General features: G+C 42.9%; 3 protein-coding genes across 8 annotated transcripts in view; all 3 read right to left on the reverse strand.

Annotated features, from left to right (window-relative positions):
• Positions 1-16,834: 16,834 nt before the first annotated feature.
• On the reverse strand, positions 16,835-18,293 carry LOC135554518 (immediate early response gene 2 protein-like). Its single transcript, XM_064986858.1, has one exon. The coding sequence runs from the start codon at positions 18,149-18,151 to the stop codon at positions 17,582-17,584; it is 570 nt and encodes a 189-aa protein (XP_064842930.1). The 5' UTR covers positions 18,152-18,293; the 3' UTR covers positions 16,835-17,581.
• A 1,837-nt stretch (positions 18,294-20,130) lies between these two features.
• nacc1a (nucleus accumbens associated 1, BEN and BTB (POZ) domain containing a) lies at positions 20,131-38,957 on the reverse strand. 2 transcript variants are annotated; one of them, XM_064986865.1, is made up of 8 exons: positions 38,829-38,957; positions 31,091-31,243; positions 30,444-30,701; positions 28,025-28,640; positions 27,771-27,941; positions 24,947-25,052; positions 24,436-24,533; positions 20,131-24,268 (listed from the first exon to the last, which is right to left on the reverse strand). In XM_064986865.1, the coding sequence occupies exons 2-8, from the start codon at positions 31,214-31,216 to the stop codon at positions 23,976-23,978; spliced, it is 1,668 nt and encodes a 555-aa protein (XP_064842937.1). In that variant the 5' UTR covers positions 31,217-31,243; positions 38,829-38,957; the 3' UTR covers positions 20,131-23,975. The 2 variants fall into 2 exon arrangements, with proteins under 2 accessions (XP_064842937.1, XP_064842938.1); XM_064986866.1 differs by lacking the exon at positions 38,829-38,957 and adding an exon at positions 37,656-38,310.
• Positions 38,958-71,130: 32,173 nt separating this feature from the next.
• LOC135554519 (uncharacterized) overlaps positions 71,131-72,089 on the reverse strand; it is an 18,161-nt gene continuing 17,202 nt past the window's right edge. For all 5 annotated transcript variants that reach the window (XM_064986862.1, XM_064986864.1, XM_064986860.1 and 2 more), the window contains exon 12: positions 71,131-72,089. This exon is cut by the window's right edge and continues 45 nt beyond it. The gene's annotated coding sequence lies outside the window, so the exon portion shown is untranslated.

Genomic DNA, 72,089 nt, shown 5'->3' on the forward strand with positions numbered 1-72,089 from the left:
AGATTCGGGTACAGAGTCAATATGGAGGCTATATACAGCAGGTTCCAGTACAGAGTCAATATGGAGGCTATATACATCAGCTTCCGGTACAGAGTCAATATGGAGGCTATATGCAGCAGATTCCGGTACAGAGTCAATAAGGAGGCAATATACAGCAGATTCCGGTACAGAGTCAATATGGATGCTATATACAGCAGGTTCCGGTACAGAGTCAATATGGAGGCTATATGCAGCAGATTCCGGAACAGAGTCAATATGGAGGCTATATACATCAGATTCCGGTACAGAGTCAATATGGAGGCTATATACAGCAGGTTCCGGTACAGAGTCAATATGGAGGCTATATACATCAGATTCGGGTACAGAGTCAATATGGAGGCTATATACAGCAGGTTCCGGAACAGAGTCAATATGGAGGCTATATACATCAGATTCCGGTACAGAGTCAATATGGAGGCTATATGCAGCAGGTTCCGGTACAGAGTCAATATGGAGGCTATATGAAGCAAATTCCGGTACAGAGTCCATATGGAGGCTATATACATCAGATTCCGGTACGGAGTCAATATGGAGGCTATATACAGCAGGTTCCGGTACAGAGTTTATATGGAGGCTATATGCGGCAGGTTCCGGTACAGAGTTTATATGGAGGCTGTATGCGTCAGGTTCCGGTACAGAGTCAATATGGAGGCTATATACAGCAGGTTCCGGTACCGAGTCTATATGGAGGCAATATACAGCAGATTCCGGTACAAAGTAAATATGGAGGCTGTATGAAACAGATTCCGGTACAGAGTCAATATGGAGGCTATATACAGCAGATTCCGGTACAGAGTCTATATGGAGGCAATATACAGCAGATTCCGGTACAAAGTACATATGGAGGCTGTATGAAACAGATTCCGGTACAGAATCAATATGGAGGCTATATGCAGCAGATTCCGGTACAGAGTCAATATGGAGGCTATATGCAGCAGATTCCGGTACAGAGTCAATATGGAGGCTATATACTGCAGGTTCCAGTACAGACTCAATATGGAGGCAATATCCAGCAGGTTCCGGTACAGAATCAATATGGAGGCTATATACACCAGGTTCCGGTACAGGTAGAGTCCATATGGAGGCTATATGCGGCAGGTTCCGGTACAGAGTTTATATGGAGGCTGTATGCGTCAGGTTCCGGTACAGAGTCAATATGGAGGCTATATACAGCAGGTTCCGGTACCGAGTCTATATGGAGGCAATATACAGCAGATTCCGGTACAAAGTAAATATGGAGGCTGTATGAAACAGATTCCGGTACAGAATCAATATGGAGGCTATATGCAGCAGATTCTGGTACAGAGTCAATATGGAGGCTATATACTGCAGGTTCCAGTACAGACTCAATATGGAGGCAATATCCAGCAGGTTCCGGTACAGAATCAATATGGAGGCTATATACACCAGGTTCCGGTACAGGTACAGAGTCCATATGGAGGCTATATACAGCAGGTTGCGGAACACAGTCAATATGTAGGCTATATACAGCAGATTCCGGTACAGAGTCAATATGGAGGCTATATACAGCAGGTTCCGGAACAGAGTCAATATGGAGGCTATATACAGCAGGTTCCGGTACAGAGTCAATATGGAGGCTATATACAGCAGGTTCCAGTACAGAGGCAATATGGAGGCTAGATACATCAGGTTCCGGTACAGTGTCAATATGGAGGCTATATACAGCAGGTTCCGGTACAGTGTCAATATGGAGGCTATATACAGCAGGTTCCGGTACAGAGTTTATATGGAGGCTATATACAGCAGGTTCCGGTACAGAGTTTATATGGAGGCTATGTACAGCAGGTTCCGGTACAGAGTCAATATGGAGGCTATATGCAGCAGATTCCGGTACAGAGTCAATATGAAGGCTTTATGAAGTAGATTCCGTTACAGAGTCAATATGGAGGCTATATACAGCAGATTCCGGTACAGAGTCAATATGGAGGCTATATGCAGCAGATTCCGGTACAGAGTCAATATGGATTCTATATGCAGCAGATTCCGGTACAGAGTCAATATGGAGGCTATATACAGCAGATTCCGGTACAGAGTCAATATGGAGGCTATATGCAGCAGATTCCGGTACAGAGTCAATATGGAGGCTATATGCAGCAGATTCCGGTACAGAGTCAATATGGAGGCTATATACAGCAGGTTCCGGTAAAGAGTCAATATGGAGGCTATATACAGCAGGTTCCAGTACAGAGTCAACATGGAGGCTATATACAGTAGATTCCGGTACAGAGTAAATATGGAGGCTATATGAAGCAAATTCCGGTACAGAGTCAATATGGAGGCTATGTGCAGCAGATTCCGGAACAGAGTCAACATGGAGGCTATATACAGCAGGTTCCAGTACAGAGTTTATTTGGAGGCTATATACAGCAGGTTCCGGTACAGAGTCTATATGGAGGCTATATACATCAGATTCCGGTACAGAATCAATATGGAGGCTATATGCAGCAGATTCCGGTACAGAGTCAATATGGAGGCTATATGAAGCAAATTCCTGTACAGAGTCAATATGGAGGCTAGGTGCAGCAGATCCTGGATCAGAGTCAATATGGAGGCTATATACAGCAGGTTCCGGTACAGAGTCAATATGGAGGCTATATGCAGCAGATTTCGGTACAGAGTCAATATGGAGGCTATATACAGCAGATTCCGGCACAGAGTCAATATGGAGGCTATATACAGCAGATTCCGGCACAGAGTCAATATGGAGGCTATGTACAGCAGATTCCGGCACAGAGTCAATATGGAGGCTATATACAGCAGATTCCGGCACAGAGTCAATATGGAGGCTATATACAGCAGGTTCCGGAACAGAGTAAGGGAATTCCCCCCTGAAATGGACAAAAATGAATGGGAAACCATTGGCATAGTACAAACCATGTACACAATGGACAATACCACCCAAATCGGCGTTGATTCATGCAAAATGTTTTGCAAATGCCATATGGCAATTGCCAGTTGTAACACTTCAAAATCCAACAGGTGGCGTGTGCGCTCCACCTTGGTTTTTCATATAGGAAATGGACCCCAAGTCAACATCCAAAAGCCAAATTTTTAAAAAATGATTTTTTTGTCAAAAACTTATCACCCCTTAAAAAAGTGTTTTCTGGACCGTTTTTCGAAATTCTTTCACTTTTTTTGTCAATTACACATGTGTAAGAACTGTATGAATATACTTTTGTCCAATTTTACTATCATATTTTTTTTTTTAATTACATGCGCATAAGGCATATGTTTTCTCGATTTGGAATATGATTTCATAGGAAGTCAAAAGTCAAAAATTGCAAAATTTCATAAAAAACTTCACACACCCCTAAAAAAGTGCTTTCTGGACCATTTTTCGAAATTCTTTAGAATTTTGTGTCAATTACACACGTATAAGAACTCTATCAACATACTTTATTCATATTTTATTATCATAATTTTTTTTTTTTTTTACTTGTGCATTAGGCATATGTTTTCTCCATTTGGAATATGATTTCATAGGAAGTCAAAAGTCAAAAATAGCTACATTTTATAAAAAACTTCACACACCCTTAAAAAGTGGCATATGTTTTGTGGGGGCCAAATGTCATAAGAAATTTGACATGCTCAAAAATCCTACAGAAATGCAAAATTGACTGGCTTGATGAACTCGGGATGGCCGGGCAGTGATTGTTGTTCCTTTCCATCACTCGTGGTGTTGATTTCATCATGTCCATTTGTTTATGTTTTCTCACTCTTGCAAAGTCACTGTGCATTTGCAATATGGTTAACTGGGCATTCACCATCACGAATTTGTCATGCTATAAAAATTGTGCAGGAATGCCAAATTGACTGGCCCGATGAACTCGGGATGGCTGGGCAGTGATTCTGGTACCTCTCCAGCGCTTGTTAGGGTTGATTTCAGAATGTCACTTTTGGTGATGGTTCACTGTTGAAACATACTGCAAATGTTTTCTCACTTTTGCAAAGTCACTGTGCATTTGCAATATGGTTAACTGGGCATTCACCATCACGAATTTGTCATGCTATAAAAATTGTGCAGGAATGCCAAATTGACTGGCCCGATGAACTCGGGATGGCTGGGCAGTGATTCTGGTACCTCTCCAGCGCTTGTTAGGGTTGATTTCAGAATGTCACTTTTGGTGATGGTACCTCACTGTTGAAACATACTGCAAATGTTTTCTCACTTTTGCAAAGTCACTGTGCATTTGCAATATGGTTAACTGGGCATTCACCATCACGAATTTGTCATGCTATAAAAATTGTGCAGGAATGCCAAATTGACTGGCCCGATGAACTCGGGATGGCTGGGCAGTGATTCTGGTACCTCTCCATCGCTCGTTAGGGTTGATTTCAGAATGTCACTTTTGGTGATGGTACCTCACTGTTAAAACATATTGCAAATGTTTTCTCACTTTTGCAAAGTCACTGAAAATCGTGCAGGAATGCAAAATTGACTGGCCCGATGAACTCGGGATGGCTGGGCAGTGATTCTGGTACCTCTCCATCGCTCGTTAGAGTTGATTTCAGAATGTCCATTTGTTTATGTTTTCTCACTCTTGCAAAGTCACTGTGCATTTGCAATATGGTTAACTGGGCATTCACCATCACGAATTTGTCATGCTATAAAAATTGTGCAGGAATGCCAAATTGACTGGCCCGATGAACTCGGGATGGCTGGGCAGTGATTCTGGTACCTCTCCATCGCTCGTTAGGGTTGATTTCAGAATGTCACTTTTGGTGATGGTACCTCACTGTTAAAACATATTGCAAATGTTTTCTCACTTTTGCAAAGTCACTGAAAATCGTGCAGGAATGCAAAATTGACTGGCCCGATGAACTCGGGATGGCTGGGCAGTGATTCTGGTACCTCTCCATCGCTCGTTAGGGTTGTTTTCAGAATGTCACTTTTGGTGATGGTACCTCACCGTTTAAACATATTGCAAATGGACAAGAGTCACCAGCAAGTCACCATCCATCAGTCAATTTGATATCATTCTGACACCAAACTGATACAAACTGACACCAAACCCACTTTTCCCAACTCGTTTAGGAGCCAAGTATCACATACTTCAGAGCTGGCCCAAAATTCACAACGCCTTCGGTTCAAACCATAAAAAAAACATAAAACACGTAGTTACGTTCTAGCTGCGGGTCCATTTCTTGTGTTATGTGTAGGCCTAGCTGAGGCGACCCCGAATCCCAAGTTTCGGCTCGATAGGTCATTTGGTGTCCGAGTAAAACCCTAATTGGTGCTGAAAATCCACTTTTTTCAATTACTTGCTACGGGGTCCTTGAATGAGCTATCGGAGAGAAACGTTGGGTTCTGTCTCTACGGGCCGAGACGGTCACAATGCACCTAGTCTTGTGACTCTGGGACATTTCTAAATGTCGCCATTTTCGTAATGGTCAAAATGAATTGAAGTCATTGCAAATGTACAAGGCTGTTTCTCGGTCCGAGAACCTTCTAGAGCGACGTAACTCACCACGCACTATCGACCTCAGGTCTAGAACAGGTCTTTCTAAACCTAACGGTTCCGCCGCTGTCACCCAAAATCAAATGACGTGGTGCAGGCTTCATTTTGGGCCTACTTTTCTAATGCTCGCTGCTCTCAGACCGAGCGAGCTACGGTCAAGCGGGATATCTCGTTGAACTCGGCACGGCCTAGGGATTAGGTTTATGCCATTGCCCACTCTCTGTGTCTTTAGGCACCACACTTTTTTACTCCATCCTTGCTGTGTGTGTGTGAGAGCTTTTCTTTGACATCTGCTGGGAGAAATGACTGATTTACAGTTCAGGAGGGTTACCTAGTCACACATATGATGTTTAAAAAAGATGTGACTTTTTTAACCCTTCAAAACAGACAGTGTGACCCAATTAAAGACACTTCCGGTTGGCACAGGAAGCTATAAGTAAACACATGTCTTGATTGACATAGACACTTACAGAATCCTGAGTTTTAAGTCTTTAAGTTGAGAATTGACTGATCTACACAGGGTTGAATGCAGAGTCATTTTCACCTTTGCTGGTGATGTACATCCAAATACCTTTTGGGTGAATTTAACCACTTCCGGTTGCTCCAGGAAGCTTAGAATCGACACAGGTAGACCTCATAGTGGTCTGATGGACTGTCATAGAAGACAGGTTGATAAGGCATTCATAACCCACATAGGCTTCAGGTTGAATTTAGAGGTGAAGGCAATGTATTCCTATGGGGAGAGAAGTCAATGAAAACTGTTTTTATGTAAACACCTTCTTTTAACTGTGAAGGGTTAATGCCACACGGTCAAGGTTAGGCTTGCACAGATCGGGAGTACCTTAGGAACATTCCTGTGTTTGAATTGTCCTTCTAAACCTAACGGTTCCGCCGCTGTCACCCAAAATCAAATGACATTGTGGTGCAGGCTTCATTTTGGGCCTACTTTTCTAATGGTCGCTGCGCTTAGACCGAGCGAGCTACGGTCAAGCGGGATATCTCGTTGAACTCGGCACGGCCTTGGAATTATGTTTATGCCATTGCCTGCTCTCTGTGTCTTTAAACACAGCGCTTTGTCACTCCATCCTTGCTGTGTGTGTGTGTGAGAGCTTTTCTTTGACATCTGTTGGGAGAAATGACTGATTTTACAGTTCAGGAGGGTTGCCTAATCACACATATGAAGTTTTGAAAAGATCTGACCTTTTTAACCCTTGGATACAGCCACTATGACACCATTTAAGGCACTTCCTGTTGGCACAGGAAGCTATAAATAAACTCATATCCTCATTGGGGTATGCCTTTACAGAATCTTGAGTTTTAAGTCTTTACGTTAAGAACTGAGTTATTTACGGAGGGTTTAGTGAGTGTGTGTTATTTCAGAAAATCATAGAAAATCACAGAAATCTCGCAGAGCTCCGCAGCACACTTTAACAATATTCGTATGAACACCCTGCAACTGGATCTGTAACTGTTGAAAAACAAACACCTATATTTGAACATCACAAATCTGTCATTGTACGATTTCTCTTAAATGACGATAGATAAATGGCAGATTTTTTTGTTATTGACACCGGAGGCTCCTTGACTTTGACGTGAAGTGAAAAAATAATTTCTCTATTTTCATTTTGGACCTTTAATCCCAGAAAAATGGCCATAACTCAAAAACCGTTGAGGCCTAGACGCCATCTTGTTCGTGGGCCAACTGCCCATTATGCCAAACCTATGCTCACCAAGTTTCGGCTTCGAAATATTTTCAGTTTTCGAGATAAGGCCCGTCGTGATTCGTGATGTTTTGTCAAATTGCAGTATGATTGCTTATGCCCTCTTGTGGGATTTTCCGGGATAGCGGAAAAATGACCAAAATTTGATTATTTTATAAAACGAAAACCGAATGTCCGACAAAGTTCATTTGATGACTTCCCGGTAGGTCTGGCCCTGCCGCTCGGCCCGACGCCGTCCCCGAATTTAACAAATGTTTTCGGACGTCTAGTAAGGGACGGTACATTTGCAATATGGACTTTCTCACTAACCATACAGAAAATGTAGAAATGTTCCCTTAAGGAATGTAAATATGGAGGCTACATACAGCAGATTCCGGTACAGAGTCAATATGGAGGCAATATGAAGCAGATTCCGGTACAGAGTCAATATGGAGGCTGTATGAAACAGATTCCGGTACAGAGTCAATATGGAGGCGATATGCAGCAGATTCCGGTACAGAGTCAATATGGAGGCTATATACAGCAGGTTCCGGTACAGAGTCAATAAGGAGGCTATGTACAGCAGATTCCGGTACAGAGTCAATATGGAGGCTGTATACAGCAGGTTCCGGTAGAGAGTCAATATGGAGTCTATATACAGCAGGTTCCGGTACAGAGTCAATATGGAGGCTATATGCAGCAGATTCCGGTACAGAGTCAATATGGAGGCTGTATACAGCAGATTCCGGTACAGAATCAATATGGAGGCTATATACAGCAGGTTCCAAAACAGAGTCAATATGGAGGCTATATACAGCAGATTCCGGTACAGAGTCAATATGAAGGTTATATGAAGCAGATTCCGGTACAGAGTCAATATGGAGGCTATATACAGCAGATTCCAGTACAGAGTCAATATGGAGGCTATAAGCAGCAGATTGCGGTACAGAGTCAATATGGAGGCTATATGTAGCAGATTCCGGTACAGAGTCAATATGGAGGCTGTATGCAGCAGATTCCGGTACAGAGTCAATATGGATGCTATATACAGCAGGTTCCGGTACAGAGTCAATATGGAGGCTATATGCAGCAGATTCCGGAACAGAGTCTATATGGAGGCTATATACATCAGATTCCGGTACAGAGTCAATATGGAGGCTATATACAGCAGATTCCGGTACAGAGTCAATACGGAGGCTATAAGCAGCAGATTCCGGTACAGAGTCTATATGGAGGCTGTATGCAGCAGATTCTGGTACAGAGTCAATATGGATGCTATATACAGCAGGTTCCGGTACAGAGTCAATATGGATGCTATATACAGCAGGTTCCGGTACAGAGTCAATATGGAGGCTATATACAGCAGATTCCGGTACAGAGTCTATATGGAGGCTATATATCAGATTCCGGTACAGAATCAATATGGAGGCTATATGCAGCAGATTCCAGTACAGAGTCTAAATGGAGGCAATATACATCAGATTCCAGTACAGAATCAATATGGAGGCTATATGCAGCAGATTCCAGTACAGAGTCTAAATGGAGGCTATATACAGCAGATTCCGGTACAGAGTCTATATGGAGGCTATATATCAGATTCCGGTACAGAGTCAATATGGAGGCTATATGAAGCAGATTCTGGTACAGAGTCAATATGGAGGCTATATGCAGCAGATTCCGGTACATAGTTAATATGGAGGCTATATACAGCAGGTTCCGGTACAGAGTCAATATGGAGGCTATATACAGCAGGTTCCGGTACAGAGTCAAGAAGGAGGCTATATACAAACATGTTCCAGTACAGAGTCAATATGGAGGCTATATACAGCAGGTTACGGTAAAGAGTCTATATGGAGGCTATATACAGCAGGTTCCGGTACAGAGTCAACATGGAGGATATATACAGTAGATTCCGGTACAGAGTCAATATGGAGGCTATATAAGCAGGTTACGGTAAAGAGTCTATATGGAGGCTATATACAGCAGGTTCCGGTACAGAGTCAATATGGATGATATATACAGCAGGTTCCGGTACAGAGTCAATATGGAGGCTATATGCAGCAGGTTCCGGTACAGAGTCAATATGGAGGCTATATGGAGCAGATTCCGTTACAGAGTCAATATGGATGCTATATACAGCAGGTTCCGGTACAGAATCAATATGGAGGCTATATACAGCAGGTTCCGGTACAGAGTCAATATGGAGGCTATACAGCAGATTCCGGTACAGAGTCAATATGAAGGTTATATGAAGCAGATTCCGGTACAGAGTCAATATGGAGGCTATATACAGCTGATTCCGGTACAGAGTCAATATGAAGGCTATAAGCAGCAGATTCCGGTACAGAGTCAATTTGGAGGCTATATACAGCAGATTCCGGTACAGAGTCTATATGGAGGCTATATACATCAGATTCCGGTACAGAGTCAATATGGAGGCTATATACAGCAGATTCCGGTACAGAGTCAATATGGAGGCTATATACAGCAGATTCTGGTACAGAGTCAATATGGAGGCTATAAGCAGCAGATTCCGGTACAGAGTCAATATGGAGGCTATATGTAGCAGATTCCGGTACAGAGTCAATATGGAGGCTGTATGCAGCAGATTCCGGTACAGAGTCAATATGGATGCTATATACAGCAGGTTCCGGTACAGAGTCAACATGGAGGCTATATACAGTAGATTCCGGTACAGAGTCAATATGGAGGCTATATACAGCAGGGTCCAGTACAGAGTCTATATGGAGGCTATATACAGCAGGTTCCGGTACATAGTCAATATGGAGGCTATGTGCAGCAGATTCCGGTACAGAGTCAATATGGAGGCTATATACAGCAGGTTACGGTAAAGAGTCAATATGGAGGCTATATACAGCAGGTTCCGGTACAGAGTCAACATGGAGGCTATATACAGTAGATTCCGGTACAGAGTCAATATGGAGGCTATATGAAGCAAATTCTGGTACAGAGTCTATATGGAGGCTATGTGCAGCAGATTCCGGTACAGAATCAATATGGAGGCTATATGCAGCAGATTCCGGTACAGAATCAATATGGAGGCTATATACAGCAGGTTCCGGTACAGAGTCAATATGGAGGCTATGTGCAGCAGATTCTGGAACAGAGTCAATATGGAGGCTATATACAGCAGATTCCGGTACAGAGTCTATATGGAGGCTATATACATCAGATTCCGGTACAGAATCAATATGGAGGCTATATGCAGCAGATTCCAGTACAGAGTCTAAATGGAGGCTATATACAGCAGATTCCGGTACAGTTTCAATATGGAGGCTGTATGAAACAGATTCCGGTACAGAGTCAATATGGAGGCTATATGCAGCAGATTCCGGTACAGAGTCTAAATGGAGGCAATATACAGCAGATTCCGGTACAGTTTCAATATGGAGGCCGTATGAAACAGATTCCGGTACAGAGTCAATATGGAGGCTATATGCAGCAGATTCCGGTACAGAGTCAATATGGAGGCTATATACAGCAGATTCCGGTACAGAGTCAATATGGAGGCTATATGGAGCAGATTCTGGTACAGAGTCAATATGGAGGCTATATACAGCAGGTTCCGGTACAGAGTCAATATGGAGGCTATATACAGCAGGGTCCGGTACAGAGTCAATATGGAGGCGATAAACACCAGGTTCCGGAACAGGTACAGAGTCAATATGGAGGCTATGTACAGCAGATTCCGGTACAGAATCAATATGGTGGCTATATATTGCAGGTTCCGGTACAGAGTCTATATGGAGGCTATATACAGCAGGTTCAGGTAAAGAGACAATATGGAGGCTATATACAGCATTTTCCGTTACTGAGTCTATATGGAGGCTATAGACAGCAGGTTCCGGTACACAGTCAATATGGAGGCTATATGCAGCAGATTCCGGTACAGAGTCAATATGGAGGCTATATATGCTCTCGATGGTGCAGCTTTTGAGGATCTGAGGACCCATGCCAAATCTTTTCAGTCTCCTGAGGGGGAATAGGCATTGTCCTGCCCTCTTCACGGCTGTCTTGGTGTGTTTGGACCATGATAGTTTGTTGATGTGGACACTAAGAAACTAGAAGCTCTCAACTTGCTCCACTACAGCCCCGTCGATGAGATTTGGGGCGTGTTCGGTCCTCTTTTTTCCTGTAGTCGACAATCATCTACTTTGTCTTGATCACGTTGAGGGAGAGGTTATATCCTGACAGCATATTGCCAGGTCTCTGACCTCCCTATTGGCTGTCTCGTCGTTGTGAGTGATCATGCTTACCCCTGTTGTGTCATCAGCAAACTTAATGATGGTGTTGGAGACATGCTTGGCCATGCAGTCATGGGTAAACAGTAAGAAACAGGAGTGGACTGAGCACGCGCCCCTGAGGGGCCCCTGTGTTGGGGATCAGCATTGCAGATGTGTTGCTACCTACCTTACCACCTGAGGGAGGCCTGTCACAGAGGGAGATGTAGTCCAAGGGTCCTTAGCCTAGTGATGAGGTTAGAGGGTACTATGGTGTTGAACACTGAGCTGTAGTCAATGAATAGCATCCTCACGTAGGTCTTCCTTTTGTCCAGGTGGGAAAGGGCAATGTACAGTTCAATAGAGATTGCATCATCTGTGGATCTGGTGTGGCAGTATCCAAATTGGAGTGGGTCTAGGGTTTCTGGATTAATGGTGTTGATGTGAGCCATGACCAGCCTTTCAAAGCACTTCATAGCTACAGGCGTGAGTGCTACGGGTCGGTAGTCATTTAGGCAGGTTATCTTGATGTTCTTGGGCACAGGGACTATGGTGGTCTGCTTGAAACATGTTGGTATTACAGACTCTGTCAAGGACAGGTTGAAAATGTTGATGAAGTCACTTGCCAGATGGTCAGCACATGCTCAGAGTACATGTCCTGGAAATCCATCTGGCTATGTGTCCTTGTGAATATTGACCTGTTTAAAGGTCTTACTCACATCGGCTACGGAGAGCGTGATCACACAGTCGTCCGAAACAGCTGATGCTCTCATGCATGTTTCAGTGTTGCTTGCCTCGAGTGGGCACAGAAGTTATTTCGCTCACCTGGTAGGCTTGTGTCACTGGGTAGCTTGCGGCTGTGCTTTCCTTTGTAGTTCCTAATAGTTTGCAAGCACTGCCACATCCGATGAGCATCGGAGCCGGTGTAGTATGATTCAATCTTGGTCCTGTATTGACACTTTGCCTGTTTGATGTTTCGTCGGACTGCATAGACGGATTTCTTATTAGCGTCCGTGTTTGAAAGTGGCAGCTAAAGTATATAGCCTCTAAAGTGGCTCTATCCTTTAGCTCATTGCGAATGTTGCCTGTAACCCATGGTATGTACGTATGGTCACTGTGGGGACGACGTCATCGATGTACTAATTGATGAAGCCAAGGACTGATGTGGTATACTCCTCAATGCCATTGGAAGAATCCCGGAACATATTCCAGTCTGTACTAGCAAAACAGTCCTGTAGCTTAGCATTCAATAGTGTTTTCAATACATTTATCTTAAGCCATCCCTTTAAATACGGTGCACCTTTAATTTGAATTTTGTCAACTGACTCACTAGAATACATTGAGAATAGAATACAATGGGTTCAGAATATAGGGATCAATGAAAGAAACCCACCAAATGCTGTATATGCATATTTGACTCTGTTTCAGCAACTGGTAGATTTCAAAATACTTTGATCTTGTAGATTATTTAGATTATTTTGGGATTAGGAGAGCCTTTACACATGAAATATATTGATTAATCAAAATACATTGGTTTGATTCATCCTGAACGTTGTCATATCCAAGTTCAAACCATGAGCTATTGGAAGGTGGAAACAAGTATACAATAAGGGTTGAACAATAGTCCTATAATCCTCACGAATCATGGAACTGTATATGGAATGATGTGAAATGTAAGCTACAAATTGAAGAAAACAAACACTAAAGTGACAGTTATACATTTATGTGGGTATTACTGAAAGGTACTCCTGACCGTGGCTAATATCTAACATGATACAAATTGTAAAATAAAACAGAGAAAAGCCTAGAAATATAATTAAAACATTCTATAGCACATACATCAACTCTGTTGGTCCAGCCCTACAGAAGCCTATAGTTTGTGTCTCCAAATTTCATCAATGCAAATTATTAATTAAAACATATATTTTTTAATAATGTCACAGGGGCAACAATGCATGTCATGTTGATATGATTTTCAGTTTGCTTCCATATTACTGGTTTCACATTTGCCTCCAGGGATCATAAGGAAAAATAATCCAAAACAATTGCTTTTTTAATTGCAATCCCTTCTCCAAACGGATTACTCCTTTAACTAGCTCTTATCAACAGCTAAGACACTGCATTTGTAATGTATTCAGACCCATCCCTTTCCCACATTTTCCCCCTCATCAATTTACACACAATACCCCATAATGACAAAGAAAAAACAGGTTTTTAGAAAAGTGTGCAAATTATTATTACAAATAAGAAACAGAAATAACTTATTTACATACAGTACCATTCAAACGTTTGGACACACCTATTTATTCAAAGGTTTTTCTTAATTTTTACTAATTTCTACATTGTAGAATAATAGTAAAGACAATCAACACTAAAATAACACATGGAATCCTGTAGTAAGCAAACAAGTGTCAAATCTAAATATATTTCAAATGTTAGATTATTCAAAGTAGCCACCCTTTTCCTTGATGACAGCTTGGTACACTCTAGGCATTCTCTCAACCAGCTTCATGAGGAATGTTTTTCCGACAGTCTTGAAGGAGTTCCCACATACACCTTAACCAAATACATTTAAACTCAGTTTTTCACAATTCCTGACATTTAATCCTAGTAGAAATTCCCTGTCTTAGGTCAGTTAGGATCATCACTTTATTTTAAGAATGTGAAATGTAAGAATAATAGTAGAGAGAGTGATTTATTTCAGCTTTTATTTATTTAATCACATTCCCAGTGGGTCAGAATTTTACATGCACTCAATTAGTATTTGATAGCATTGCCTTTAAATTGTTTAACTTGGGTCAAAAGTTTTGGGTAGCCTTCCACATGCTTTGCACAATAAGATGGGAGAATTTTGGCCCAATCCTCCTGACAGAGCTGGTGTAACTGAGTCAGGTTTGTAGGCCTCCTTGCTCGCACATGCTTTTTCAGTTCTGCCCACAAATTTCCTATAGATTTGAGGTCAGGGCTTTGTGATGGCCACTCCAATACCTTGACTTTGTTGTCCTTAAGCCATTTTTGCCACAACTTTGGAAGTATGTTTGGGATCATTGTCCAATTGGAAGACCCATTTGCAACCAAGCTTTAACTTTCCGACTGATGTCTTGAGATGTTGCTTCAATATATCCACATAATTTTCCTTTCCCTCATGATGCCATCTATTTTGTGAAGTGCACCAGTCCCTCCTGCAGCAAAGCACCTCCACAACATGATGCTGCCACACCTGTGCTTCACGGTTGGGATGGTGTTCTTCGGCTTGCAAGCCTCCCCTTTTTCCTCCAAACATTACAATGGTCATTATGGCCAAACAGTTCTATTTTTGTTTCATCAGACCAGAGGACATTTCTCCAAAAATTACAATCTTTGTCCCCATGTGCAGTTGCAAACCGTAGTCTGTCTTTTTTTATGGCAGTGTAACAAGGTTCTTCTAACTCCTCCTCTGACGAAGAGGTGGAACAAGGATTGGACCAAAATGCAACGTGGTTCGTCAGATACATCTTTAATGATGAAGAAAACACGAACAATACAAAACAACAAACGTCGAAAACCAAAACAGCCCTGACTGGTGCAACAAACACAGAGACAGGAACAATCACCCACAGACACACAGTGAAACCCAGGCTACCTAAATATGGTTCCCAATCAGAGACAATGACTAACACCTGCCTCTGATTGAGAACCATATCAGGCCAGACATAGAAATAGACAAACAAGACATCCAACATAGAATGCCCACTCAGATTACACCCTGACCAACCAAAACATAGAAACATACAAATAAACTATAGTCAGGGTGTGACAGGCAGTTTTGGAGCAGTGGCTTCTTTCTTGCTGGGTGGCCTTTCAGGTTATGTTGATATTGGACTTGTTTTACTGTGGTTATATATACTTTTGTATCTGTTTCCTCCAGCATCTTCACAAGGTAATTTCCTGTTGTTCTGGGATTGATGGGATCTCTAGGAGACAGAACAAGTCTCCTTCCTGAGCGTCATGACGGCTGCTTGGTCCCATGGTGTTTATACTTGCGTACTATTGACCCACTGGAATTGTGATACAGTTAATTATAAGTGAAATAATCTGTCTGTAAACAATTGTTGGAAAAATGACCTGTGTCATGCACAAAGTAGATGTCCTAACCGACTTGCCAAAACTATAGTTAACAAGAAAATTGTGGAGTGGTCAAAAAACAAGTTTTAATGACCCCAACCTAAGTGTATGTAAACTTCTGACTTCAACTGTATGCTGAGCACTTGTTGGCTGCTTTTCCTTCACAAAGAAAGTAGAGGTTTTTACACTTGGAACCGGCAGGTTTGCTCGACCTTATTTATGGTTTCCTCACACATAAAAGTGGTGGAAATAAGGAAATTAGTGAAGGTCATTATACAGCATATCTGCAAACACACCTCCACCACACCTTCATTTCTTACATCTCCACCTAGAACGAATTGCAGGTGCTATTCTCATTCAATTCAAGGTCAGAATAAGCATAGAGAAAAAAGTGCATACAAAGGGAATTACTTTCTATTTACATGCGCTTAATTTGGTTCGGAATCGGTCCCCAGCATTGCAAAAACAAACACCCATTTGTAAACCCTGATGAAAGCAGCTCCAGGCAGCCCCTTATTGCCGTTTCACACAGTCTCTTTGTCTGATTATCCGACCAGAATCTTGGTCCAGATGCATGGGCCAGTCGTGCAGTCATGCCCAGATTGTGATTGGGGTGGTCAGGCCGATGCCCCTGCATGCCACTAGGAGAACAGTGTCCCATGTCTGACTGTACTCCACAGCTGCCAGGGTGGCACAATAGACCCTCTCTCTCAATTTCCCCAAGGTGAACAACAAAAGTGATACATTGTACCCATTCCTAATGTAATTTCATGACCGGGAAACAGTGTTTGTCCTGCGTCCCATTCTTTACAACAGCATAACCTCCTGGAAATATAACCTGTGAGAGAGTGAGAGAGGGAGAGAGAGAGAGATAATAGCGATGACACAGCGTGCTTCCGACTCATCACACCCATTGCTGTTTCCTCTCCACATGCTCCATGGGGCAATATTCTTACTACCCTTGTTTCTTTAGTCATGTGGACTCCATACCACACCCACATCCGCCCAACCACTGGGTACAGATTTTTTATTTACGTTTGGTTGAGTTGTCAACTAACGTGAATTCAACAAAAATGTGACCATGTCATCAGGATTTAAGTTAAACGTGTATAAAAGAAATCCAACCAGTCTTCCACGTTAAAACAGATTTTTGGGGGGTTGAAATTAAGTGGAAGCAACGTTGATTCAACCAGTGTGTGCCCAGTGAGCACCCATGTCATGATGAAGTTTCCACAAGGCAACAACAAGTTAAAATGAAACAAGAAAAGGGTGAAGTTCATTATAAAAGGTTTTAATAAATAAAACTGAGGTAGTGTCATTGGAATGGTGTTTGTTTCACAGTTTTGGTTATCAGTGTGTCGACACAATTCATTTTGGTTCCTATGGAAGAAAAGTTCCACAAAAGTTCCAATTAATGTACAATTTCAAATTAACAAAATATGTGAATGTATCATACCTTAGAACATTCAGAACATTTAATGGATCAATTTATGTAATAGGTCAAATGTTTGGATTACTCGGACCCACAGCAGTGATTAATAGCAAATAGTTGGTCTAGTATTTCCAGGATCATGGCGCACGTGTAGGCTATAAAAGTCCTTGAAACCAGCACTATTCAGTCGGTTTAGGCTTGTGCTGTGTATAGTATTCAGTCCTTTTCAACCAGGCCCAGCCCTAGAAAGTATTAGACCAAACAATGTTCTTCCATCTCCCTCGTTTGGCGCACAGCCAGCAGGGAAAGTCACAGCGGGAGAGCATGAACTCTTTTACCGTAACGATCAGTCACCTCTTTCACAAAACAAGTTCCAATTTTCGGAGAAATCTCCACTGAGTTCCCGGGACAGCCCCGTTTCCAACGTTAGAGACCACAGCGTTCTATAGTGTCTGAACGCATATGCGGCCTCCTGTCTCTCTACCCAGCTCATACCCGGATAGTTTTGCCCATGACGCATTCCTCCTGCTCGGTCACAAAATTGTATTTCTGAACCCAAATCAAAGCAAACTCTTCATTGTCCCTTCAAAACGCTGCAATGGCTCTTAACATGGGCACCTGTGTAGCCAAGGAGTCCCCACCGACACGGTAGCAGTTCACAGAGCTTGGTATGACGGTATTTCTCCCTTGCTCAATTTTCGCTTTCTTGCAGGGGAGGAAGTCGGGCTCCGCGGCCGCCTTGCGCCGTCTCTTCCTGGCGTTACGGTCAGGCCTCGACGGGCCCCGGTTCTCCTTGTCTTTTCTACCTGCTGTTACACTGCGGTGCAGCGGGTGTGAGTTCGTTTCGTCCTCGGAGGATACTGCAATCTCCTGGGGCTGCGGGGTCGCGGGTAGTCTAGACAGAGACGAGGAAACCTCCCTCTCCAAACGATCTCCAGTTGTTTCCTCCATCGGCGACTCTTGCTGGATCGGCTCTGGTGCTTTCGTGGTTTCACAACTGGCCTGCGATGCGTGGTAGATATCCCGGGCGGACTGCATTACGAGCGTGAGCAGCAGGCTCCGGTGGAGACGGTGTCCCCCGCGCTGGGCGCGCGAGCTGTATAGTTTGCCTAGAGCATGGACCATAATCCTCTTGGCCTCAGCGCTGACCTCCATGTTGTTGCTTATTGTTGATTTTAAGACGTTTAGAGACTCTTTAATTTGATTGCCACAACTTTGGACCCTACTTTACCGTTAGAGCCTAGATTCTCCAAACTTCTCACACACACAGACGTGAACGTGCCTGTACAGCCGCTTTATTATATCTTCGCTGACGTCAGTGGCTCGCTGTCATCTGAGAGGTGTAAATTCTCCCATGAGCTCCTCCTATGCCAAAAGCCCCACAAGAGCTGCGGATAACATGTGGTAGCCTCCTACACTACTATTTATGACCAGACACATTTACATTTACATTTAAGTCATTTAGCAGACGCTCTTATCCAGAGCGACTTACAATAGTACACATGTGTAGGTTGTGTTGAGGCTGTGTTTATTTGTATGAGGCTGTGTTTGTACCACATTTGTTTGCATAATTGTGTAATTTGAACAACCGAATATGAATGCAAATCTGACTACTGTCAACAGGTCATACACTGTACACTAGGCTAATGAAAAAACAGAAACTGAGAAACCAATGAAATTCATAAAATATCAGTGCCATTTAGTTGTTGCATTGTCTTACTATCACTAGGCTAATTGTGTGTGTGTGTGGCATATATTATTAAGTGGAAGGGCATTGCACTTAGTTTTCTTGTGTAAGTGGACTGCTGCTTACTTGAACATGTCTCTCTTGCAAACTAGATTAGCCTCTAGGCTAATTAAAGGTTACATTTTTAAAAATGCATTTGAGACTGTTCCAATTTTTTTAATGAATCCTTTGAACAAAAATGATATGGCTAAAAGAATAACAGCCATGCCTCAATAGCCTTATATTTATGGTCAAGATCACCAATCAAAGACATTATATAATGATTTTCTTCTTGGAAAAGCTATGTTGATAAATTACACTTGAATCTTCATGTTTTTCTTGCTTCACATTACTATAACATTACTCCCACGGAGGCTGTTTTTCAGAGGGGTTATCAACAGATGCCCAAAAAAGTACATCCGACGGGTAACCGAGGCGCGCGCACTGCCGTGGAAAACCCATGACGCCTAGGAGACCCTCGCTTCCATTGGCCATATAAAGTGCGAACCATTAGGGATTGCATCAGAACACAGCTCCTTATTTGGTGTTGTCAAGACTGTGCGCTCTGCTTCCCTGAGCCCAAATATGGGCATCGGGAGCGTGCTTAATCCAGTGGTGGCGCGTTTTGGGGTCAACTCAACTCATCTATTTTGGGATGCACATCTGGCAGCAAGGATGCTGCTGGAAATCTGACATTGATGAAAGGAACAAGCAAGCCATGCTGCTCAGTGCTAATCAAACTATCAGCCAACTGTCTCTGGATTGGCAAAGAAAACTCTCCCATAGCAAGCTTTCATTCATTTTACAACTTGTTCTCAACCTGGTTAAATAAAGGTGAAATATATATTTTTTTGCATGACTTTTACATGGTTTCTTCAAGATCTAATACTTTATATTACATGAAAGGTAAACTAAACACTGAAATATAATGGTGCAGTTTCATATACATTCATCCATGACAATGACAGACCTATGCCTTGTTCTATTAATAGAGAAAGACCCGTTCAGACTGTGTTATTGTAATTTAGAGACTTTGTTTTGTATTCCATCAATTCAAAATCACACCTCTAGTATTTCCTGTCCTATCCTCCATCTGGACTCTTTGGTTCAATATGTCCCTGTCCAATATAAGTTGTATGCATCATTTCTAAGTCAAGGTCCAAATGGAACCAAGAAGCATTCATTTGAGGAGCTGTGATTTGATTCACTTACTATGCACTCCCTTGCCCACATTCCATTTGGTGCTCTCACTTTAAAATTGTCCATCTTCATTATTGCCAAAATCACCACCACAGAGTGAACAGACCTTTGATCATGTGTAAATACAGCAGGGAGCAAACCTATAATTTACAAGTCAATATTGACAGTGGTACAAATATTTGGGAAAAAGGAGCAAGGTCACAAATCATTTGTTACAAACCTTTTATTAAGATAGTTTTTTTTAAATTCATGTTGACATTTATCTTTGTGATTTTTCTTTACAGTAGTTAATGTGCAATTACCTTGAATAATATTGGGTCACAGTTAAGGGGTTTCAAAGTTATTGGCACTTGGAAAACAATGAGAACAGAATGAGCACTGGCGCTACAGGGTCACAGAGGGCAAGGAGCAGGGGCAGAAACATTGGGGACACTACTGCACTGGTTTCAATAAGCCGTTTGTGGGTATATACCTCATGCTGAGAGTGCACGACTAACAATTAAACTTTAGTGCCTCTATGTATAATATACAGTATATATCTATACATATATTCATATTTATATATGTATATGTGAAAAAAGGTCCTTCTCCAAGCCTATATACACCACACTGGACACTGCCTTTGTCCATCCTCTTGAGATGTGTGTGTTGGGGGAGGAGGGACATCGACCTGTAGGGATGGAGGATGGATCAGCTTGAACTGTCCTGTCCCACACAAACAAACATTCCTTTCTGTTCCTATAGTCTTGTGCTTCAGAGCTAAGAGAAGTAACCCTCTCCAAAACACGCAAAACTGAACTTTGATCACTTAGTAACCAACTCAGTCATTGACTATGGTCTGTGGGGGAAATACTGTCATCTGGTGGTGGCTCCAGTACCACATGTAAACAGCAGGTGGTGAACAAGACTGGATCTGACAGTGTCCATAATATCATGGGATCTGTTCAGCAGGGTGAAATCAGACCATGGTGTATAGGTTCAATAGCAGGTGCAAAGTTTGTAATTCAGACCTCTATAGCGCCACACACCCACTACTACCCACCCATCTCCCCAAAAATCATTCCCCCCAATAGACAAGAGACAGTACAGTGCCCTAGTCTTCCCATCACCCCTCCTGGAAGAACCTCTCATGGAGCCCTCATCACAAACAAACAATGAAAAAAATATACAGTTCTCTGTCTAGCTATCGGTGCTCTGTCTAGCTATCGGTGCTCTGTCTAGCTATCGGTGCTCTGTCTAGCTATCGTACAGTTATCTTTCTTTCCTTTTCAATTTTTTCTTCAGCAAGAAGTTGGTAAATCATTCACCACCTTCAATTAGTAGCATTTCTTTAAGGTCTTTACAGTACACGTTTCTTTAAAGAAAAAAGAAAACATTAGCAATACAAGAGAAAAAAGAAGAAAAAAACATACTAAAAATTAACATTCTGATGGAGAGACAGTCTACAGCCATGACACCTCTCTCCCTCCCTTCAGTCACACCAACTCAGTAGCACATTAGGCCAGTACTTTAAGACCAAAGCAACCATCATCCTCCTCCTCTGACCTGTAGGCCAAATGCATGCTGGGAGCTCACACACACACACACACACACGTCTCCATGACGTCTCGACAACACGCAAGACCAAGTAAAAAATAAAAAATATATTAAACGGTCCTCTTTCATCGCTTCCACACTGTTACACAATCACCCGGTTACACAATCACCCTACATAGGAAATCGCTAGACGAGCGTAGAAAGAAAGTCAGCTCAACGGTCCCAATATTTACAACTGGAGTCATCCCAGTGCATCCCACATCCACAGATCTGAGACGCAGGCTATGTTCCAATAGTCTCTAAATGCACCCTTCCTTAAGTCCCTTCCCTGAAGTGCTGACATCAAGGAAAGGGAGGAAGGATGCCACTTAAAAGTATTTGAACAAGGCCATGCCTTTGCATGACCCTTGGGTTGATTCTCCACACAACACATCAAAACCTTTTATCAAAGGTGCAGGAAACATGGGTTCATCCCATTTAAAAAGGTGCTTCACCTCCCCTTTAACATATCCACCATTGTCCATCTTGGATTTACCAAGCGTGAGAGTTAAACAGCAATCAGGAGAGAAATGTCATGCATAGAGTGGACCTGCTTCTCTGCCATATGGAGAAAAGTGAATTGTGTCCACTCTATACATCACTTTTCTATCTGAAGGTGTCTCACATCTTTTGGATTGCAAAGGTGTATGGAAGATAGTGTAGGTCATCGTTCACAAAGACAAGTGTCCCAGCAAAGGGAGTCTTAAACCAATCCAAAACACTACCAGGTGGAGGACACACACGTAAAAGCACACTCACTCACACACACGCACATCCACGTAAAGCGCACTCACACACATTAATCGCACAGGAACAAATATACTTTTCAGTCACATTCAAGAAATGAACACAATTGCTTGCTCTCGCACATATGAGACGGTTTAAAACACACCAACATACTCCACCGGAATGCCAATCCCCCTGACCTCACCCCAACTCTCTTTGGAACACGTGTGTGTGTGTGTGTGTTACAACTCTGTCTCAAGCTGAACGACCTGCCACCTTTTAAACCCCATTCTACTCCCTCCTTCCCAACATCAACATAAGCAGGACCCACCGCTGCATATCCATGTTGATTAAAAAAGGCACATTCCATTATTCCAAATGTTTTCCGGACATTGAATCACTACCTCATGATGTGTAATGATGTCAGTAGTCTGCTTCGGAGCAAGTCACTAACCAACAGAGGAGGGGTTAGCTAGCTAGCACGATAGTTGCAGCAGTCCACCAGTTGATTCAAGCTGTGCATTTTTACATTTAGCCGTGATTTCCGAGTAAGCAGTTTAGCTAGCATAGTAACGTCGCTAGCTCGCTAGCAAGCATAACATAGTCAGTCATCGTTGTGAACAGCCACATAGGTAGGCTTCCTTGACAATTTCCATAGAGAAAAAGGACAAGAATAAGATAATAAGCTATATTGGATTGCTGCAGGTAGAAAGTGCCCAATTCTGTCATAAAAACAGATATTTTTCAGTTCAATAGTTTGTCAAAACAAAAAACTCAAAAGGCCCTACGTTAAGACTTTTCTGGCCACTTGATCAATACCATATTTTTATGCAAAAATAGCACTTTTATTTATTTGCTTTTAAATCTTATTTTTCGGAGCAGGACTTTCTTTGCAAAAACAGCTGTTCAAAATACAACAAAACAACAGATTTAAAACCAATCCCTCTCTTTCTCTCTGTACACAACAACAGTTGTATAAATACATATTCAAAAAAATATGACCGTCTTTTTCTGCTCCCCTTGGATTTCTTTACAATTACAGGTTGTACACCTGTAGTCCTCATCTCTGGATCCATGTTTCAAACAGAGAAACGAGCTGTGATCAGAAAAGCTACAAGAAGAGAGACATTAAAACTGAGGGCATAATCATTTTGTTCTGGTCACAGAAGGGTGTTGGGGTAGGGGTCTTTCTATCGCTCCCTCTCTCCCCTTTTCTCTTTCTCTCATTCTAGAGAGAAACTACAGTCTCTCTCATATCCATAGAGTAGTTATCTTTCTGTCGGTTTGTTTTTCCTCAAGAGGTTGGGATACAATCCTTCAGACTGACATTGTGCAATGCTGCTGACATCTACATTCAAAACCAGGGGAATGTGTTTTGATATGGAGAGGCAGGAATTTGGTTAATAATAAAAAAAATAAAAAAAATAAATAAAATAAAAAATACTGCATCCCCACAAACCCATCACCCTTCCTCTACCCCCATACTAATATACAGCAGACACCATACTGGAAGTTACGATTGCTTGGACTCTCGCTTTCAAAATTAAAGCATAACTTCCTGGTTAACATCCTGGTAACAACCCCTGTTTCCCCAAGCAACGTTTCAGAGTCACATGTCGGAGGTGGAGGATCAAAAGGCCAAAGGTCAGGGGGATGGGCTACACCACCAGAGGAGAAGAAAGGAGTACAGGGAAATATAGGTATTCATCATCAGCATCGTGTTCTAAACACTTCTGTCCTCCACCTCCCCATCTAAAACAAAGTGCCTCCGTCGCTGCCCACCCCCTGCAGCGACTCGCCGGACGAGCCACCCATCTCGGCGCCCTCCAGGGAGTTGGGTTCAAAGCCTGGCTCTGCCCCTAGGGCGTCGGCCTCCATCTTGGCGTCGGGGAGGAAGGCGGAGTACGCGTCGCCCTCGGCCATGAGCAGCTTCAGCTTGGGGATCCAGCTCTTGCGGACGACGCGGCGGGCGTTGGTGCACATGTCCGCCGCGATGGCGTTCATCTCGCTCTCCTTGAAGCTCGTGGCGAAGTTCTGGCTGTAGACTGATGGAGGGAGGAGAGAGAGAGAGGGGAGAAAGGAATGAGGGGAATAGAGAGAGAATAAGAGAGAAAAGAGGAAAAGACCAGAGTTAGGATTGATGAGCCCAATCATAAATCAGCCGTTCATTTGTACGAACAAAAAGGAACTTGTGTTGAAGTGAAACACTCACATTTGACTGCGTGCAACACTCTGTTGTCCAGGGGCTTGCGGCTGGGGTCGTTAGTGGAGGAGCGGATTCCTGTTCCACAGCTGTTAGCCAGAGTATTCCTGACAAGGAGAGAGTATAATGATACCTTTATAAACATACAGACATCCATCAACTGTTCACACACAGTCAGACGTATAAACACACGGTGGCAGGCAGGCACACACACACGTATAAACATACACACCCACACTTGTCAGACGTATAAACACCCACACTTGTCAGACGTATAAACAACCACACTTGTCAGACGTATAAACACCCACACTTGTCAGACGTATAAACACCCACACTTGTCAGACGTATAAACACCCACACTTGTCAGACGTATAAACACCCACACTTGTCAGACGTATAAACACACACACTTGTCAGACGTATAAACACCCACACTTGTCAGACGTATAAACACCCACACTTGTCAAACGTATAAACACACACAGACACGTCAGATGTGTGAGAGAGACACACTAACCTGTCGAAGAAGGCAGCCAGCAGCCTCCTGAGCAACACCTTGTGTCTGGTCCCTGCACTCACATGACAGTTCATCAGCTGGGCTCGAGATATGAACACACACGTACCTGCAGACACACACACACACACACACACACACATTAGTGAGAATCATCAACAAAAACAAACACACAGAACAGTGTCACCATGAACTACTCCAGACACCACCCCTATTGAAATTCTACACACACAAACCTGGATATAACCCTCATACACCATCTGTAAAACACACACAGACACGTCCTGTTTACACACACAATATCAAAGAAGAACACACACACTGAAACATAGACCCAAACACCCATCCTGGGTCTGACTCAGCATAATAAACAAACAAGCAGCAGGCCAAACAGATGGGAATAGTTGACTGTAGTCCACATGTAGACTGACAGTGGACTCTAGGACAAGGTGGCAGTGGAACGTAACATAGGCTCCCAGAGAGGCCTCGACCTGGCTAATATTAACCACACTGGCACATGCCTCATCTCTTACATACAGTCACCTCACAGTAAGGATCACTCTCAGTGTACTGCAGAACCAGGCCACGTCCCATTCCACTAGTCATGTAAGGACCACTCTCAGTGTACTGCAGAACCAGGCCACGTCCAAACTAGTCATGGGACCACTCTCAGTGTACTGCAGAACCAGGCACGTCCCATTCCACTAGTCATGTAAGGACCAGTCTCAGTGTACTGCAGAACCAGGCCACGTCCCAATCCACTAGTCATGTAAGGACCAGTCTCAGTGTACTGCAGAACCAGGCCACGTCCCAATTCACTAGTCATGTAAGGACCACTCTCAGTGTACTGCAGAACCAGGCCACGTCCCATTCCACTAGTCATGTAAGGACCACTCTCAGTGTACTGCAGAACCAGGCCACGTCCCAATTCACTAGTCATGTAAGGACCAGTCTCAGTGTACTGCAGAACCAGGCCACGTCCCAATTCACTAGTCATGTAAGGACCACTCTCAGTGTACTGCAGAACCAGGCCACGTCCCAATTCACTAGTCATGTAAGGACCACTCTCAGTGTACTGCAGAACCAGGCCACGTCCCAATTCACTAGTCATGTAAGGACCAGTCTCAGTGTACTGCAGAACCAGGCCACGTCCCAATTCACTAGTCATGTAAGGACCACTCTCAGTGTACTGCAGAACCAGGCCACGTCCCAATTCACTAGTCATGTAAGGACCAGTCTCAGTGTACTGCAGAACCAGGCCACGTCCCAATTCACTAGTCATGTAAGGATCACTCTCAGTGTACTGCAGAACCAGGCCACGTCCCATTCCACTAGTCATGTAAGGACCACTCTCAGTGTACTGCAGAACCAGGCCACGTCCCAATTCACTAGTCATGTAAGGACCACTCTCAGTGTACTGCAGAACCAGGCCACGTCCCATTCCACTAGTCATGTAAGGACCAGTCTCAGTGTACTGCAGAACCAGGCCACGTCCCATTCCACTAGTCATGTAAGGACCAGTCTCAGTGTACTGCAGAACCAGGCCACGTCCCAATTCACTAGTCATGTAAGGACCAGTCTCAGTGTACTGCAGAACCAGGCCACGTCCCATTCCACTAGTCATGTAAGGACCACTCTCAGTGTACTGCAGAACCAGGCCACGTCCCATTCCACTAGTCATGTAAGGACCAGTCTCAGTGTACTGCAGAACCAGGCCACGTCCCAATTCACTAGTCATGTAAGGACCAGTCTCAGTGTACTGCAGAACCAGGCCACGTCCCAATTCACTAGTCATGTAAGGACCAGTCTCAGTGTACTGCAGAACCAGGCCACGTCCCATTCCACTAGTCATGTAAGGACCAGTCTCAGTGTACTGCAGAACCAGGCCACGTCCCATTCCACTAGTCATGTAAGGACCAGTCTCAGTGTACTGCAGAACCAGGCCACGTCCCATTCCACTAGTCATGTAAGGACCACTCTCAGTGTACTGCAGAACCAGGCCACGTCCCATTTCACTAGTCATGTAAGGACAACTACTACAGTAGACTATAGTATACACTAAGAGTACCAAGCATTATGAACACCTTCCCGAATATGGAGTTACAACCCCCTTTTGCTCAATTTGTCGGGACAAGGGGTCAAAAGTGTTCCACAGGGATGCTGGCCCATGTTGACACCAATGCTTCTCACAGTTGAGTCACGTTGGGTGGTGGACCATTCTCGATAGACACAGGAAACAGTTGAGCATGAAAAACCAAGCAGTGTTGCAGTTCTTGACCCAAACTGGTGCCCCTGGCATTTTGTCTTGCTCATTCACGCTCTGAATGGCACACATACACAATACATGTCTCAAGGCTTAAAAATGCTTGTTCAACCCATCTACACCCCTTCATCTACACTGATTGAAGTGGATTTAACAAGGGAGATCAATAAGGGATCATAGCTGGTCAGTCTGTCATTGAAAGAGCAGGTGTTCTTAACGTTTTCTACACTCAGTACACCGCTTATACCCTATCTTCATTTGATCACTCTGTTTTTGCAGAGAAGATGCAAACTAGTGTATTCAAGGTTTAAAAGGGCTTCCATTTTAACATTGCAGACTTGATTTGCCCTAGCGGAAAATCTATCAACCCCTACAACATGTCCATTCATTATAGTCATCATAATAATTCACATTTCCTGTTGCTGCAGGATTAGTTTCCTGCTGTTCAAATTAAGATAGCACATCTTTAACAAGGCCACATTCCACTTCGGTCCCTAGACCCTTCTCTGACCCTTCTCCTACTCCAGTTCTGAAATGACAGAATGGATCCACACACACACTGACCTGAGACAAGCTCTAGTTTCTCTGCGGGGTCCCCCTCCTCGTATAGTTTGGGGTGGCAGCGGTTGCCTATCTGTGTGATGAGCTCAGCCGGGAGAGACGACAGGTCCTGGCGACCCCGCATACGACCCCGGGTCTCTGAGTGGTCCGGCAGGGCCTCCACACGCTCACCAGCTACCAGAGGGAGAAAGACGTGTGTTAGATTTGTCTGGTCTGACCTTATATATATATATATATACACACACACACGTCGGTACCTGCGGCGCCCACGTTGAGCATGCTGTACATGGTGTACATGTTACAGATCTGCCTGTACTGCTCCTCCGTCTGCTCCTCTGTCACCTCCTCCTCTTCCTCCTCGTCATGGTAACTGATAGGCGAGTCACTGGTGTAGGCGCTCATCGTGCCCGGGCTGGCGCCCTCCGATGCCACGTTGCCCATGGAGACCACACTCCCGTTGGACCCGCTGCCGTGACCCCCGACCCCTGATCCTATCCCCGCCCCGCTGGCCCCCATCCCCATGGCCAGTGCCCCCGAGCTCTGGATGGCACTCCCTCGCACAGACTCCTGGGAAAAGCGGGCAGCCTTCCTGGATCCGCCTCCACCTGAGCCCCCTCCACCCCCGTCTCGGCTGCTGCCGCCCTCCCACAAGCGCTTGGCCACAGGGGTGCACACCACCGAGTAGGGCGAGGCTTCTGATTGGTTGCCCTGCTGCTCTGTCTTCACCCGCGTTACGAGGGGGAGGGGGGTAAGGCAGGAGGCGGGGCGACTGCCAGTCCCCGCAGCAACAGTTTGAGTGACGGGGCTCTGGGGTTCGGAGGGCGGAGCCTCCTCGGCTTGCAGCCCCTGGGAGTCACAGCTGGGCGAGGAAACCTGGAGGAGGAATATGGAGAGAATACATTTATCAATAGTTTATTATGGAAATATAAATATACTGTATATGCAAATACTTGCAATGATTGTGATAATGGTTGTTTACGCATCTCAGTTGAGTGTACTGTTGCTCTGGAAACGCCTGGTAGAGTTCTGCTAAACACGTTCTAAATGTATCAGGGTTTCTGAACATGTGGCGCCGGACACTTGATCAGCAACATTTTCAGTTACCGGACATTTGAGAAAATTTACCGGACACATTTGCATTTGGTGCATAGCGTGATTAGGGTGTTCACCCACGGGGCTCAGAACGACAGCAATCACATTTAGAATACGGTCATTCATATTAACAGAACATGCAAGTGGAGGATGCAACGATGTGCGGTCCTTCTGATGTGCACTTCAAACACATTTACTTTTTTCCTCAGCCAACAAGATGAGTAACCAACAGCAAAATCACTAGCCTGTGTCAATCTAATTTAGTAGAAATGTTTAGGCTACCTATTCTATTGGTCAGCTTGTTGAGAATAAATAGCCTATTTCAAAACAGACTCTGGGCCAGTTGTGGGCCGATAGAGCCCAAATTCATCAGTAGGCCTAAGCTACATAAAACGCAATGAGTCTGAGGCAACAGATCACAACGTTTAGCTTAAAATGTCGATAAACTATTATTTCTTCACATTATAAGTGCAGCACTGTGCACAAGGCAGTAGGCTATGCACGAATGTTCGTTCCATAACGCAATTAGCAGGAAAACACCATTATCAAATGGTCGGTTTCATGTAACAGATGAAAATATCCGTTATAAATTTGGAACGAGAGGAGATCTAATAGGCTACTTTGAAGCAACGTAAGACATGCCGAAATGTGTATTAAAACATTCAGGTTTCAAACAATTAAGTATATGTTTTCAAAATGCATACTGCCTCCAGCTCATTGCAAAGTGGTGTGTGACGCGCTGATGAAGCCTGCCTTCAGTCGCCGTTTGACACAGCGTTCAAAGCAACTGAGAAATCTCTGACTTCTGACTTCAGTGCGTTCAAAAGACAACTGGGAACAGGGGAAAAAACAAGCTCTGACTGGGAAGTTCTGAACAGTCATCCAACTCAGGAAAACAGGCCTCTTTCCAGAGCTCCGACCTAATAATTTGACCTCGTATTTTAAGATACTGTACATACAAATATACTGTATACACGTACCAATTTACTTCCACTAAATTATGCAGATTACCTAAATTATGCAGATTACCCAATAGACCGATAAGCATGACCAGTCAAATGTATTTCCATCAATAAATAGCCTGAAAAGCTTTATTTCGCAATTGGATTTTCTTTTCTCCCTAGCAGTTGGCCGACGCAAATGTTATTTATCTGCATTATTTTTTTTATACGGACAAAAGCAAACTATTATAGGCTAACAGAAACCCTGGTATGTATGTGTGTATTATTCTAAGACCTCTGAATAAAGAGCACAGCATAACGGCACAACCTGTGGTCACTGTGTGTGATTGTGATGCAGGACAAGGCTCCCCTTTGAAGGAGGCCTCCTACCCTTAAAGGAAAACTCCACCCAAAAACAATGTTTTGGTCAAATGTTTTGCAGCCGGTATCACATGATGCAAAATGCATCCTAAAGTCTGTATTTCTGTATTTTGAAAGTTATATATCTTGAAAAGTTGATTGCTGACATGCAAAACATTTGGGACTATATCAACAATGGACTAAAATATCGTTTTTGGGTGGAGTTTTCCTTCAAACATGCTTGGGTTGTTAAAAAGGCTATATAAAACCCATGTATTATTACCTTGAGGAAGAACTCTGTGCCCTTCTCCATGATCTGCTGGATCTGCAGGAAGCCTGCAGTGTACATGAGGAGGAACTGGTCTCCCACTGTCATGCTGAGGCGGCCTGTATAGCAGAAGGCCAGGATCTGCTGGAAGCTCTGGGGCTGGACGGCCGGGGGGAGCTCCACCACTGTGGGGGTCTTGGAGCCGCTGCCTCCCCCAGTGCTGAACAGGTCCCGGAAGTAAGAGCTGCTGGCCGCAAGCACGGCACGGTGAGCCTGGAGGAGAAGGAGGGAGGAGTAAGAACATTCTATAGAGCTATGAGTTATATAAGGAATGTTTCCTTTGTTTGAACGATACATTTATTTTAAAACTGTGTGGATGATCTTTTGGGAGGTGCAAAATGTCATGATTCTGATCATTCAGATTCTGATCATTCAGATTCTGATTCAGTAATTTGATTTTCTCTGTTATTTTTCTAACATCAATAAATGTTGACCAATAATGGCAAGTCATGAAGGGCAACGGGATAATAAACTCATAAAAATCAATCCGTTACCGCCGGGATAGACCGATAGATAAATAATGGGTCTTGTACATCAGAACACTAAAAAACTAAATGTACATTATAGTACACAATACAGTAATTCACACAGTAATATCCCACCTTGAAGGCGTGTCCCTTGACGACCACGGAGACATCGCAGTAGAGCCCCTGGAGACGCTGCTCGTTCAGACACTCCAGGACGTTGTTGCCAAAGTTAGGAATCGCCATCTGAAGGGTCTGGGCCATGGTGCGCTACGCACACCACCACAGGGTCTGGAGGGAGAGAGATATCAGCAACATATTTTAAAAGAGCCAATTAAATCAGTTACCAATCTTCTGCATGAGGCTGACCCGTTTGTCCCCAACCTAATGAAGCAACAAACAGTAATGCCCTGTACTTAACCTATATCATGGATTCCGGCACCATTGGTACAATGAACAAAAATATAAATGTAACATGTAAAGTGTTGGTCCCATGTTTCATGAGCTGAAATAAAAGATCCCAGGAATGTTGTGCATAATTTTTGTATGTCTCTTAGTGGGCATTTCTCCTTTGCCAAGATAATCCATTCACCTGACAGGTGTGGCATATCAAGAAGCTGATTAAACAGCATGACCATTACACAGTTGCACCTTGTGCTGGGGACAATAAAAAGCCATTTAAAATGTGCAGTTTTGTCACACAACACAATGCCACAGATGTCTCAAGTTTGGAGGGAGTGGGCAATTGGCATGTTGAATACAGGAATGTCGACCAGAGCTGTTGCCAGATAATTGAATGTTCATTTCTCTACCATAAGCGGTCTCCAACGTCGTTTCAGAGAATTTTGCAGTACGTCCAACCAGCCTTACAACCGCAGACCACATGTAACCACGCCAGCCCAGGACCAGCTCATCACTGACCTTAACACTAGCAGACAGCACCCTCCAATGGACAAAACATGTTTAGTGATGATACCCATTTGGAAGCAACTGAAGTGAATCTAACAGTTTCATTTGTCATTCAGACAAAGTAAACCATTTTACAGTGTGTTTTGAGCAGAAAGGAGACCCTTAAAATACTATTTGAAAAGCCTGCTTTTCCATATGTAGCAAATGTCAATGCACATACACACGTCTTGTTCTGAAAAGTGAAAGCATATCACTTTTATCTGCTATTTATATAGGTCTAAAACTGTCTAAAACCAATTCAGAGATGTTATTTGATTGTAAAATATGTGTTTACATCTGTGTAAATATCCTACTCCTACAGTAATACAATGTGGGTTTGTTTGAATTGCCCATAACCTATTCTCTCAAACATACAACAACCTAAACCTGCAGCCCTCTAATACTTCATAGGCCTATGCTCTAAAGTCAATAGAAATGAAAGGTCTGTCATTCCTCTCGACAACATCATATAGAATGGCGTGTGTGGATGAAGAGGAGGAGACAAAGACAGTGAGCCACTCTGAACTATTAAGATGCACCCTTAAAAGGTTCAGTGTAAGCGCCTCCTCTCCCCTCCCACTATCTCTGAAGCTCAGCACAGACACCCACCTCAGCTAACCCCATAACAACCATAAACAGCACAGACACCCACCTCATCTAACCCCATAACAACCATAAACAGCCCAGACATCCATCCACCTCAGCTAACCCCATAACAACCATAAACAGCCCAGACATCCATCCACCTCAGCTAACCCCATAACAACCATAAACAGCCCAGACATCCATCCACCTCAGCTAAACCCATAACAACCATAAACAGCACAGACATCCACCTCAGCTAACCCCATAACAACCATAAACAGCCCAGACATCCATCCACCTCAGCTAACCCCATAACAACCATAAACAGCCCAGACATCCATCCACCTCAGCTAACCCCATAACAACCATAAACAGCCCAGACATCCATCCACCTCAGCTAACCCCATAACAACCATAAACAGCCCAGACATCCATCCACCTCAGCTAAACCCATAACAACCATAAACAGCACAGACATCCACCTCAGCTAACCCCATAACAACCATAAACAGCCCAGACATCCATCCACCTCAGCTAACCCCATAACAACCATAAACAGCCCAGACATCCATCCACCTCAGCTAACCCCATAACAACCATAAACAGCACAGACATCCACCTCAGCTAACCCCATAACAACCATAAACAGCCCAGACATCCATCCACCTCAGCTAACCCCATAACAACCATAAACAGCACAGACATCCACCTCAGCTAACCCCATAACAACCATAAACAGCACAGACATCCACCTCAGCTAACCCCATAACAACCATAAACAGCACAGACATCCACCTCAGCTAACCCCATAACAACCATAAACAGCCCAGACATCCATCCACCTCAGCTAACCCCATAACAACCATAAACAGCACAGACATCCACCTCAGCTAACCCCATAACAACCATAAACAGCCCAGACATCCACCTCAGCTAACCCCATAACAACCATAAACAGCACAGACATCCACATCAGCTAACCCCATAACAACCATAAACAGCACAGATATCCACCTCATCTAACCCCATAACAACCATAAACAGCACAGACATCCACCTCAGCTAACCCCATAACAACCATAAACAGCCCAGACATCCATCCACCTCAGCTAACCCCATAACAACCATAAACAGCACAGACATCCACCTCAGAACCCCATCAACCATAAACAGCACAGACATCCACAGCTAACCCCATAACAACCATAAACAGCACAGAAATACATCCACCTCAGCTAACCCCATAACAACCATAAACAGCACAGACATCCACCTCAGCTAACCCCATAACAACCATAAACAGCACAGACATCCACCTCAGCTAACCCCATAACAACCATAAACAGCCCAGACATCCATCCACCTCAGCTAACCCCATAACAACCATAAACAGCACAGACATCCACCTCAGCTAACCCCATAACAACCATAAACAGCCCAGACATCCACCTCAGCTAACCCCATAACAACCATAAACAGCACAGACATCCACATCAGCTAACCCCATAACAACCATAAACAGCACAGATATCCACCTCATCTAACCCCATAACAACCATAAACAGCACAGACATCCACCTCAGCTAACCCCATAACAACCATAAACAGCCCAGACATCCATCCACCTCAGCTAACCCCATAACAACCATAAACAGCACAGACATCCACAGCTAACCCCATAACAACCATAAACAGCACAGACATCCACCTCAGCTAACCCCATAACAACCATAAACAGCACAGACATCCACCTCAGCTAACCCCATAACAACCATAAACAGCCCAGACATCCATCCACCTCAGCTAACCCCATAACCATAAACAGCACAGACATCCACCTCAGCTAACCCCATAACAACCATAAACAGCCCAGACATCCACCTCAGCTAAACCCATAACAACCATAAACAGCACAGATATCCACCTCATCTAACCCCATAACAACCATAAACAGCCCAGACATCCACCTCAGCTAACCCCATAACAACCATAAACAGCCCAGACATCCACCTCAGCTAACCCCATAACAACCATAAACAGCACAGACATCCACCTCAGCTTACCCCATAACAACCATAAACAGCACAGACATCCACCTCAGAACCCCATAACAACCATAAACAGCACAGACATCCACCTCAGCTAACCCCATAACAACCATAAACAGCACAGACATCCACCTCAGCTAACCCCATAACAACCATAAACAGCACAGACATCCACCTCACTAACCCCATAACAACCATAAACAGCACAGACATCCACCTCACTAACCCCATAACAACCATAAACAGCACAGACATCCACCTCAGCTAACCCCATCAACCATAAACAGCACAGACATCCACCTCAGCTAACCCCATAACAACCATAAACAGCCCAGACATCCACCTCAGCTAACCCCATAACAACCATAAACAGCACAGACATCCACCTCAGACCCCATAACAACCATAAACAGCACAGACATCCACCTCAGCTAACCCCATAACAACCATAAACAGCACAGACATCCACCTCAGCTTACCCCATAACAACCATAAACAGCACAGACATCCACCTCAGCTAACCCCATAACAACCATAAACAGCACAGACATCCACCTCAGCTTACCCCATAACAACCATAAACAGCACAGACATCCACCTCAGCTAACCCCATAACAACCATAAACAGCACAGACATCCATCCACCTCAGCTAACCCCATAACAACCATAAACAGCACAGACACCCACCTCAGCTAACCCCATAACAACCATAAACAGCACAGACATCCACCTCAGCTTACCCCATAACAACCATAAACAGCCCAGACATCCATCCACCTCAGCTAACCCCATAACAACCATAAACAGCCCAGACATCCATCCACCTCAGCTAAACCCATAACAACCATAAACAGCACAGACATCCACCTCAGCTAACCCCATAACAACCATAAACAGCACAGACACCCACCTCAGCTAAACCCATAACAACCATAAACAGCACAGACATCCACCTCAGCTTACCCCATAACAACCATAAACAGCACAGACACCCACCTCAGCTAACCCCATAACAACCATAAACAGCACAGACATCCACCTCAGCTAAACCCATAACAACCATAAACAGCACAGACATCCACCTCAGCTAACCCCATAACAACCATAAACAGCCCAGACATCCATCCACCTCAGCTAAACCCATAACAACCATAAACAGCACAGACATCCACCTCAGCTAACCCCATAACAACCATAAACAGCACAGACACCCACCTCAGCTAACCCCATAACAACCATAAACAGCACAGACATCCACCTCAGCTTACCCCATAACAACCATAAACAGCCCAGACATCCATCCACCTCAGCTAACCCCATAACAACCATAAACAGCCCAGACATCCATCCACCTCAGCTAACCCCATAACAACCATAAACAGCCCAGACATCCATCCACCTCAGCTAACCCCATAACAACCATAAACAGCACAGACATCCACCTCAGCTTACCCCATAACACGGGCAGGGGGCCACCCATACTGAATGTGTCACTGTCAACTAGTCACTTTTCATAAAAGCATCCGATTCGCAAACTGATGCTATGGGCTATTATTGCATCCATTACACATGCATGTTCTAGCATGCATCTATGAAGTCACACGCAGTCACCTGCTTATAGACTACACACACACACACACACACCACACACACACACACACACCATTGACGGGGTGGATACTATGTGGCAGCATTAACAGACCGTTAGAATCTTCTCACCTAGTGAAACACAAGATTCACAAGAAGTCTGACTAACATATTAAAGGTGAAGTAAGCGTCCCAACATATAAGCCTGGTTTTGGGATCCAGCCAGCCACACTGGTAAAAGAAACAGCGTCTTTGTCTCCATCCCTCTCTCTTATGCCCTCTCGCAAAAACACAGATGCGCACTCACACACACCAACGCAAACAAACACACACATTCACACACACACACTAAACAATACTGCCTGTTTACAGTTTGGCAGGACACACACACAGAATAGAATAAAGCCTGGGTGTGTTTGTGGAGTTTGCACTGAGAGAGCGACCAAGGAGGGTAGGAGAGGGGCCTGAACAAGGGCTGTGCCCAGCAAAGGGGTTATGTCAGACACAGCAGCCAGGTTAGAAGGCAGAGAGTTCAGTTCACCCACTGCCTCACATCTCATTCGGGCAGTGGAGTCAGTCACAAAACTAGGTCACACAGTGTCAACATAAGTGCCAGTCTTTTCACAGGAGCCTCAAGAATGTTTTACCAGCATTTAAAATGCAGCCACAGCTTATGTGATGTTGTGATGGACCAAGGACCGACGTATTTGTGATCTTATAGAAAGTAAAAATATTTTCCAGTTTATCCACACTCCTAGACGATAGTCTGTGAAAACACCAACTGCTAAAATTAATTTAGATTGCCTTACAGATTATTAGAGAAGGTTGCATGGGTGGTGGCCAGCAACATACCACCCTGCATCCCACTGTTGGCTTGCCTCTGAGGCTAAGCAAGGTCCTGGTCAGTCCCTGGATGGGAGTAGGGGGCACTACTGCCTCTGGTCGAAGGAGATCCCAATGCCCCAGGGCAGTGATTGCCCTGTGTAGGGTGACATGTTTCAAATGGGACATTAAGCAATGACTCTCTGTGGTCACTAAAGATCCCATGGCACTTATTGTAAGAGTAGGGGTGTTATGTTAACCCCGGTATCCTGGATACATTTCCAAACTGGCATCACCAGCTTTCACACATTCACACCTTTTCTCTCCCCTTTAACAATATCCAGGTCATTGCTTTAAATTAGAACGTGTTCAGTCAATTTACCTGGTAAAATAAGGGTAAAAAAATAAGGTGCTGGCACAACTATTTTATAGGCACTTCCTGGTTTCAAAACCCATGTCTACTGTAAGGATATAGCTTGCCTGCTATAAATGTTGCCTACACACAATGCAACTATCAATTCAATGTTTACTTTTCTTATTGAACTACTACTATTGAACTACTACTGACCATCATTGAAATACATTATTCATCGTTTCAATGAATTCGAGTAGCATGCAAATTGATATAGGCATGCTCAAATTGATCACATCGAAAACTGTTCCCGAACCACATTCATTAAATACCAATTAAATTAAACAGTTCAAAGCAAACCTCTTAAGTGATAGCTAGCTGTTACTAGCTATAAATTGTATCTCCAGCGAGTTGCGTTTTGACCAGGATACAAGATCAAACCGCGGCGATAGCTGTCTGTGTACCGAGGTGACCGCCGCGCCGTGTGCCAGTCTGCCCGCTCGGAGTGCTCCACTGGCACGGGCCGGGGGGCGACAGAGAATGGCAGTGACTGCAGCAACACGCGATCCAGGAGCGCCACGGCGTTTGCCAGCTGTCAAAAAAAGTATACGGATATAATAACGAACTTTAATCAGTTTGAAAAGGTCCACATCTTTCGCTTTTAGTCCCGTCTTTCATTGCAATATACGCATCCCATCCACAGGCCTGTGAATCGGGTGCCTGTCAGGACTAGCTAAGCTAGCTAAACTAGCAAGCTAACATAGCACTGCTAAAATATTTTGGGTTCGCCCCAGCGCACCATCCACCTCATGCACTCAGACAACCGCACAGTATCCGCTGCTTCCGCGATTACCCACGAATTAAAAACAACCGAGTGTCACAAACTCTATCGATGAGGTTGACAGTTGTCCCACGGTGTCATCTATCGATTCTAAATCGTATTTATTTAAATATTTTGGGGATGGGGAAATGACTCCCACTGCTATACTCCATTTTACCGACATCAACAGGTCATCTCAGGACACGCAGCAGCTGAGGGCGAGCCAGACGGAACCAGGGCGGCACAGAACAGGGGTGTTTCAAGTCGGTAGACAAGACATCTATTTAACCACTTCTCAAGAATGTGATAGATGGCCAAAATATGTCTCTGAAACTTACAATTATTTTAATCGTTTAGCTCACGTAAATTCTTACAATTGACGGTACATAAACATATTTGATCGTGCACTGTAAAAAGTTTTCGATCATATGCGGAGGAGAAAGTAGCCACAAAGGCATGTGGGGCTCGGAAGTCGCAAACCGGTGAGGTGTTTAAAGTTTGTGATGGTGCCATCCTCTTACCAACCCACCCCCCATCGCACACCTTTCCCAAAACAATAGTTTACCCCCACGAAACATTCCGAACCCATCTGATATCTGCCCCAAACCGCGGTGCCAACTAGGGACACCGGTCTAGCCCCGGCGTCGTAGCCCACCGCCCCAGCATCCTCGTACGACCCCAGCAGACATCCTCATTCTCCAGCAGATACTCACCCCCGAGCTGGGAAACTGATCCAAAGCGTTTCAATGGAGGATTCGATAGCCCTCTCCCCGCAATATCTTGCTACAGGCAGCCATTCGTTGTGAGCAATGGCGAGACGCCGATCGCAGAGCTATCGAGGGCGGAACAGTGTCCCAGGGGATTGCAGAGCTCCGAGTCACCGATCGCGCAGAACAGAAAGACAAGCATGACGCGCTCATCATTCAATCGCATGATCGTCTCAAGCACAGCCTCAATTTGGGGAGACCTATCCCACGGCGTGATGTGTTTGCGCATTGGCACAGCAGCGTGCAGAAACCGCCTCTCTCCCTTCTCCCTGTGCTGTGTGTGAGATAGAAATGGGAAAGTAAGCTGTGTGTGTGCGTGCGCTTGTGTCTAGACTACATTAATTTAGGTGAACCTAGTGCGTGCAAATAATAAATAATCATGCCTGCAAATAACGGGTACGGGGAATCAAATAAAAACACATTTTGCTTAGAGAGATGGAGCCCTGAGTTCTACCATTGCATGGCTGAGTTGGACCTGCTCTATAGCCTATGTGGGCTATTTCACGGGGATATATATATATATATATATATATATATATATATATATATATATATATATATATATTTTTTTTTTTTTTTTATGGAGGGGGGGGGCGGTCTTTGTATCGTTCATCCCCAATAGTTGTATTGGCAGTCAATCATATTCAGGCTAACTACACTTTAAAAAGTCACTGGCTAACTCATTAAATTCATTGATTAGTGGCTACTCAAACATCTCCAACCGTCAGTAGAACTCAAATCATAAAAGTGGTACTAAATCGTGTGTCAATAAGATTTCATATAATTTTATGTTTTTGAGTACTGTTAACAAATATTAATTTACTGAGTAAATAACTATTTATTTGTGTTCAGCAAATGTAAAGTTAATGATTATTTAATATTTTAAAGTCAATCGAACATTTCTTAAATAAGTTAATCTTACTTGATTCTATTATGTTTTGCATCTTTACTTCAAATCAAATCAAATCAAATGTATTTATATAGCCCTTCGTACATCAGCTGATATCTCAAAGTGCTGTACAGAAACCCAGCCTAAATCCCCAAACAGCAAGCAATGCAGGTGTAGAAGCACGGTGGTTAGGAAAAACTCCCTAGAAAGGCCAAAACCTAGGAAGAAACCTAGAGAGGAACCAGGCTATGTGGGGTGGCCAGTCCTCTTCTGGCTGTGCCGGGTAGAGATTATAACAGAACATGGACAAGAATGATAATACTTAAATGATACTTAAATGATAAGAGGCTGCCAGCCCTCTTTTAAGGTCCTAACTACAGAATAGTGTCTATTCCAGATGCATAGGAGTCAAAATAAGAATACTGTCGAAAAAATAAATACATGTCTTCAAATATCACAGTAGTAGTCAGACACGTTGATATTTGAGTAAAAAACACTTGTTTTATCTGTGTTTTGCTGATATAGAATTATTACGTTTTTGCAAGTTATGTTTTTTGTTGTTGAATTTAGGAGACTTTTACACAATGTTGTATGCATGTTTGAAGAAAGAAAAGTATAGTAATGAAGGTAAATAATTAAGTAGAAGCAACCCTGCATGTTTATGTTCAGTACATCAAATAATGTTCACGTAACTTCAATCGTTATATTTCAGAATACATAATACAATTTAGTGTTAAAAAGTCAATAGAACACAAAACAGTTAAGTATTTAGAACTTAAAAAGAACCATATGGTTGGTGATGTCACTTCATTACTTTAAGTCTTGAACACTGTAATACTTTGGGTTACTCAAATGGTTCTAGGCAATGGGTTTCCTCCAAAAAATGTAGTTAGCTGAACTAATTACTTTTTACAGTGTGGGACATATGCTTCAGCTTATACCAGCATTTCCCAAACTCGGTCTTCGGGACCCCAAGGGGTGCACGGTTTTGGTTTTTGCTCTAACACTACACAGCTGATGCAAATGATCAAAGCTTGACGATTTGTTGATTATTGGAATCAGATGCGTAGTGCTAGGGCAAAAACCAAAACATGCACCCCTTGTGGTCCCGAGGACCAAGTTTGGGAAACCCTGGCCTATACTGTTACATGTCATCTCCCCCAACATGATCAATAGAGCACTACATACCTTATACAATGTAAATGTTTTTACTAATATGGAAGCCATCAGTATGAAGGGTGTAATGTAAAAAATGATTCACAGCACCAGATATATCTCAGAGTGAGTTTGCCTCCATTTTCACATGTAGTCCTATGTATTTTCAGGTCTGTATTAACATACAGCTCCAAAACGCATTTATATATGCATTCATACATGTTTGTATGTCTGCACACACATATATATTCATCATTATGTTCATGCATACATATTTTCATACACATATACGAGCATGGAAGCACACCCTGCAGATAGGCCTACAGTCATCATACATAAACTCAGCAGGAAAAGAAACGTCCTCTCACAGTCAACTGTGTTTATTTTCAGCAAACTTAAAATGTGTAAATATTTGTATGAACATAACAAGATTCAACAACTGAGACATAAACTGAACAAGTTTCACAGACATGTGACTAACAGAAATGGAATAATGTGTCCCTGAACAAAGGGGGGGTCAAAATCAAAAGTAACAGTCAGTATCTGGTGTGGCCACCATCTGCAATAAGTACTGCAGTGCATCTCCTCCTCATGGACTGCACCAGATTTGCCAGTTCTTGCTGTGAGATGTTACTCCACTTTTCCACCAAGGCACCTGCAAGTTCCCAAACATTTCTGGGGGGAATGGTCCTAGCCCTCACCCTCCGATCCAACAGGTCCCAGACATGCTCAATGGGATTGAGATCCGGGCTCTTTGCTGGCCATGGCAGAACACTGACATTCCTGTCTTGTAGGAAATCACGCACAGAACGAGCAGTATGGCTGGTGGCATTGTCATGCTGGAGTGTCATCTCAGGATGAGCCTGCAGGAAGGGTACTACATGAGAAAGGAGGATGTTTTCTTTGTAATGCACAGCGTTGAGATTTCCTGCAATGACAACAAGCTCAGTCCGATGATGCTGTGACACACCGACCCAGACCATGACGGACCCTCCATCTCCAAATCGATCCCGCTCCAGAGTACAAGCTTTGGTGTAACGCTCATTCTTTCGGCGATAAATGCGAATCCGTCCAACACCCCTGGTGAGACAAAACCGCAATTCAACAGTGAAGCACTTTCTGACAGTCCTGTCTGGTCCAGCGACAGTGGGTTTGTGCCCGTAGGCGACGTTGTTGCCGGTGATGTCTGATGAGGACCTGCCTTATAACAGGCCTAGAAGCACTCAGTCCAGCCTCTCTCAGCCTATTGCGGACAGTCTGAGCACTGATGTAGGGATTGTGTGTCCCTGGTGTAATTTGGGCAGTTGTTGTTGCCATTCTGTACCTGTCCCACAGGTGTGATCGGATGTACCGATCCTGTGCAGGTGTTATTACACATGGACTGCCACTGCGAGGACGATCAGCTGTCCGTCCTGTCTCCCTGTAGCGCTGTCTTAGTACGGACATTGCCATTTATTGCCCTGGCCACATCTGCAGTCCTCACGCCTCCTTGCAGCATGCCTAAGGCACATTCACGCAGATGAGCAGGGACCCTGGGCATCTTTCTTTTGGTGTTTTTCAGAGTCAGTAGAAAGGCCTCTTTAGTGTCCTACGTTTTTATAACTGTGACCTTATTTGCCTACTGTCTGTAAGCTGTTAGTGTCTTAACGACCGTTCCACAAGTGCATGTTCATTAATTGTTTATGGTTCATTGAACCAGCATGGGAAAATGTTTAAACCCTTTACAATGGCGATCTGTGGAGATATTTTGATATTTACGAATTATCTTTGAAAGACAGGGTCCTGAAAAAGGGACATTTCTTTTTTTGCTGAGTTTATTTCATGTGTGAATACACATACAATACACAACACATGAATAACATGGAAGTCTGCATTTAATGCATTTATTAATAGATTACTGAGATGAGTGACTCCATGCGGGAATTTAAGGTCGAGACAATACGAGTAGAATGTATGACAGTGAATGGACATGGCACAAATACTATATGCCATCAATCTGGATATAGCCTACTGTAAACATTGTCATGGAAATTCTACAGAGGGACACTGGAAGTCAATCTTAAATGAATCATTCTTTACTATCAGCGTGCTGGAGAGGTTCCAACCAACTCAATGTACCAAGTACACATGTCAATCAGGTGCTCAACTGGGGCAGTCCAGTTAGTTCTCTTATATACAGACACGCTATATTTGAATGATTTAGCTTATTCATCATTCATAATAAATTAATCATTAACATTTGCTTCATTTATGTGACCATCATATACTGGGTCATGCATGTGACAGACCAATACCTCACGAGGCTTCTTCTCTCTAAGCTGAGACCTTGAAACTGAGATATCTTTTGTTCTCAAAACAAGAGTCTGGGCGTACTGACAAATTGCAGATACTGAGAGTGAGGATTCGTTCAATTAATCACTTGCATGAACACAGAAATTGATTATTAGAAAAGCACAAACATAGAACACGGAAATGGGTTAACCTCTTTCAGCTAGGGGGCACTATTTTTATGTTTGGAAAAATAATGTTCCCAAGGTAAACTGACTATTTCTCAGGCCCAGATGCTAGAATATGCATATAATTGACGGATTAGGATAGAAAACACTCTAAAGTTTCCAAAACTGTCAAAATATTGTCTGTGAGTATAACAGAACTGATTTTGCAGGCAAAAACCTGAGGAAATCCAACCCGGAAGTGCCTTTTATTTGGAAAAATCCCTGTTCCATTGCTTCCAAATCCTCCATTTCAAGGGGTAATAACCAGATTCCTTTTCCAATGGCTTCCTCAGGCTGTGACCAGGCTTTAGACATAGTTTCAAGCTTTTATTTTGAAAAATGAGCGAGATTTATCAAAACGCGTCAGGTGTCCTCTGATTAGTTTATGCGCCCGAGAGGTATAGCTCGACATTTTCTTTCTCTGTAGTATTGAATAGTTTACTGTCCGGTTGAAATATTATTGATTATGTAAACAACCTGAGGATTGATTATAAAAAATGTTTGACTTGTTTCTACGAACATTACGGATACTTTTTGGAATTTTCGTCTGCCCTTCAGGACCGGCACCAACCTGTGGTTTCTGAACATAACGCGCAAACCAAATGGAGGTTTTTGGTTATAAAAATAATCTTTATCGAACAAAAATAACATTTATTGTGTAACTGGGAGTCTCGTGAGTGCAAACATCTGAAGATCATCAAAGGTAAGCGATTAATTTTATTGCTTTTCTGACTTTCGTGACCAAGCTAATTTGCGGCTAGCTGTTCTTACTGTTTTGACTAGTGATTGATAAACTCAAACGCTTGGATTGCTTTCGCTGTAAAGCATATTCTCAAAATCTGCCACGATAGGTGGATTAACAACAAGCTAAGCTGTGTTTTGGTATATTTCAGTTGTGATTTCATGATTATAAATATATATTTTATTTTTATTTTTTATTTGGTGCTCTGCAATTCAGCGGTTGTTTACGAAAATGATCCCACTAAAGGTATCCGTGCGTCAAGAAGTTAATAGAAAAGCACAAACATACCATTTTTTTAAATCACGTTCCCTCCTTGTATCACTCAATCTGTGATAATTATCGTTACAAATTAAGCATTATATTATAGCTTCTATCAAAAGGTCTATTAAAGTAAGGGAAATCAACACATAAAACCAGACACTTCATAATTTCAAACCCTTCATTCTGGGTTGTACAATCATTTTTGTAAAACCATGATTTATTAACAGCCACTCGCGACAAAAGCTCCAGCTGAAATGCTATTGTCAGCATCCATAAATGAAATTGTGTAATGAAGCATTTGTGTAACTGTATGAAGCAAAGGTCTTAACCTCTATGGGATCAGTGTCCCCCCATGGGATGGTTGAGCTAACATAGGCTAATGTGATTAGCATGAAGTTGTAAGTAAAAAAATTAATCCCTGGACATAGACATATCTGATATTGTCAGAAAGCTTAAAGTATTGTTAATCTAACTGCACTCTCCAATTTACAGTAGCTATTACAGTAAAATAATATCATGCTATTGTTTGAGGAGAGTGCACAATTTTGAACATAAAAATATATTAATAAACTATTTAGGCACATTTGGGCAGTCTTGATCCAACATTTTGAACAGAAATGCAGTGGTTCATTTGATCAGTCTCAAACTTTGCACATACACTGATGCCATCTAGTGAACATAATTTAAATTGCACCTGGGCTGGAGTAATACATCATGGCCTTTCTTTTGCATTTCAAAGATGGTACAAAAAAATACAAAAGAACGGTTGGTTTTTCTTTTACCAGATCTATTGTGTTATATTCTACTACATTCCTTCCACATTTCCATAAACTTCATAGAGTTTCCTTTCAAATTGTACCAAGAATATGAATATCCTTGCTTCAGGGCCTGAGCTTCAGGCAGTTAGATGTGGGTATGTCATTTTAGGCAAAAATTGAGGTTAAACAACAGGACTACCTACACCTGTTGTTTTCGGCGCACGTGACAAATAAACTTTGATTTCATTTGAATACGTTTCCTATTTTGAATAGTTTATGTCCCAGGGACAGTTAGTACAGACCTGTGTGTCAATGCAACAGGTCAAAAAGATTAAGATGACAGAGAGGAGCTCTGAGATTGTTTACTTTTGAAGGTGTCTATCCAGCTTTACGGGACATCGTATCATCTGATGTGACTGAAGTATTATTCTGTATACGGATGGGTTTATCAAGACTTCCTGCCCAAAATGCAGTAATCTTGATTAAGATTAAGAATTTTTAGGACTGGTTAAGATCTGCAAACTAAGAACATGTTTATTTTCTTTCTTCCAGTTTTTTTAACATGTTTATCAATGACTCTGTATCTCTCCTTTTGAAATGCTTTCTGAGGCAGCTTGTCACGCCCTGACCTTAGAGAGCCGTTTTATTTCTCTATTTGGTTAGTTCAGGGTGTGATTTGGGGTGGGCATTCTATGTTGTTTGTTTCTATGTTTTGGACGGTTATGGTTCTCAAATCAGGGACAGCTGTCTGTTGTCTCTGATTGGGAAGCATACTTAGGCAGCCTTTTTTCTTTTTGGTGGTTGTGGGAAGTTGTCTTCGTTTTTGCATGTATAACCTTACGGAGCTTCACGTTGTCACGAATACCACCGAAGGTGGCTCCCCTTCCTGCTCAGGTGGTGCTCGGCGGTCGTTGTCATCGCAGGTCTATTAGCTGCCACTGATCCCTTTTTCCTTTTCGTTTGTTTTTGTCTAATTGTTTTCACCTGTTCCTTGTTGGGGTTTTGGGATGGGTGTTATTTAAGTTTGTTTTGCCAGCTGGTGTTAGTGCGGGCTTGTTGGTTTGTTACATTTGGTGATGTATCGTGTTTGTTTTGGCTTTTCGCTGTCCAGTGTTTGTAACTAGGTTTTGGGTTTGTTTAGCGCCAGGGTTTTAGGGCATTCACCCATGTTTGGACATGTTACGTTTTGAAGGACATTAAAGTGTTTTTCCTGTTCACTTCGCTCTCTGCATTTGACTCCTCACTCATTAATCACCAGACGTTACACGCGTTTGTTTTGTTGCCGACATTTTGAAAAAATGTACGCTCACCACGCTGCACCTTGGTCCATTCCATACGACGATCGTGACACAGGTGCCTTGGGAGTTTGTATAAAGGTTCCTGAAGTTGGCTGTTGAAGGAGGCCCAAATGAAGTAAGGCTTGGCCATTTTGTTTGTTTGTACCTGTTATGAATGTTTTTTAATGGTGTAAAACATTGATTTATTGTTTGGGGTCTTTTATTTTGGTTTGAGTGGGTTTTTCACAGGTTATAAATGATGCACCTTAAAGGGCACACAAATGAAATGTTCTGAAAAGTTTTGGTTGCACACATGTAAATTCTCTTGATAAGAAATGTAATCTAAAACCCTATGTAAACCTGATACACAAAATGTTTGACATTTTTTAAATATCTTTAAATCATTTTTGACTTTCTGGTGAGGCCTGATCATCCTCACTAAAAATACTAGAGACATTGGTTGAGATTTAAATGGGCTATGTAAACACTAATAATTAGAAGAAGTTTATAATTTAGCAATAGTCCTATGTGATTTGAACCACGAGAAGGACAGAGAGAGAGAGTGCTGGCCCTGACTGAGGGACACCTGTCTCTAGTCTATTTGACTATTTATTGAATTACCTTATGGGATACAGTGAAGTTAAGATGGGTGTCATCAAGGGTTGTAATTCTAATTGTATTTGTTATTTTGATTATTTTTTATTTTTTCATCCACTTTGAACATCCTTTCATCTGCACAGATGTGAAATACCTATTGCTTCCACATATCTTGTGTGCTCAGATCTGTTCAGGTTATTAATGACAAATCAGTATTTCAATGCATTTCTAGTCTAAAGTGATATACATTTCGCAGTGTGCAGACCTCCACAATCAACCCGAGAGAGAATAAAGTAGACGGCACACGTCAAACGTATGATTTATGACCCTATGTCAGGATAACGTGTGCACGCCCATATTTGGGCATCCGGTCAGGACATCCAGTTCCTGTTCTCACGCCTTAGAGGGAGTGTGAAATTATGTATGTGATCACGTGCTCTAGGGAGTGCCCATATTTGGGCATCCGGTCAGGGTGTGCTAATTTATGCATATATTGTATTTATTCCTTTGAAGTAGTCATGATGATTGATGTGTAGGGACCTGGTTGAACTGGGGGGGTCTGTGTTTGAACATTTGAAAGAGAAGGGCCCCACACCCCCTATTTTATTGCCCTTAGGGTTGTTATCTATGAAGTAGGAATGTCTGGGAGGGTGATTGTGTGTGTATGTCTCTGCCTAGGGTGTTAGAAACAAGGTCCCTTCGCATTGTGTACATTTCAAACTTTCAAATCTAAATAATGTTTCTCGGCCCAACACACTGTTGAGTTTCCTATTTAGTTGTCTTTATATGTACATGCACCGAGCTCCAGGTGTCTCCAGCCTATGGATGTTCAGTGCATGTACACCGGGGGGATCAAAAGTGTATAATCTACACACATGTTTATTGACTTTTAAAAATACCACAGTAGCATGACAGATCTAGTGGAGATGCAACAACAATCTGCTAGTGGATATTCAATGTACAACAGTAGTCTTCGGTAACAAGCAATACATGGTAAATATGTGTCACAGTCAATCATGACAGCCTCTTTATAAAAGGCCTTTACTTATGACTTAAACAGATTCATTTTCTACCCATCTTATTAATTAGGACCTACATGCCGGACAGATTATCTACCCATGGAGGGAAAACTTACAGAGCTTTGATGGAGCGTGCAAGAATGTCATGGCGTAGGGGGAATTGGAAACGGATGCAGGTCTGGGCTAACCAGACCTGCTACCAATAGTAAAAAGGTGTAATTATGACATGCTTTAAACTGTATGTACTTAATATTTAGAATTAAATAAAATGGTATCTCACCCTTTAACGAAAGGGGATCTCTTGTTTTCTCTCGCCTGGTCTGTCGCGGGGGAAATGCAATGTCTTAAAAAAAACTATACTACACCACTACACTATAACTACACCACCCGATGTCACAGGAAGGCCATAAAGATCATCAAGGACAACAACCACCCGAGCCACTGCCTGTTCACCCCGCTATCATCCAGAAAGCGAGGTCAGTACAGGTGCATCAAAGCTGGGACCGAGAGACTGAAAAACAGCTTCTATCTCAAGGCCATCAGACTGTTAAACAGCCACCACTAACATTGAGTGGCTGCTGCCAACACACTGACTCAACTCCAGCCATTTTAATAATGGGAATTGATGGGAAATTATGTAAAATATATCACTAGCCACTTTAAACAATGCTACCTAATATAATGTTTATATACCCTACATTATTTATCTCATATGTATACGTATATACTGTATTCTATATAATCTACTGCATCTTTATGTATTACATGTATCACTAGCCACTTTAACTATCCCACTTTGTTTACATACTCATCTCGTATGTATATACTGTACTCAATACCATCTACTGTATCTTGCCAATGCCGCTCTGTACCATCACTCATTCATATATCTTTATGTACATATTCTTTATCCCCTTACACTTGTGTCTATAAGGTAGTAGTTTTGGAATTGTTAGCTAGATTACTTGTTGGTTATTACTGCATTGTCGGAACTAGAAGCACAAGCATTTCGCTACACTCGCATTAACATCTGCTAACCATGTGTACGTGACAAATAAAATTAGATTTGTTTTGATTTATTATGTTACATGCGAGACATAACCAGAAATGTCAACGTAGACAACTTACAATAATGTGTTTACCAGGCTGTGATGAAAACACTTTAAAGAGCTCTAATTCAAACATGCAAGGATATATATTTGATACAATTACCCCCTTTAAAACTGTTGCTGCAATATCACTTCTCAATGTGTACGTTTCAAGCTTTCAACAACAATAAACCAACCATCTCAATAATGTTTCTCGGATTAACACACTGTTGAGTTTCCTATTTACTAAAGAACAACCACTAAGACAAAAAACAAAAAGTTGTAATATCTGTATACATGTCATTCTATACCGAAAACAGGTACATTCTGAAAGATTATGATGTTGATGTGATTTTTAATTCATCTCTCAATTTAGGATAATCCTGTTTATTTTATTTAGAAGTGGTTAAATATCAATTTTTATCATCTCTGCTCAAAAATTCTAACGCAATAACAAGAGATGAGAGCAAGTAAGCGCACCACCACATTGTCTGTCCTAGTGGGGAATAAAAACAAGAACACTTCCCTGTCATCAAACACTTCCCTGTCACTTCCCTGTCACTTCCCTGTCATCAAACACTTCCCTGTCACTTCCCTGTCATCTAACACTTCCCTGTCACTTCCCTGTCACTTCCCTGTCATCAAACACTTCCCTGTCACTTCCCTGTCACTTCCCTGTCATCAAACACTTCCCTGTCATCTAACACTTCCCTGTCACTTCCCTGTCACTTCCCTGTCATCTAACACTTCCCTGTCACTTCCCTGTCACTTCCCTGTCATCAAACACTTCCCTGTCACTTCCCTGTCATCTAACACTTCCCTGTCACTTCCCTGTCACTTCCCTGTCATCAAACACTTCCCTGTCACTTCCCTGTCACTTCCCTGTCATCAAACACTTCCCTGTCACTTCCCTGTCATCTAACACTTCCCTGTCACTTCCCTGTCACTTCCCTGTCATCAAACACTTCCCTGTCACTTCCCTAATCAAACACTTCCCTGTCACTTCCCTGTCACTTCCCTGTCATCTAACACTTCCCTGTCACTTCCCTGTCATCAAACACTTCCCTGTCATCTAACACTTCCCTGTCACTTCCCTGTCATCAAACACTTCCCTGTCATCTAACAGTTCCCTGTCACTTCCCTGTCACTTCTCTGTCATCTAACACTTCCCTGTCACTTCCCTGTCACTTCCCTGTCATCAAACACTTCCCTGTCACCTAACACTTCCCTGTCACTTCCCTGTCACTTCCCTGTCACTTCCCTGTCATCAAACACTTCCCTGTCATCTAACACTTCCCTGTCACTTCCCTGTCACTTCCCTGTCATCTAACACTTCCCTGTCACTTCCCTGTCATCTAACACTTCCCTGTCACTTCCCTGTCATCAAACACTTCCCGGTCATCTAACACTTCCCTGTCACTTCCCTGTCACTTCCCTGTCACCAGCTACAGGAAACCGTAAGTAATTAAATCTATGCAATTTTCTAAAGAAACGTGTTGTGATTTTATAAGAAAAGGTTGAAAAAAATGGTTTCATTTCCAGTTGAACTCCTAGGGATCTATCATATAGTGTCCTGAAGTCAACAGGAAGTGTCCTGAAGTCATCATTTTGTCTGAAAAAAAAGAAAAATATAGGTAAGTATAAGTAGTGAAAACCTTGTAATGCTTGTTTTATATTCAAAATGTAACTGTGGCTTAACCAGCAATAAAATGTGAGATGTGATAAAATAAAATAAAGTGTGATAATGAGGTTGCAGTGACATACAAAATACAAAAAAACAAAAACATATAGCCTCGTAAACATATAAAATGCATTCTTATATTTATTGTTTTACGCTAACCACATAAACATATATTGCACTTCAAAGCTAAGCAGTGAAAACCTGTGAGGTGGTTATATCCTCCCTCTCACCTTGACCAGAGTGACTATGAAGCTGTAGAGGAGGGAGATGAGGAAGAGGACCAGAAAGATGCAGGCCATGTTCCAGTTCTCCTCTGCAGTGTCCGCCAGAATGGGATCAGACCTGTTCTCGTCAAAGAAGACACCCTACACCTCAAGGTGCTCTACTCAAAAGGAAAGAAGGAGATTTTCATTGAGAAAGTGTTGCAGAAACAGGCTAGCCTGGAATCCAAACTGTAATGCTCTACTACAATGATGAAAGAGGCTAGAAAGAGCCTAGCACCAGGAAAATGTTATTGTATCAGAATTGAGTGAATAGACAGACAGACACCTGGTTTGGATATGTTCAGGGCCAGAGTCTGGGTGGTGTGGGTCACCCTGCAGGTGTAAACAGCCCCGGTGTCAAATCCTGGTGTGCCAGGCTCAGGTGGCTCCTGATGCCGAACTTTCCTCCTGGTGCCCTGTAGGGGGTGCTAGTGTTGTTGTTCCACAGCTCTGTGACGTTGTCCAGCAGCCAGGTGATGTTGATGTCTGAAGGGCTGAAGCCAAGCACCAGGCAGACGAGCTCACTGGGATCCTGGAGCAGGGTTGCTGTTGGTGCGGAGGGGGTCACTGAGCCTGGAGAGAGAGAGATAGCGAGAGTCATGGAAGGAGAGACTGGAGTGGATGAGACTGGGGAGAGAGGGGGCTGTATGACTGATAGTCTGGAAGAGAAACTGGGTGGAAAGAGGGGGAGGGGGGGCTTCATGACGGATAGTCTGGGAGGGGAGAGAGGGGGCTGCATGACATAGTCTGAGAGAGAAACTGAGTAGAGCATGGATGCTGGATCAGGACAGGAACTGGGGTAATGGTATTTGATCATGGGAAAACTAGGTTGGAGTCATTCAAACTCGTTTTTCAACCACTCCACACATTTCTTGTTAACAAACTATAGTTTTGGCAAGTTGGTTCGGACATCTACTTCGTGCATGACACCAGTAATATTTCCAACAACTGTTTACAGACAGATTATTTCACTTATAATTCACTGTATCACAATTCCGGTCGGTCAGACGTTTACATACACAAAGTTGACTGTGCCGTTAAACAGCTTTGAAAATTCCAGAAAATGATGTCATGGCTTTAGAAGCTTCTGATAGGCTAACTGACATCATTTGAGTCAATTGGATGTGTACCTGTGGATGAATTTCAAGGTCTACCTTCAAACTCAGTGCCTCTTTGCTTGACATTATGGGAAAATCAAAATAATCAGCCAAGACCTCAGAAAAACAATTGTAGACCGCCACAAGTCTGGTTCATCCTTGGGAACAATTTCCAAAAGCCTGAAGATACCATGTTCATCTGTACAAACAATAGTACGCAAGTATAAATACCTTGGGACCACACAGCCATCATACCGCTCAGGAAGGAGACGTGTTCTGTCTCCTAGAGATTAATGTACTTTGCTGTGAAAAGTGCAAATCAATCCCAGAACAACAGCAAAGAACCCTGTGAAGATGCTGGAGGAAACAGATACAAAAGTATCTATATCCACAGTAAAACAAGTCCTATATCAACATAACCTGAAAGGCCGCTCAGCAAGGAAGAAGCCACTGCTCCAAAACCACCATAAAAAAGCCAGACTACGATTTGCAACTGCACATGGGGAGAAAGATCGTACTTTTTGGAGAAATGTCCTCTGGTCTGGTGAAACAAAAATAGAACAGTTTGGCCATAATGACCATCGTTACGTTTGGAGGAAAGGGAGTGGGAAAGCTGCCATTACAGCCGGGGGGGGGAAGCTGCCATTACAGCCGGGGGGGGGGCCTGCCATTACAACCGGGGGGGACCTGCCATTACAGCCGGGGGGACCTGCCATTACAGCCGGGGGGAACCTGCCATTACAGCCGGGGTGGGGGAAGCTGCCATTACAGCCTGGGGGGGGGACCGGCCATTACAGCTGGGGGGTGGGGGGAAGCTACCATTACAGCTGGGGGGGCTGCCATTACAGTCGTATCGCGAGATCTTGGCCAACAAGCCTCCTTCCCTCAGTAAGAGCTTTGAAGATGGGTTGTGGCTGGGTCTTCCAGCATGACAACGACCCGAAACACACAGCCAGGGCAACTAAGGAGTGGCTCCGTAAGAAGCATCTCAAGGTCCTGGAGTGGCCCAGTCTCCAGACCTAAACCCAATAGAAACTATTTGGAGGGAGCTGAAAGTCCATTTTTCCCAGCGACAGCCCCAAAACCTGAAGGAACAGGAGAAGGTCTGCTGCTGTGTGTGCAAACCTGGTCAAGAACTACAGGAAACGTATTTATTTCACCTTTATTTAACCAGGTAGGCAAGTTGAGAACAAGTTCTCATTTACAATTGCGACCTGGCCAAGATAAAGCAAAGCAGTTCGACACATACAACACCACACAGAGTTAAACATGGAGCAAAACAAACATACAGTCAATAATACAGTATAAACAAGTCTATATACGATGTGAGCAAATGAGGTGAGATAAGGGAGGTAAAGGCAAAAAAAGGCCATGGTGGCAAAGTAAATACAATATAGCAAGTAAAACACTGGAATGGTAGATTTGCAATGGAAGAATGTGCAAAGTAGAAATAAAAATAATGGGGTGAAAAGGAGCAAAATAAATAAATAAATTAAATACAGTAGGGAAAGAGGTAGTTGTTTGGGCTAAAATATAGGTGGGCTATGTACAGGTGCAGTAATCTGTGAGCTCCTCTGACAGTTGGTGCTTAAAGCTAGTGAGGGAGATAAGTGTTTCCAGTTTCAGTGCTTTTTGTAGTTCGTTCCAGTCATTGGCAGCAGAGAACTGGAAGGAGAGGCGGCCAAAGAAAGAATTGGTTTTGGGGGTGACTAGAGAGATATACCTGCTGGAGCGTGTGCTACAGGTGGGAGATGCTATGGTGACCAGCGAGCTGAGATAAGGGGGGACTTTACCTAGCAGGGTCTAGTAGATGACATGGAGCCAGTGGGTTTGGCGACGAGTATGAAGTGAGAGCCAGCCAACGAGAGCGTACAGGTCGCAATGGTGGGTAGTATATGGGGCTTTGGTGACAAAACGGATTGCACTGTGATAGACTGCATCCAATTTGTAGAGTAGGGTATTGGAGGCTATTTTGTAAATGACATCGCCAAAGTCGAGGATTGGTAGGATGGTCAGTTTTACAAGGGTATGTTTGGCAGCATGAGTGAAGGATGCTTTGTTGCGAAATAGGAAGCCAATTCTAGATTTAACTTTGGATTGGAGATATTTGATATGGGTCTGGAAGGAGAGTTTACAGTCTAACCAGACACCCAAGTATTTGTAGTTGTCCACGTATTCTAAATCAGAGCCGTCCAGAGTAGTGATGTTGGACAGGCGGGTAGGTGCGGGTAGCGATCATTTGAAGAGCATGCATTTAGTTTTACTTGTATTTAAGAGCAATTGGAGGCCACGGAAGGAGAGTTGTATGGCATTGAAGCTTGCCTGGAGGGTTGTTAACACAGTGTCCAAAAAAGGGCCAGAAGTATACAGACTGGTGTCGCCTGCATAGAGGTGGATCAGAGACTCACCAGCAGCAAGAGTGACCTCATTGATGTATACAGAGAAGAGAGTCGGTCCAAGAATTTAACCCTGTGGCACCCCCATAGAGACTGCCAGAGGTCCGGACAGCAGACCCTCCGATTTGACACACTGAACTCTATCAGAGAAGTAGTTGGTGAACCAGGCGAGGCAATCATTTGAGAAATCAAGGCTGTCGAGTCTGCCGATGAGGATGTGCTTATTGACAGAGTCGAAAGCCTTGGCCAGATCAATGAACACGGCTGCACAGTAATGTTTCTTATCGATGATGGTTAAGATATCATTTAGGACCTTGAGTGTGGCTGAGGTGCACCCATGACCAGCTCTGAAACCAGATTGCATAGCAGAGAAGGTATGGTGAGATTCGAAATGGTCGGTAATCTGTTTGTTGACTTGGCTTTCGAAGACCTTAGAAAGGCATGGTAGGATAGATATAGGTCTGTAGCAGTTTGGGTCAAGAGTGTCCCCCCCTTTGAAGAGGGGGATGACTGCAGCTGCTTTCCAATCTTTGGGGATCTCAGACGGCACGAAAGAGAGGTTGAACAGGCTAGTAATAGGGGTGGCAACAATTTCGGCAGATCATTTTAGAAAGAAAGGGTCCAGATTGTCGAGCCCGGCTGATTTGTAGGGGTCCAGATTTTGCAGCTCTTTCAGAACATCAGCTGAACGGATTTGGGAGAAGGAGAAAAGGGGAAGGCTTGGGCGAGTTGCTGTGGGGGGTGCAGTGCTGTTGACAGGGGTAGGATTAGCCAGGTGGAAAGCATGTATGATCTCTGTAATTACAAATAAAGGTTTCTGTACCAAATATTAAGTACTGCTTTTCTGATGTATCAAATACTTATGTCATGCAATAAAATGCAAAATAATTACTTAAAAATCATACAATGTGATTTTCTGGATTTTTGGATTCAGTCTCTCACAGTTGAAGTGTACCTATGATACAAATTACAGACCTCTACATGCTTTGTAAGTAGGAAAACCTGCAACATCGGCAGTGTATCAAATACTTGTTCTCCCCATTGTATGTACATGTTTATAATCCACATAGTGTGAATATTGTTTTCCATAAAGTTAATAATCCCCCAAACCGAAATATGACATTTTGGATCCTTCATGATCTTTCTTACCCCCTATTACTTTTAGGGTTCTAATCTCCCTCGTAAGGCTTACTATTTATGTCAAATGTTAGGAAGACCTGTTGGTTGTAACAAAAACAAAACATAGAAATTACATTTGACCCCATCTTTTCACATACGTTTTATATGGGTCTTTTTTAATTTAGCATGTTGAATGGCTCCAGCCACTTGGAGGCTCGGTGCATGTACAAAGAAAAAGTACCCAACTCAGCCATTTCTGTATGTTACCTGAAATAAGGGCAATGCATGTACTCCTGCTAAGGTTTTCATTGTTTTCTTGTCAGAGTTTTATGGTTTTGCATATGACTGTGCATTATACTCTGTCATAATAGGGTTGAAGATCAGATCAAGCCTATTGGGCATTCTTGATCAATTATTGATCCAAACAAGACACACACCGGTTCTGGGTATGAGACATGATAAATAATACAATTAAAGTCAAGTATAAAATAAACAGTATCCTAAATTGAGAGAATAATTAAAAATCACATCTACATCATAATCTTTCAGAATGTACCTGTTTTCCATATAGAATGACATGTATACAGATATTACAACTTTTTGTGTTTTGTCTTAGTGGTTGTTCTTTAGTAAATAGGAAACTCAACACTGTGTCAGTCCGAGAAACATTACTGAGATGGTTGGTTTATTGATGTTGAAAGCTTGAAACGTACACATTGAGAAGTGATATTGCAGCAACAGTTTTAAAGGGGGTAATTGTATCAAATATATATCCTTGCATGTTTGAATTAGAGCTCTTTAAAGTGTTTTCATCACAGCCTGGTAAACACATTCTTGTAAGTTGTCTACGTTGACATTTCTGGTTATGTCTCGCATGTGACATAATAATACTAAAGATTATGATAATAATGTTATATTATTTATATAATAATACATATCTGCAAACCAAATGTATTTCTGAAAACCCCTTTTTGCATCTTCAATAGTTGTAGATGTTCCAATGTTCGTAGATGACCCTCAGGGTCATATAACAACCAGGGTTGCTGTAGAGTGGGCATAAGTTCAACACTCAGGAGTCAATGTCCTAGCTTTTGTCTTTTTCATAGCCTGAGAGAGAGAATATATTCCACGCTGAAATTATAGGTCATCATTCACACACACACAGCCCTGTCTTCATAGTTGTTTATAGTTTATTATCATAGTTTTGTCATAGCTTCTAATTATCGTTTCTAATCACAGATTGAATATAGTTGGCCTTAGTTTCTAATCATACTTTCTAATCAATAAGCGGGTTAAGTAGACCCTACGAGGGCAGAAGCTATTGTTTACAAACAGTATGAATAAAAACTATGTTTCATTGTATAAATAGCCTTCATTTTTTAAAACATACATGTGAATGGTTAGAATTAATAACTATCGCTCTTAAATAATATATATCTATATACAAACATCACCTTGAATATTCAACTCCCCTTCAAAAAGTTCCTTGAGGAAGGAAGGATTCCCCGATTATGGTGTTTTGGAGTTATAGGTTGAGGCCGTTAGTACAAAAACGTAGAATAGCATCTGTTTCATCTGCTCTTCCGAAGTCGGTCAGAGTCCCTAATGCTGCATGTATCCTTGTTTGTTGGCTGTCCGCTGTAAACAGAAAAATAGCTTTTAAAATAGGGTGCACACTTTTTGTTTTTAATGTATACATTTTATTATGGATTTTATTTTTTGGGACTTACGCTGAAAATAGTGGGATGTTGAAGGGCTACGTAAAGGACCAGGCGCAGTTTGCTTCTGAGAATCCTCGTCTATCCCCATCTAACTGTTGCTTCCCAATCAACTATGTCCGGTAGCCTCTGGATATCCTGCGAACGTTAGATAATATTAACATGTTATACGATATATATACACATTTTTAAAATTACAAGAATATGGGCATTTTACATAAACAAAAAAAATCGTTGTCATCGGTTTAAAACACAACTCCTGATTAATATTACAATAATATCCATAATATTCAAACAATTCCCAGAGTCCAAATCATAAAATATATTTTTTTCACGAACTCACCTTCAGACAGCTTCATTAGGATGGATTCACAGACTCTTTTTATCTGTCCTGGCTGATAGATATTCAGGGCTGTTGACCTGTTGGCTTGTAGCTGCGCTAAAGCGGTGCTAACAGGGTGGGAAAGTACATGCTTGCCTTTTTGATTTCCTGCATCCTTAGGGTTAGCACCTTGGGGGGTGTCCAATATAAATTTAAAGACCGGGGTGGGGGCACCGGGAATTGATTAGAAATATCAATGTTTGACCCCGGGGGTCGGTCTAGACATACAGTATTCTTTTTCTGGGGTGTTTGACTTTTTACCCCCCACATCCTCTGGGGTGTTTGACTTTGTACTCCCCCACATCCTCTGGGTGTTTGACTTTTTAGCCCCCCACATCCTCTGGGGTGTTTGACTTTTTAGCCCCCCACATCCTCTTGGTGTTTGACTTTTTACTCTCCCACATCCTCTGGGGTGTTTGACTTTTTACCCCCCCACATCCTCTTGGTGTTTGACTTTTTAGCCCCCCACATCCTCTTGGTGTTTGACTTTTTACTCTCTCCCACATCCTCTGGGTGTTTTTAGACATCCTTTGGTGTTTGACCCCCCACATCCTCTGGGGTGTTTGACTTTTTAGCCCCCCACATCCTCTGGGGTGTTTGACTTTTTAGCCCCCCACATCCTCTGGGGTGAGAAATTCGGATTTGAAAGACCTATGTGTTAATGAATCGAAAGTGCCCATTTTAAGAGACGCCGTCACACACTTTTTGATGGGGGGTTGGCAGAAATCTGGACATAAAGTATGCATGATAGTGCAAACCTTGGTTTCAAACAATCCCTACAGAGACACACACCCCCATACCCCTTTTGTTATTGAAACACACACTCCCCCTGTCCCGGCACACGAACACACATTTTGTATGCTTGTATTCCTTTTTGATTTCCTGCATCCTCAGGGTTAGCACCTTGGGGGGTGTCCGCATACCCTCATGGCTTTTCCGTGAGTCTTTTTCTTTGCGACAGACCAGAGTGATAGATGGAAAGTACATATTCCTATCGTTAAAAGGTGAGATACTGTTCTAAATTCCTTTTATTTATTCCAAAATATTTAGTACAAACTTTAACATTTACATTACATTTAAGTCATTTAGCAGACGCTCTTATCCAGAGCGACTTACAAATTGACATGTAAGAATTAATGACCCAATCTTACTGCACAATATTTATACATGAACAAGTGTTTTATGTAAAAACATTGGCAGCCTACGGTTGTACATCATTACAACACCCCCAGTACTAAACTTTAATAACCTTTAATGTTTATAACATACCGTTGTAGAAAAGACTATAAAATAATACATAGTTTTTTTAAGACATTGCATTTCTCTGCGACAGACCAGGCGAGAGAAAACAAGAGATCTCCTTTCGTTACAGGGTGAGATACCATTTTATTTAATTCAAAATATTAAGTACATACAGTTTAAAGCATGTCATAATTAAACCTTTTTACTATTCCTTTCTTACAGATAGAGGGCCTGGTTAGCCCTGACCTGCATCCGTTTCCAATTCCCCCTACGCCACGACATTCTTGCAACCTCCATCAAAGCTCTGTAAGTTTTCCCTCCATGGGTAGATAATCTGTCCGGCATGTAGGTCCTAATTAATAAGATGGGTAGAAAATGAATCTGTTTAAGTCATAAGTAAAGGCCTTTTATAAAGAGGCTGTCATGATTGACTGTGACACATATTTAACATGTATTGCTTGTTACCGAAGACTACTGTTGTACATTGAATATCCACTAGCAGATTGTTGTTGCATCTCCACTAGATCTGTCATGCTACTGTGGTATTTTTAAAAGTCAATAAACATGTGTGTAGATTATACACTTTTGATCCCCCCGGTGTACATGCACTGAACATCCATAGGCTGGAGACACCTGGAAGCTCTGTGCATGTACATATAAAGACAACTAAATAGGAAACTCAACAGTGTGTTGGGCCGAGAAACATTATTTAGATGGCTGTTTTATTGTTTTTGAAAGCTTGAAATGTACACAATGCGAAGGGACCTTGTTTCTAACACCCTAGGCAGAGACATACACACACAATCACCCTCCCAGACATTCCTACTTCATAGATAACAACCCTAAGGGCAATAAAATAGGGGTAGTGGGGCCCTTCTCTTTCAAATGTTCAAACACAGACCCCCCCAGTTCAACCAGGTCCCTACACATCAATCATCATGACTACTTCAAAGGAATAAATACAATATATGCATAAATTAGCACACCCTGACCGGATGCCCAAATATGGGCACTCCCTAGAGCACGTGATCACATACATAATTTCACACTCCCTCTAAGGCGTGAGAACAGGAACCGGATGTCCTGACCGGATGCCCAAATATGGGCGTGCACACGTTATCCCGACATAGGGTCATAAATCATACGTTTGACGTGTGCCGTCTACTTTATTCTTTCTAACCTGATACCTCTGGGGACTCATTCTTCTGGTGCTTCTTTTCGTCCTCCCAATGGCACATGTACAAAAAAACAACACTGCCTGTTAAATCACAATAACAAATACAACCCATGACGACTCCATCTTAACTTTATTGTATCACATAAGGTAATTCAATAAATAGTCAAATAGGCTAGACAGGTGTCCCTCAGTCAGGGCCAGCACTCGCTCTCTGTCCTTCTCGTGGTTCAAATCACATAGGACTATTGCTAAATTATAAACTTCTTCTAATTATTAGTGTTTACATAGCCCATTTAAATCTCAACCAATGTCTCTAGTCTTTTTAGTGAGGGTGATCAGTCCTCTCCAGAAAGTCAAAAATGATTTAACGATATTTCAAAAATGTCAAACATTTTGTGTATCAGGTTTACATTGGGATTTAAATGACATTTCTTAATTAACAAGAGAATTTGCATGTGTGCAACCAAAACTCGGACAATAGATACCTCAGAACATTTCATTTGTGTGCCCTTTAAGGTGCATAATTTCTAACCTGTGACAAACCCACTCAAACCAAAATAAAAGACACCAAACAATAAATCAATGTTTTACACCATTAAAAAACATTCATAACAGCGATAAACAGCTGTCCCTGATTGAGAACCATACCCTGCCAAAACGTTGAAACAAACAAGGTGGGGTAATGACCTAAACAGATCTAAGCACACAAGATAAGTGGAAGCAATAGGTATTTCACGTCTGTGCAGATGAAAGGAAGGAGAAAAGGAGAGGAGGCCACTTTAGTCTATTGGGATGCATTCTGGCAGGGATTACATCTCCCTCTACTGATCCATACAGAGATAAGAGACAAGGCAAGAAGGGCATTCTATGCCATCAAAAGGAACATAAATTTCAACATACCAATTAGGATTTGGCTAAAAATACTTGAATCAGTCATAGAGCCCATTGCCCTTTATGGTTGTGAGGTCTGGGGTCCGCTCACCAACCAAGACTTCACAAAATGGGACAAACACCAAATTGAGACTCTGCACGCAGAATTCTGCAAAAATATCCTCAGTGTACAACGTAGAACACCAAATAATGCATGCAGAGCAGAATTAGGCCGATACCCACTAATTATCAAAATCCAGAAAAGAGCAGTTAAATTCTATAACCACCTAAAAGGAAGCGATTCCCAAACCTTCCACAACAAAGCCATCACCTACAGAGAGATGAACCTGGAGAAGAGTCCCCTAAGCAAGCTGGTCCTGGGGCTCTGTTCACAAACACACCCTACAGAGCCCCATGACAGCAGCACAATTAGACCCAACCAAATCATGAGAAAACAAAAAGATAATTACTTGACACACTGGAAAGAATTAACAAAAAAACAGAGCAAACTAGAATGCTATTTGGCCCTACACAGAGAGTACACAGCGGCAGAATACCTGACCACTGTGACTGACCCAAAATTAAGGAAAGCTTTGACTATGTACAGACTCAGCGAGCATAGCCTTGCTATTGAGAAAGGCCGACGTAGGCAGACATGGCTCTCAAGAGAAGACAGGCTATGTGCTCACTGCCCACAAAATGAGGTGGAAACTGAGCTGCACTTCCTAACCTCCTGCCCAATGTATGACCATATTAGAGAGACATATTTCCCTCAGATTACACAGATCCACAAAGAATTCGAAAACAAATCCAATTTTGAAAAACTCCCATATCTACTGGGTGAAATTCCACAGTGTGCCATCAGAGCAGCAAGATTTGTGACCTATTGCCACGAGAAAAGGGCAACCAGTGAAGAACACGCACCATTGTAAATACAACACATATCTATGCTTATTTATTTTATCTTGTGTCCTTTACCATTTGCACATTGTAAAAACACTGTATATATATATATATATAATATGACATTTGTAATGTCTTTATTGTTTTGAAACTTCTGTATGTGTGATGTCTACTGTTAATTTTTATTGTTTATTTCACTTTATATATTATATACCTTACTTGCTTTGGCAATGTTAACACATGTTTCCCATGCCAATAAAGCCCCTTGAATTGAATTGAATTGAATTGATAAGGACATCCAATACACAAACCACTAACCAGAGCACTGAAATAAACAATACACTGTGGAGACAGGCTGAGCAGCGCAGCATCTGGGTAGAGGATAGTTATGATGACAATGGTGGAGCTGACAACAAAGTTGATAATGATTTAGTTACTGTACACTTTGGAAAAATAGTTTCAAAAGGGTTCATTGCAGAGGGATAGGGTTCTACCAAGAACCATTTTGATCAGAATAACTGTTTTTTGGAAGACAATTGTTTGTAAAGCAAAGAGTTCTACCTAGAATCTTTAACATCCTAAGAACTGTTTTTGTAACAAAGGGTTCTTGGATGATTATTTGGAAGACATGAAGGGTTCTACATAGAAACATATAATATTTCCCAGCTCGTGCTATTGCAGGGAGATGCCAGAATTAGTTGTTTTAATGTGATATCTGTGTTTTTGCATGTACACTGAACAAAAATATAAAAGCAACATGCAACAATTTCAAAGATTTTACTGAGTTACAGTACATATAAGGACATCACTCAAATAAAATAAATGCATTATGCCTTAATCTATGCATTTCACATGACTGGGAATACAGATATGCATCTGTTGGTCACAAATACCTTTTTAAAAAAGTAGGGGATTGGATCAGAAAAGCAGTCAATATCTGGTGCAAGGACCATATCACTCATGCAACGCGACACATGTCCATCGCATAAAGTTGATCAGGCTGTTGATTGTGGCCTGTGGAATGTTGTCCCACTCCTCTTCAATGGCTGTGCCGAAGTTTCTGGATATTGGCGGGAACTGGAAATACTTTAGTACAAGTTGATCTCGAGCATCCAAAACATGCTCAATGGTTGACATGTCTGAGTATGCAGGCCATGAAAGAAAGCGTACAGATCCTTGTGACATTTGACCCTGCGCTATCACTCTGAAACATGAGATGATGGCACCGGATGAATGGCGCTGAAACATGAGATGATGGCACCGGATGAATGGCACTACAATGGGCCTCAGGATCTCGTCACAGTATCTCTGTGCATTCAAATTGCCATTGATAAAATGCAACTGTGTTCGTCATCTGTAGCTTATGCCTGCCCATACCATAACCTCACCGCCTCCATGAGGCACTCCGTTCACAACGTTGACATCAGTAAACAACTCGCCCACACGGCACCATACACACTGTCTGCCATCTGCCCAGTATAGCTGAAACCGGGATTCATCCGTGAAGAGCACACTTCTCCAGCATGCCCGTGGCCATCGAAGGTGAGCATTTGCCCATTGAAGTCAGTTACGATGCCGAACTGCAGTCAGGTCAAGACCCTGGTGAGGATGACGAGCACGCAAATGAGCTTCCCAGAGACGGTTTGAGACAATTCTTCTATTGTGTAAAACCACAGTTTCATCAGCTGTCACAGACAATCCCGCAGGTGAAGAAGCCGGATGTGTACTGTAGTGTCACAACAGCCTTTGCTTTGGCTGTCATTGTAAATGTTACTTGTTTTCCTGAGAAGAATCTCTCCTACCATTCCCTGAGTACTTTATATTTTTCACTTTGGGTTCACCCTGTGCCTTTTTGATATATGATGCTTAAATAAATTCATAAGTTCTAAACTTTTGACTGCTTCCTGCCTACTCCTATCTACACCAGTGGCATGTAGGTCCTGGGATGGCATGATTACACATGAGGCCGGTTGGATGTACTGCCAAATTCTCTAAAATTACTTTGGAGGCTGTTTATGTAGATAAAGGGACATTCAATTTTCTGGCAACAGCTCTGGTGGACATTCATGTAGTCAGCAGGTCAATTGCACACTCCCTCAAAACTTGAGACATCTGTGGCCTTGTATTGTGTGACAAAACTGCACGTTTTAGAGTGAACTTTTGTTGTCCGCAGCACAAAGTGCACCTGTGTAATGATCATGCTATTTAATCAGTTTATTGGTATGCCACACCTGTCAGGTGGATGGAATATCTTGGCAGGGGAGAAATGCTCACTAAGAGGGATGTAAACAAATTTGTGCTCAGAATTTGAGAGAAAATATGCTTTTTTTGTGAGTATGGAATATTTCGGGGATCTTATATTTCAGTTTATGAAACATGGGACCAACACTTTAAATGTTGTGTTTATTTTTTCAGTATACATTGATTGGTTGATATGTTTTTATGTTACACAATAATAAATAACTCTTCCCTACCCTGGCAGTCATTCTAAATGCAGGCTGCAGGTGATTAACAATTCCACTTGTTGGACATCCTAACTCTGGCCGGATTCCAATAGGAATTACACATCAATTTTAAACCAGCATAATGTGATTTGCAGGCCTGATGTGGCCTGTAAACCAGGTGATTCCTAACACCACTGTGTTTGGGTATAACGCTTAAACAAAGGCCTTCTGATATATGTTTTTATTTTTTATTTTATTTTATTTCACTTTTGTTTAACCAGGGAGGCAAGTTGAGAACTAGTTCTCATTTACAATTGCGAACTGGCCAAGATAAAGCAAAGCAGTTCGACACATACAACAACACAAAGTTACACATGGGGTGCAAAGGACAAACATACAGTCAATAATACAGTACAAAAATAAGTCTATATACAATGGGAGCAAATTAGGTGTGATAAGGGAGGTAAAGGGAAAAAAAGGCCATGGTGGCGAAGTAAATACAATATAGCAAGAAAAACAATGGAATTGTAGATTTGCAGTGGAAGAATGTGCAAAGTAGAGAAATAATGGGGTGCAAAGGAGCAAAATAAATAAATAAATAAATACAGTAGGGGGAGAGGTAGTTGGCTAAATTATAGATGGGCTATGTACAGGTGCAGTATTCTGTGAGCTGCTCTGACAGCTGGTGCGTGAAGCTAGTGAGAGAGATAAGTGTTTCCAGTTTCAGAGATTTTTGTAGTTCATTCCAGTCATTGGCAGCAGAGAACTAGAAGGAGAGGCGGCCAAAGGAAGAATTTTTGGGGGTGACCAGAGAGATATACCTGCTGGAGCGCCTGCTACAGGTGGGTGCTGCTATGGTGACCAGCGAGCTGAGATAAGGGGTGACTTTACCTAGCAGGGTCTTGTAGATGACCTGGAGACAGTGGGTTTGGCGACGAGTATGAAGCGAGGGCCAGCCAACTAGAGCGTACAGGTCGGTGGGTAGTATATGGGGCTCTGGTGACAAAACGGATGGCACTGTGATAGACTGCATCCAATTTATTGAGTAGGGTATTGGAGGCTATTTTGTAAATGACATCGCCAACATCGAGGATCGGAAGGACGGACAGTTTTACAAGGGTATGTTTGGCAGCATGAGTGAAGGATGCTTTGTTGTGAAATAGGAAGCCAATTCTAGATTTAACTTTGGATTGGAGATGTTTTATGTGAGTCTGGAAGGAGAGTTTACAGTCTAACCGGACACCTAGGTATGTGTAGTTGTCCACATATTCTAAGTCAGAACCGTCCAGAGTAGTGATGTTGGACAGGCAGGCAGGTGCAGGCAGCGATCAGTTGAAGAGCATGCATTTAGTTTTACTTGTATTTAAGAGCAGTTGGAGGCCACGGAAGGAGAGTTGTATGGCATTGAAGCTCGCCTGGAGGGTTGTTAATACAGTGTCCAAAGAAGGGCCAGAAGTATACAGAATGGTGTCGTCTGCATAGAGGTGGATCAGAGACTCACAAGCAGCAAGAGCGACATCATTGATGTATACAGAGAAGAGAGTCGGTCCAACAATTGAACCCTGTGGCACCCCCATAGAGACTGCCAGAGGCCCGGACATCAGGCCCTCCGATTTGACACACTGAACTCTATCAGAGAAGTAGTTGGTCAACCATGCGAGGCAATTATTTTAGAAACCAAGGCTATCGAGTCTGCCGATGTGCTGATTGACAGAGTCAAAAGCATTGGCCAGGTCAATGAATACGGCTGCACAGTATTGTTTCTTATCGATGGCGGTTAAGATATCGTTTAGGACCTTGACCGTGGCTGAGGTACACCCATGACCAGCTCTGAAACCAGATTGCATAGCAGAGAAGGTATGGTGGGATTCAAAATGGTCGGCAATATGTTTGTTGACTTGGCTTTCGAAGACCTTAGAAAGGCAGGGTAGGATTGATATAGGTCTGTAGCAGTTTGGGTCAAGAGTGTTCCCCCTTTGAAGAGGGAGATGACTGCAGCTGCTTTCCAATCTTTGAGAATCTCAGATGACACGAAAGAGAGGTTGTACAGGCTAGTAATAGCGGTGGCAACAATTTCGGCAGATAATTTTAGAAAGAAAGGGTCCAGATTGTCGAGCCCGGCTGATTTGTAGGGGTCCAAATTTTGCAGCTCTTTCAGAACATCAGCTAACTGGATTTGGGAGAAGGAGAAATGGGGAAGGCTTGGACGAGTTGCTGTGGGGGGTGCAGTGCTTTTGCCTGGGGTAGGGGTAGCCAGGTGGAAAGCATGGCCAGCCGTAGAAAAATGCTTATTGAAATTCTCAATTATGGTGGATTTATCGGTGGTGACAGTGTTTCCTATCTTCAGTGCAGTGGGCAGCTGGGAGGAGGTGTTCTTATTCTCCATGGACTTTACAGTGTCCCAGAACTTTTTTGAGTTTGTGTCGCAGGAAGCAAATTTCTGCTTGAAAAAGCAAGCCTTGGCTTTTCTAACTGCCTGTGTATATTGGATGTTTTTGTGTTGGTTAAGGGCAGTCAGGTTTGGTAGAGAACCAAGGGCTATATCTGTTCCTGGTTCTAAATTTCGTGAATGGGGCATGCTTATTTAAGATGGTGAGGAAGGCATTTAAAAAAAATAACCAGGCATCCTCTACTGACGGAATGAGACCAATATTCTTCCAGGCCAGGTCAATTAGAAAGGCCTGTTCGCTGAAGTGTTTCAGGGAGCGTTTGACAGTGATGAGTGGATGTTGTCTGACTGCTGACCGATTACGGATGCAGGCAATGAGGCAGTGATCACTTAGATCTTGGTTGAAAACAGCAGAGGTGTATTTAGAGGACAAGTTGGTTAGGAGGATATCTACGAGGGTGCTCGTGTTTACGGTTTTGGGGTGGTACTTGGTAGGTTCATTGATAATTTGTGTGAGATTGAGGGCATCAAACTTAGATTGTAGGATGGCTAAGGGTGTTAAGCATGTTCCAGTTTAGGTCTAGCAGCACAAGGTCTGAAGATAGATGGGGGGCAATCAGTTCACATATGGTGTCCAGAGCACAGCTGGGGGCAGAGGGTGGTCTAAGGCAACGGCGAGAGACTAGTTTTTAGAGAGGTGGATTTTTAAAAGTAGAAGTTCAAATTGTTTGGTTACAGACCTGAATAGTAGGACAGAACTTTGCCGGCTATCTTTGCAGTAGATTGCAATTCCCTCCCCCTTTGGCCGTTCTATCTTGTCTGAAAATGTTGTAGTTAGGGATGAAGATTATAGAATTTTTGGTGGTCTTCCTAAGCCAGGATTCAGACACGGCTAGAACACGGTTGGCAGAGTGTGCTAAAGCAGTGAATAAAACAAACTTAGGGAGGAGGCTTCTAATGTTAATATGCATGAAACCAAGGCTATTACGGTTACAGAAGTCATCAAAAGAGAGTGCCTGGGGAATAGGAGTGGAGCTAGGCACTGCAGGGCCTGGATTCACCTCTACATCACCAGAGGAACAGTGGAGGAGCAGGATAAGGGTATGGCTAAAAGCTATGAGAATTGGTCGTCTAGAACATCTGGAACAGAGAGTAAAAGCAGATTTCTGGGGGCGAAAAAATAGCTTCAAGGTATAATGTACAGACAAAGGTATGGTATGATATGAATACAGTGGAGGTAAACCTAGGTATTGAGTGATGATGAGAGAGATATTGTCTCTAGAAACATCATTGAAACCAGGTGATGTCATCGCATGTGTTGGTGGTGGAACTGAAGGGTTGGATAAGGTACAGTGAGCAGGGCTAGAGGCTCTACAGTGAAATAAGCCAATAAACACTAACCAGACCAGCAATGGACAAGGCATATTGACATTAAGTAGAGGCATGCTTAGTCGAGTGATCATAAGGGTCCAGTGAGTAGTGATTCAGACAGCTAGCCGGGCCATCGGTAGCAAGCTAGCATAGGATGGAGGTCTGTTTTTAGCCACCTTGTGCATTTCCGTTGGTAGCTTAGTGGGGTTCCGCATGGTAGAGGGGATCAGTCCAATTGGCAAAATAGATATAGTTATAGTGACACAAGAAAAATTGTCCAATAGACCTATTCAGATAGCAGACAATAAGACAGCTAACGATTAGCGGGCCGCAGATGGGCCTTCAGGTAACGTCGCGACGGAGGGGCCAGTTGGAAAACTCCCTTGGGCAGATAACGTTGGTAGTCCATTCGTGAAGGTCTGGTGGGGCTCCGCATCGCCAGTAAAACGGGTCCGGATAGGTGATTGTAGCCCAGGAGTGGCTGATGGAACTCTTCAGCTGGCTATCTCCGGAATAATTGATGTTTGCTCCGGGATCGACGTAAGCCAATAGTCACACGGATAGCAGCTAGCTAGCTGCGAGATCCAGGTGTAAATGTCCAGCGCTTGCGGTTGAAATCCAAGGATATGGAGAGAAAAATAGGTCTGGTATGTTCTGGTCTGAGTCGCGTTGTACAAAACTGGCGATAGCTTTTCGAGCTAAAGGATAGCTGATGACCACAAACCGTGGTTAGCTGAATACTAACGTTAGCCAGTAAACTGGCTAGCTTCTGGATAGCTTCTGGCTAGCTAGGCGGGTTGCAGGAGAGTGTTTTGAAGTTTGAAAAGAGAATATATAAAAGATATGCAAAGAAAGGTGTAAATATATATATACATTGGACACGACAAGACAAGGACAAAGGACGTCTGACTGCTATGCCATCCTGGGTAATAAATATGTTTGTAATATATTGTCATAAATAATTATAATTTAAAGGCTAATAAGGCTTGTGGAACTGTTCATAGAGTGTTCTAGGAAGAACCCTCCCAAAGTTAAGTGTTCTCGGGTAGAATCCTTCATAGACAGTTCTAGAAAGAACCTTTAGATGATAGAATTGCTCTTGTTAGAACCCTTCAAAGAGTTCTAGGCAGATCCATTCATAGAGGGTTCTAGGTAGAACCATATTCAGGGGGTTCTTTGAAGAAACCTACATAAAGGGTTCTATATTGAACCCTTTACAAAGGGTTCTATCCATCACCGAAAAAGGGGTACCCTATGGCAGGGGTGTCAAACTCTGTATGGTTCAACTTAGCACCTTTTTTCCAAGAGTGTAGGTGATAATTCTTACGGTCATCACTGTGCTTACCAATGAGATACTGATGTGGTCGATTATAACAAGCCTTATTATACAGCTAAATGGCTGTCATTTGTCTGTGCCCTATTGAGTGAGGATGTTCACTGGTTATTTCTCCATGGTTGGTGATGGAGACTGAGGAGAGGGTCAGATGGAGAAAGAGGTGGTCAGACAGGGAGATGCTGCTGGATGCGCAGCCTGCTGGGCATTGTGCCCTCCTCTCCCCTGTCGCCAGCCCCTTGGCACGTCAGTTGGCAACATGCTGTGACTCCGTCCCGGCAACAGTGTCACAGCGTTGGTCTTCAGCCACGGCGGTCTGAGCCAATCAGAGCACTTACGATGTGAACTCCGTCTCTTCCCTCCCAGATGTGAATTCCTTCAAACCCTCCAGACATACATACACTCACACTCACAGATATTCTTGCTGACATATGCAGACATTTTGAGAATAACTGTCTCTTCCTCTGTATTCGTGGGTACCTTCCCTGAATGCAGTCAGCTAATATTTTCAGTTGTTTGCCGAACTGTGAGCATCTGCATACAGACCAGTGACCATTGCCACACATGGGAAATGTACCAGCCCACAGTCAGATGCACCCCAGTCTTGTAGCGTCCTCTAGTGGGCAACAATGGTGTTACAGTGATGAAACAAGGTGCATGACAGCAAACGGGGAGATATTGTATTTAATTAACACAAGCTGTCTCCGATCTGGTTGTTCGTGTGTGTGTGTGTGTGTTGGGGGGCTCACCTAAGCCAGGGGAGGCTGATCTACAAATACTATTCCCTGCCAAATAATAGGCTTTGTGTGATTAAGATTCACAGAGATATGCCTCCCCTGGCTAAGGTGAATCCCCCCACCAAATACACACCGCACAACAAGACTGTGATTGATTGATTGGAGAAAGCTTGTATCAATTAAATAACTTTTCCTAGGGTTTTCTACCAGCAGCAAACCCAGTGTATCATGTTGGAAATTCTAGTAAAAAGTACCAGAAAAACAACAACCAAAAAGCATGGTCCTACTTATGTGGTCTTTTTGTCATGCCCTGGTCAAAATATATTGTGTTTGTCTTTATTTATTTGGTCAGGCCAGGGTGTGACATGGGTTTATTGTGGTGTGTTTTGTCTTGGGGTTTTGGGTGTGTGGTTTAGTGGGGGTGTCTAGCATAGTCTATGGCTGTCTGGAGTGGTTCTCAATCAGAGGCAGGTGTTTATCGTTGTCTCTGATTGGGAACCATATTTAGGCAGCCATATTCTTTGAGTATTTCGTGGGTGATTGTTCCTGTCTCTGTGTTTGTTGTCACCAGATAGGCTGTATAGGTTTTCGTTCCATTTGTTGTTTTTGTATAGTTCATTTTTCATCCGTCATTAAACATGTCTCAAAAATAACACGCTGCATTTTGGTCCACTTCTCCTTCGACAGACGAGAACCGTTGCACTTTTAATGTTTTTCTCTATATGTATTTATATCAAATCACATATGAAACATGATTTTTATCTTTATTAATGGTATAAACATTTTAAGATAATTTAGAAATGATAAACTACAAATAACACACAAGAGGGAGGAGGACAAAGTAGGTTGTTTGAAATAATGTTTTATTATCAGCAGATAATTCAGCAATTACTGGTGTCTAAATACTTCATTATAGAGAGTAATGGTCGGCCTTATTTAATCGAGGTTAAACATCCATTTTGTTTTATATCTCTGCTCAAAAATTCTATAACGCATTAGCAAGAGATGAGAGCAAGTAAGCGCACCACCACATTGTCTGTCCTAGTGGGGGAATAAAAACAAGAACACTTCCCTGTCATCAAACACTTCCCTGTCGCTTCCCTGTCATCAAACACTTCCCTGTCACTTCCCTGTCACTTCCCTGTCATCAAACACTTCCCTGTCACTTCCCTGTCACTTCCCTGTCATCAAACACTTCCCTGTCACTTCCCTGTCACTTCCCTGTCATCAAACACTTCCCTGTCATCAAACACTTCACTGTCACTTCCCTGTCACTTCCCTGTCATCAAACACTTCCCTGTCATCAAACACTTCCCTGTCATCAAACACTTCCCTGTCACTTCCTTGTCACTTCCCTGTCACTTCCCTGTCACTTCCCTGTCATCAAACACTTCCCTGTCATCAAACACTTCCCTGTCATCGAACACTTCCCTGTCACTTCCCTGTCATCGAACACTTCCCTGTTTCTTCCCTGTCACTTCCCTGTCATCAAACACTTCCCTGTCATCAAACACTTCCCTGTCATCAAACACTTCCCTGTCACTTCCTTGTCACTTTCCTGTCACTTCCCTGTCACTTCCCTGTCACTTCCCTGTCATCAAACACTTCCCTGTCATCTAACACTTCCCTGTCACTTCCCTGTCATCTAACACTTCCCTGTCACTTCCCTGTCATCAAACACTTCCCTGTCATCTAACACTTCCCTGTCACCAGCTACAGGAAACCGTAAGTAATTAAATCTATGCAATTTTCTAAAGAAACAAATGGTTTCATTTCCAGTTGAACTCCTAGGGATCTATCATAT

The sequence above is a fragment of the Oncorhynchus masou genome, chromosome 14 (genome assembly GCF_036934945.1).
Source record: "Oncorhynchus masou masou isolate Uvic2021 chromosome 14, UVic_Omas_1.1, whole genome shotgun sequence".
NCBI lineage: Eukaryota > Metazoa > Chordata > Actinopteri > Salmoniformes > Salmonidae > Oncorhynchus > Oncorhynchus masou.

Coding starts and splice junctions, on each gene's coding strand:
- nacc1a (XM_064986865.1), bottom strand. CDS start 31,216: ATGGCCCAGACCCTTCAGATGGCGATTCCTAACTTTGGCAACAACGTC. Junction 25,053..27,770: donor GAAACTAGAGCTTGTCTCAG/GTCAGTGTGTGT, acceptor GTGTGTCTGCAG/GTACGTGTGTGTTCATATCT. Junction 24,534..24,946: donor CTGGCTGCCTTCTTCGACAG/GTTAGTGTGTCT, acceptor TCTCCTTGTCAG/GAATACTCTGGCTAACAGCT.
- LOC135554518 (XM_064986858.1), bottom strand. CDS start 18,151: ATGGAGGTCAGCGCTGAGGCCAAGAGGATTATGGTCCATGCTCTAGGC.